The 72,089-nt window shown below is 44.9% G+C and overlaps 1 protein-coding gene and 1 pseudogene across 2 annotated transcripts in view; one reads left to right on the top strand and one right to left on the bottom strand.

Annotated features, from left to right (window-relative positions):
* Positions 1-6,034, bottom strand: part of LOC111723011 (synapsin-3-like) — a 113,190-nt gene extending 107,156 nt beyond the window's left edge. For both annotated transcript variants that reach the window (XM_023509295.1, XM_023509296.1), the window contains exon 1: positions 5,676-6,034. In XM_023509295.1, coding sequence (XP_023365063.1) covers positions 5,676-5,986 — 311 coding nt within the window. In that variant the 5' untranslated portion in view covers positions 5,987-6,034. The remainder of the gene's footprint in view (positions 1-5,675) is intronic.
* Positions 6,035-18,288: 12,254 nt separating this feature from the next.
* On the top strand, positions 18,289-66,008 carry LOC100958008 (annotated as a pseudogene).
* The last annotated feature ends 6,081 nt before the right edge of the window (positions 66,009-72,089 follow it).

Below are 72,089 nucleotides of genomic sequence, written 5' to 3'. Positions count from 1 at the left end.
AATTGCCAAGTCATGGGAGAAGCCCAAGTGCCCATCAACCCATGAATGTATTAATAAATTGTGGTATATGTATACCAAGGAATACTATGCAGCATTAAAAAAGATGGAAACTTTATCCCCTTTATGTTTACATGGATGGAGCTGGAAAATATTCTTCTTAGTAAAGTATCTCAGGAATAGAAAAAAAAATTCCAATGTACTCAGTACTACTATGAAACCAATTTATAATCACTCACACTTTCATATGAAAGATGAATCACAACTATAGCCCAGGATAAAGGAGAGAAGAGGAGAAGGATGGGAAGGGAGGGGTGGTTCAAGGGAGGGAAGGTGAATGGTGGGACCACACCTATGGAGCATACTGCAAGGGTACAAGTCAAATCTATCAAGTATAGAACACAAATGTCTTAACACTGTGATTAAGTAAATGAGGTGAAAGCTATGTTAATTAGTAGGATATGAGCTCCAATTATACTGTACTCCAATTTGTACAAATAATCAACACATTGAATCCCACAAAGGCATAAATGTATTCATGATCTATGTATATGTGACTTCATAGAAGGAAAAAGAAGAAAAAGAATGCTGCCAAGGTCTCCTCGGTTTCAGTTCACAATCCCGGCCTTGTCATTACCAGTAACAAGCCACCTCCCAAACCCTCATTCCGTCAACAGACACGCACCCTGTTCTAGGCATTGCCTAGGACTGGGCCAACAGGTGGCAGTGAAGGGGACAGACGATTATCACCCAGCGTCGTAACTCTTGGAGAGTCCAGAAATGCACAAGGAGCTTGTTCATGGATATCGCTACCATCGTTCAGCCGGGAGGTGTAATCTGATGTCCTCTGGGCAAAAAGGCTGGTAGCTGAGCAGAGTTTTAGACCAAGGATACCCTTTTTCTTTCCCAACAATAGAAGAGAAAAGAAACCATCAGGAAGGGTGGGGAATAAAAGGGAAAGTAACAACAGATCATTGTTGGGAAGGAATAGCAGACCTTCTGGCAGCAAGGCTACCCTGGACTGAGACACAGGAGGGCCAGGGCTCCAGGGCCCGCAGGAGCTGGGACAAAGGCCTGGCTGCTCTGCCCACCCCTCCCCCCATGCCCTTCCTCCCCAGGACCAGAGACCTTACAGGGGAAAAACTGAGAGCAAGGAGGTATGGCAACCACATCAGGTCATGATAAATGCTTTGATTTTGAAAATCAGACCTGGGGTTTGGGTACACTCATGGGCAAGGTCATTCTTTTTTAAAAAAAATTATTTCATGTGTCAGCCTTACAGTAACTAGCATCCTGATGAATAAAGAGCCAAGCTGTGCGTTCTAAACTGCTGACCCTATTAGGCCTATGAGGTTACCCTGATTGTACCGGGGCGGGGGCATGTCATATGCTAACTGGACATTGACTCGCCATGTGGGGTGTGCCGGGGATACAGGAGACAGCTACGATACTGCGCGGTGTGTGCCCCCTATGGCACCATGGAGGATGTTTTGGGTTATACAGGGAGGCTGTTATTAGCACTGTTGGCAGGGTGAGGTGTGTCAAGGAACACTTCATAGAAAAGGGGACAGCCGAGCAGGCTTTTAAGGATGAACAGAAATTGGCCAGGCGAGCAAGACACAGGAGGATCTTCCAGATAGCAGGGAACAGAATGTGTTAAGGCAAAAGGGAGTTTTGAGAACTGTAAGATGTTTGCTATTCCTGCAGAATAAACAGCAAGGTGGGAAGCTGGAGGGAGGACAGACATGCTGAGACCTCAGCTTTGAGAGCACTGTGACACCACAGGATTCTAAAAGGACATGCATGGGGTGGAGGCAGGCAGGAGCAAAGTGAGATGGGTCAGATTTGTGTGTCAGAAGGATGACGCTTTGGTGGAGACATCAGGACAGGAGGCCTGGGAACAGTGAAGCTGCTGGAAAATTCTAGGCAAGAGAACCAGTGGAGAGGCATGAGGGCCAAAGAAAACTGAGCCACAGATCCATTACTTTTGTTTCTCCTTTCCTTGGTGGTTATCAGAACCAACAGACCTCCGCATTCTAGAGAACAGTATCCAATTTACCTTGCACCTACCACAAGGCCAGGCCTTCTGTGGGCTGGTCTGATGCTCCCAACACCCTCTCCCTGGCCAGGCTCACCAACATGGCAAGCCCAACAGCTGGTGAGAGAGACTAGCCACAGGCGCTCCCAGAAGATGGCTTTGGGACCCTCTGTTTCTCCACAGGGGGTGAAAGGTCCTTCCCCCTAGGTTACCGGCAGGTGTCAGACTGTCCTTAGGAGACCCAGGCTGCTCCAGAGACTGCAAGCTGGACCCACCAGGAGGGGAGAGTGGGATCCTGCAATCCCCTTGCCTGCTGCGAGGAAACCTGATTTTGCAGGAAGGACCTGGACCAGGAACGGGAAGACAGAGGAGGGTAGAAAAGGGAGCAGCATTGAGCCTGACGGGGTGGGTCAGGGTGAGAGTCTATCCCCAGTCCAGGCTGGGCGTCCTCTCCTCCCTCATTACCATCTCAAAGGGGAAGAAAAGGACTGTGAGCCCTGGCCTGTCCCCTTCACCGCTTCTTCTCTGGAGATAGTTGGCACAGTGTGGGAGGGGCTGGGGCTCCGGCTGGGGCTGACCCGAGGCAGAGATGCCCAGGGACCCGTGGGGCTGGCCTGCCACCTGCTGGCTGCTCTGGGTGCCGGGACACAGGCACCATTCAGGAATTCTTCAGGGTAGGATTGAGATACTACATCACATTAGGGAAATTCAGGGACATACTGCGATGCAGACAGAAGTTGGTGAAGCATCTGGGTTAGAGTTCAGTATGAGAAGCCCACATCACAAACATTCAACAAATGCAGGGCCACCTCCCAGGGAAGCTAATGAGTCTCAGTTTCTTACTCCCCCCCCCCCTTTTTTAAACCCACAGAGAGGTAAGAACACCATAAACCCGATTGCTGTTCTCACAGCCTTAATCAAAATGTGAGCATAAGGTGAGTGATTGAAATAGATTGGGAAAAACCTCTCGGGCCGAAGTCACGTCTCCCACTGGCGCACAGCCCAAAACTCACACAGTGGTCCTCCCTTCCCAAGACTGAATCCCAAAGTGATGCTGCTTCACTGAGGACCCTCACTGCATGTCAGCCTCATGCACTGCGTCCCTCCGCTCCTGCACACCATGTGGGCACTGGGGACAGAGATTAACAAAACCCAGCCTTATCACCCAGGGAGAATGACCAGTAGACCAATGGGAACTAACTGCACAGGGTATAAACCCTAATGCAGACTGCTCAGTATTTAGCATGAAGATATTCAACAGTCCAGATAATTAACACTGCCCAGGGTGGCCCACAATTATCTGCAGTAGGAATATTTTAACACACGTTTCCACTGCACTTTCTGTGTCCCAGGCACATCTGGGTACTTGCAAACTAGCTGAGACACCAACTCCACTTACTCGACCTACTAACTCTACGAGGTGGGCACTGTTATCATTCTCATTCAGGTGCAATAACTCGTAATGGTCACATAGCCTTTTCAGGGTGGAGATGGGACTAGAAGCCAGACAGCCTTCACCATCCTGCCATTTATTAAGTTCAGCCTCCAAATAAGAAGCAACTTTCCTGAAAAAGAGCTGAGCCAGGGATAACACCTCCAATGGGGAACACTCAGAATCAAGGTCAAATGTTGGATGGAACAGAGGTGGAAGACTTCAAGGGCCACGTAGCCATTCTGACGACCGGGGAGACAGACAGGGGCAATGCAGGAGGAAGGGGGCCCACAAGCAACACCTCGGCAGATAATAACCCCATGCTTAGAAACTAAATGTGTAGCTCTACGTAAACCCATACGCAGAGATAAACAAGACTTCGTGTAAGCACCTTCAAGCAAGCAGTAACACGGAAGATGGTTGCGAGTGGATCAGAACAGAGACGATTCACATGACCACCCTCGTTAAGAAGAGACAGTTAGTCAACAGGAAAGCGAAGGCTGACATCTAGCTCTGCTAAGCATCTACTCAGTCAATGTACAGTCTATTGGTGACTGTCCATTGAGCCCGCAGGACCAGCTGACTATGAATAACTCCCACTCCAAAGGGTGATGCCTTAATGATGCCCAACCCGAGGAAACTTCTCAAGGGAAGGGTGCGGCTGCTCATGTGCATGTGAGAACAACAGAGGATCTGAACGCTTAGTGACCTGAACGTATCCACCTCTTCACTGAACACACAGCACACGGTGCAGCCGCCGTGTGGTCACTGTCAGCTGCTCTGGTTTGCATCCATGTACTCCCCTGCCCTGGATGCACTGAGTCCCTGCTCCCACATTTGTGCCAACCCCCTGATCTGCAAATTCTACATCCCCAACTGCACGGACAATATTTATCATCTCTCAGTACCAAAAAGCTGGGGTAGAGGCCTCTACTCCACCTGCAGCCCCACGGACGTACAAAGGGAACTGTCCACTTCCACACCTGTTCAGTTTAGGCTGTGCCTGGCACTGAATCAGGTTTAGTAGCTACCTGGTGAATGATGGCTGCAGTGATCTTGAGAGCTCACCATCTAGGGGGCACCACCCGAGAAGGGGCTGGAGATTGGGTCACCTTTGCTGTTCACAGGACAGGCTGTGGAGCCAGACTGCCAGGATGTGGAAGAGCTGGAGGCACACTCAGGCTCTCTGGTCCCAAGGGTTTGGGATAACGTCTTAGTTTCTTTTACCCTCATAACAACCTCATTTTATGGAGGGAGGGTGACTGAGGCTGACAATGGCTAATCTGGCAGGTACTTTGGATTTAAGACTCCTTTTATTTTTGAAAAAGTGATATGGTGCATATACCATGTAACATCCCTAGTGGTCTCCGAGTCACACTCCATAGGAAATACATCATGATGGTTTCAATAAATCATACGAACAAGCACACTGAGAGGTGTGATTCAGACTCTCAGACCCTAACATTGCTGCTAACGGAGCTCAGGAAATGTCTTCCTCACAATATAACTCCTTGGTGTAGAGTATTGTGAATTAAAGATCAATAGGCCCTTGGAAGGGGGTCTCCTTGTATCTGGATAACCAGATGGACCCATCAGAGGAACACTTCTGGCCCTCCCCTTCCTTTCCCTTTTCCTCCCTTCCCTTCCCATTATCTCAATATATTGCAGAAGAAAAGATCAAGAATGCAACCAGACCTGGCCAAATCATTTTAAGTATAATAGCCATCTCTCAGGTCAATTTACAAGCCAGCGTTTCTCCCACTCAATCATCCTCCCGAGCAAACATTTATTGCTCCTAGGCAGAACCGTCTGTATTCCTCATCCTCATCTCCCCTCTAAAAGAAGGGTGTACAAAATTTCTGGACCCCATTGGGATACTGGGTAATCACTCTCATTCCCCTTACTCCCACATTGCCCAAAGAGTGTAAAACATTTTCTAATTTCCAGAATGTTCTGGATTTTTGATTTGCAGGTGAGGAGCTGAGGACCTATAAACGTGAAGCCCTTAGAAGAGAATGTGGCTCTGCACAGGTGCTGAGGAGCCTGGTGGTGACAGTCATTCGGTCCCTGTTGGTGTCCTTCTCTCTGGCCAGTCTTTGACACCACCTGGGCCTCTTGTCACTCTCTCCCTCCCCACCCAAAGAGATGAAATAAGCCCCATCTCCTCTCTTGCCCCGGAGCTGGCGCTATGGGCGGATTCCTGCTTACCAGTCTGTGTGTGCGTCATCAATCACCAACAGGATCCTGGGTTTTTGAACAACAGGTGTGGAGGGACCCAGAGGCTCCATGAGCCCTGAGGGGGTCTGTGGGGTCTGCTTCATGGCACTGGAGAGGGAGCTAAACAGGCTGGATCCCGGAGAGGAGAAGGAGGCGGCCAGGGGCTGCGGGTGCCTCCTCTCCATGGCCGGGGAGGCAGGGGAGCTGGTGGAGCTGTCTGGGCGCTGCAAGTCCGGCATGTAGCCATTGGGCAGGTTGGTCACGAAGCTGCTGTCGGAGAGACGCCGCCGGAGGAAATTCATGGCTGCTGATGGGATGGCTTGTTCCTACTCACAGCCCAGGACACAGGCTGCTAGGTAGAGGAAGTGGCAGGACTTTGGGCCAGAAGAGCGAGGGGAATTCTGCACAACCAGAAGTCAGCTTCCACTGCCCTTGCTGTCCTCCTGGAAAGAAGTCAACCAAAAGATGAATGGACACCACCTCCTCCCCTTAAAACAAATTAACCCCTAGGCATTTTCCCCCCCCTGCCCTGCCACAGGTGGCAAGGTACATTGGGACAACCTTTTGGAAAGGAATTTGGCAACATGTATTAAGAGCATACCCTTTTAACCTAAAATTCCCATTTTCTAGAATTCTACGCCAAGGAAAGAATCTACAGAGAAAGCCTTATGTACAAATATGTGTATCACAGCATAATTTATACTAGCAAAACAGTGGGCAGTATGTTAACATCTAACCACAGGATAACAGATAAACAACAGCACAGTTACTCAGTGAACCTCTGTGGCTATTAAAAAAGCATACCGAGGAAGAGATTTTAGTACCAGGAAGAAGTTCCTGTTGTTATAGTCAATGAGAAAGACTATGTTACAAAATTACTGGCACAGAATGACCACAGCTAGGCAGAAACTGAAACAACAAAACTTTTGGCTATAAAATAAATCAAAACGGTAACAATGACTCTATTTTGGTAAACGCGAGTCCCATGTCATTTTTTTCTTTTTCTGTCCCCTTATTTATATTTTTGAAATTTTCTAGAATGTATATTACTGTGCACTGAAATGCATCCCCCTACCAAATCCATGTGTTGAAGAACAAAGCCCCAAAGCCATTTGGAGATGAGGACTTTGGGAGGTAATTAGGGTTAGATGAGGTCTTGAGGGTGGGGCCCTCAGGATGGAAGTCAAGCTCTTATAAGAAGACATACCAGAGAGATCTCTCCCCCCTGCCCTGCCCTCTGCCTGGTGAGGACTCAGCAGGAAAGTGGCCATCTGCAAGCCAGGGAGAGGATTCTCGCCAGAACCCAACCACACCAGCACCTTGATCTTGGAAGTCCAGCCTTCAGAACCGAGACAACAAATTTCTGTCGTTCAACCCATGTGGTCTACAGTATTTTCTTACGGCAGCCGGAGCAGACAACCCACGTATTTATTACTTTTCTAAACAAAAATAAAATAAATTAAAAATAAAACCCACCCTGTTCATTTGAGATCAAAGTATCTCATTGAAAACGGTGGCTATTTAAACCGTGGGCTTAGACTACATATATTTTGTTAAGATTATTTTATATTTTTGTTGGAGTAGAATTTACTTAAGAGTCAAATGCAGAGTTCTTAAGTATATAATTCTTTGAATTTTGGTAAATTTAGATGCTGGTATAAGGTTTATTATATTTCTATTGCCTTATAAAGTTCTGTTTTTGCACTTTCTGGTCACCCCCCCCCCATAGGCAAACCTTCTTCTGATGTGTGTCACCATTATTAATTTTTGATGAGTGTCACCATTTATTAATTTTTAATGTGTATCATCATTTATTAATTTTACCTGTTCTTGAACTTCATATAAATAGAATCATGTCTATTGCTCCTCTGTTAATGATTTCTTTCCCTCAGTATAATTGTTTTGAGACTCACTTATGTCATCTGTAGTCATAAGTGATAGTCATTCTATTTTTTTTAATCACTGAGCAATATTCCACTGGATGGATAAGCCACAAAATATGACTCCGTTCTCCTGTTGGTGGATATTTCAAATGTTTCTAGTTTGGGGGTACTAGGAATAGAATAGCTATCCAGATTTTTAAAAGTATTTTTGTGGAGGCAGGAAGATAGATGATAAATGGATGGATAGAAAGATGGATTTATAAATAGATCTTTTTTGGAGGGGGAAATACCTAGCGGGTAATTTGCTGGTTCACAGGGTAAGCGTATGTTTAACTTAATAAGTCCCCCATACTGGTTGCTCAATTTTGCCCACTCCATTTGAGAGTTCTAGTTGCTCCACATCCTCACCCACATTTGATTACTCTCATTCATTTTTCACCTTAACCATTCTAGTGGGTATGAAATAGTATCTCATTGTCTTTTAAATTTATTTGCTCTGATACTTAGTGAGGTTAGGCGAGTTTCCTGGGTTTATTGGCCATTAATACATCTTCTTTCATAAAGTGTTTGTTCAAGTCTTTGGCCTATTTCTAAAAAATGGGTTGTTTATCTTTTACTTTTGGTTGGTAGGAGTTCTTCACACATTCTAGATACAAGTTCTTTGGCAGATAGGTATGTGGGTGAACATTTTTCAGTCTGTGACGTGCACTTCACATCTTTCATGGGCAAAGGTTTGGCAGAATGACTCTTAAAAGAATAAATTTGAGATAAAAAGGTAAGTTTTGAGATAAAAGCATTCCAATGAGAAAAAAAAAATTATACCCTAGGGTAAGACCACACTTTCTTTATATTTGGGAATTAGGAATATTTTTACATATTCTTATAATGCATATTCCTATATATGCAAGTATATAATTGTTTACACATGTAGGGTGTCCATAAAGTTCATATGCAATTTAAGGTAGTTTAACATAGTAAATTGCACACAAACTTTGTGGGGCGCCCTGTGTATAAATTAGTTAACCCTAGGTGTTCTGATGATCAGAAACTTTTAATTTTTATAAAGTCCACTTGATCAAACTTTTCATTTATGGTTAGCATTTCTGGGTCTGCTCTTAAAAATCTTTGCCAGCCCCAAGGTCACAATCACACTGTCTTACAGTTTCTTAGAGAAACTTTACAGGTCCAGCCTTTTCTGTTTAGTTCTATAACCCATCCAAATTCGACTTTTAAACAGTGTGAAGTAGGATATAAAGTCCATTTCCCCCAGGAATTTATCCAGTCCCCCCCACCATTTATGAAGATGGTCACGAACTGCAGATGAAAGGAATTCTGGGATTTTTTTCCAGAAGGGCAAGGATAGTCCTCTCCAGCGGGATGGGACTCAGGGTGCCTCCATGCTGTTCCATTACTGGCCACTAGAGGACAGGAGTGACCACACCAGACAGGAAAAATCAAACAGCACCTTACAGAACCATGCCACTGGGGGCTTACTGGAGGCCAACTTCACTGGGAGAGGTTTACAAACAGGGTGAAAGATTTCTCCAACTTGTGAGTGAGGCCAGAAGGTAGAAGGAAAGTGAAAGTCACAGGGCCATGGGTTTTGCATCAAAGTACAAAGAGTGAGTGAGAATTGCCCCCTGCCAGCACCAGCTACTTTGGGAAAGGATGAACCATGACCAGCCTGGACAGTAGAGCGGACACCTGGGCTCTCAGAGACACCACAGATTCATCTCATGGCTCACTTTCAGATAAGTTTCTACAGCTGGGCCCTCCACTTCTGGGAACCCACTTCTATCTACACTAAAGCCATGAACTTTTTATTTTTATTTTTAGACAATCTCACCCTTTCACCCTGGGTAAATATACCTTTACCCTGTGAACCTGGGGTTGAGTGCTATGGTGTCATCATAGCTCACAGCAACCTCAAACTCTTGAGCTCAAGCAATCTTCTTGCCTCAGCATCCTGAGTAGTGGGGACTACAGGCGTCCATCACAACAACTGGCTAGTTTTTCTATTTTTTAGTTGAGATGGGGTCTCGCTCTTGCTCAGGCTGATCTCAAACTCCTCACCCCAGGCGATCCACCGGCCTTGGCCTCCCAGAGTGCTAGGATTACAGGCCTGAAGCCATTAACTTGAGTCTCATACTTCACTCCTCCATAACCTCATGGGTTTCAGCCACTTGGTCACCGGGTCCTGTCAATTCTGTCTCCTATAATATCTTCAGCCTCATGACCTCCCTTCCGCCCTGCCCAGCCCTTTACTCCCCTCGTGTAGTCTTGATCCACATGGTACCAAACGTCTGCCCCTTTGCCTGCCACAATAGCCTCAACTATCCAATCAACTTTCCATGAAGCAGCTAGAGTGCTCTGAGCGGCAGCCTGAGCACGTGGAAGGCCCCACGTGGCTTCCTCCATACCCCCGGGAGAAAGGACACACCCTAGCCCAGAACGACCGTCAGGGCTGGTCACTGCCACCTTCTTCAGTGTCTTCCTTACTGCTTTGGCCAGGCACGGTGGAACTCTCCCCGTGAGTCATGCACTTCCAAACATGCTTTTCCTTCTGCCTGGAACACTACACGTTATTCTCTTCTTCCTTCAGTGCTTGGAGAATACCCAGGTAGGGAAGGAGTAGCTGAGAGCACAGGCTTCAAAGGTAGACAGACCGTGGCTCCCGTCCCTGCCTGGGAGGCGGGGAGATCTGGGGCCCCGCGTTCAGCCTCTGTGCCCCAGTTTTCTCATCTGCACAACAGGGATGAAAAGTGATGGCTGCTTTACAAACGGACGTGAGCCCTGAATGAGATGACGGATGAGACACAGTGCAACGCCCGGCATGGCATTCACTGTGATACTAACCACTATTACTATCTGTTACAATTGTTTATTCTTATCTATTCACATGACGCTATCAGGAGAATCAAATGCAAGACTACACAAAAGTGCTTTTGAAACAATGAACAATTATACAAAAAATAATAACACGATGTCGTTAGTAGTGGAATGGAATCTTTACAGTATCACCAAGATGCAGAATTATCAGTCCCGGCTTCTACCACACATCAGTCATCGATGTCAGAGACTCGGTGAACACACAAGAGGTCCCTCCATTTGGGTCGCACAGAACTCAATTAAACACCGTTAGATTTAATCCCCTTTTCTAAAGATGTATTCCATGAAGTATGTTAGGATGGTTTCAGCAGAACAGCTCACCATGGAAACATGCCTGTCCCCAATCCTAGGAAAATCAAGAAAGTTGTAAGGTTTGTCCCCGGAGCCCTCACTTCTGGCCCCTCTCAACACCTTACCCTCAGAACCTTCTCACTGGAGGTTCCAACTCAGAGAAGCCCTAGGACGCAGTAATTGGAGAATTTAAACAGAAGCGAGGTGTCTGAGCAGGAGGCCAGGCTGCAAGCCCAGAGTGCCTACAACCTCAACATGATCACGCCTGTTAAACCAACTCTTCCAGATGTACAAGCAGAAGGTCAAAAGCTTCAAAGCAACCCTCTCACTCATCTTCAAGAGTGACTGCAGTGACACCCATGGGAGAAGTCTGAGCACCATGACAGGGAAAGGGGAGAGAATTCTTTTGCAACATTTGGTCATATAAAAGATCTAACCCCCCATACACACCACTATACTGTATCTACTTTGAACTTGAGTCCTCCACAAAAGGGCCTTTTCAAGTGCGAGCCTCCATCCAAAACCCAGGCTGAGGACCACCATGGCCTTAGCATGTTAGTGTTGGAAAGAGCTAGACAGAGGTGGTACTCCTGAAGATTAAGTTCACAGACCCTTGGACCAGATAGCCTGGGTTCCACCTGCAAGGCCTCAGGAAAGCTATTTAATCTATCTGATGCCTCAGTTTCCTAATTTGTAACATGACTATAACAGAACCTGCCAAGTAGACTTCCTGCAATCGTGTCCGTTGTTATTAGTCCGACTTCTTTTTCCCATTGCCAGAAAATTTGACTTGCTTCAGTCTGGGAGGCAATGTGGCAGAGAGTACACTATTTTCCACGAATGAGCTTTAGAAGGGATCTGACTTTGAGGTCAGCTCTGCCTCTTACAGGTGAGTGACATGTAAGCGTCAGGTTCATCATCTACAAAGTGGGGATGCTAACACCCCACCCCACCTACCTCCCAGGTCTAGGAGCAGACCCAAATAAAATGCACTGAGGCGCTTTTCCACATGTTTATGTTTTAGATTAACATAGGGTAATGTGGTTTTTTTTGGGGGGGGGATAGTTCTGTGAATTTTTAACACACTCATGTAACTACCACCACCAAGATACACAACAGTTCCATCACCCTCCCCATGAAAATTGCACTGGAATCTTTCAAGTGTTCTGCAAAGGTCAACGGCACAGTGTTTTACAGGCTGACACCTGGCTCTCCTACAATGATGGTACGATAGATAAGGAATATTCAAGGTCTGGCACTTGTCTTAGAAAATAAAGGAAGAAGATACATTTTAGTGCCTAAACTTTTGGTGCCTCAGTTGCCTTTGCATGGCAGTTCCCTCACCTGGAGCTCCTTCCAAGGCACCTGCATGGCTCACCCCACCCTCCCCCACCTCCTTCAGGTCTTGCTCAAATGTCACCTTCTCCGTGACATCTCCCTCCAGCTGCCACCAGTCGGTACTTTGTGTACCTCTGGCCCTACTCCATCTATATTTCCATGGCATCCACCACCTTCTAAAACCAAGTACTGTAACTTATTGGGGTTTTTGCATACTGTTCACTTTCTGCATAGAACATAGGCCCCACCAGGATCATCATCTAAATCTTTTCGCTGATGTATCCCGAGCACCTAGGACAGTGCCTAGCCCATAGTAGGGGCTCGATAACTATCTCTCGAGTGAACCCTCTTCAAATAACAGGAATGAAATTAAATGATCCTCAGTTGTGATGTGGGAAGATGGGACACGTGATTACACAAAGGGCAGCTGCCATCCCAGTGCCTGACACAGAAAGCTAAATTGAACCAAAATGAGAATAATGCAAAGGAATAGCTGATTTTGTATTTTGGTATCCCTCCACCCAAACTCACAAATTCCCTCACTCCCTCTTCTGCTCAATGAATGCTACAATAATTTTTTTTTCCTCCATCAGGAACTGGTGTTTGGGTAACTAACAGTTGCTAAAATCCCTGCTGCACTAGCAGAAAGTTTAAAAATTCATAGAAACAACATACTATCTGTGTATAGATGAGCACAGAGACTGAGGTCTAGAAATGCCAAACAGAGCCCCCAAAAAGAAAAGGTTCACATAAATGAATATTCATTTACATTTAGTGAGGTAAAGCATTTCACCTCCTGTGATTATGAGGCTACTGTAACTGAGTTATTCACAAAATAATCATTTGTAGTTGATAGAACCCTGCAGGCAGCACCAGCCAGGACTAGAGCCCAGGCTCTGAGTTACCTAATCATGATGCCAGCTTGCAGCTTGCCTCTGCAGCTCCATCTGAAGGTCACATCCAAAATCTAAGTGGAGGCCTTGATAAGCTGAGGTCTAGAGCTTAATAGTCATCTTAGGCCCCTTGGTGCCTTGCTCACGACAGGCAATTCATAATAAATTACAGCGATTTGAGGCAATGTTCACTCATTGTAAAATAAATCATGTTTATCCTGGTATATCTCACAATATTATTTCTGGACATTTTCATCCTAAACTGGGGTTAGAGAGGTGCCTACCTTGGTGGTCATCTAGAATGCCAGTCCCTCTGGTAATATCCTCTCCTGAGGATCGTATGAATACTTCTCACATGACCCCAGGGCATGGAAGGCCCTCTCTCAGAGACAGCTCTTCACACAAGCAGAGGACTCCGCGTGGCACAGCCTTCTTGGTGGCATGGTAAAGCCTTGCTCATTCTGAGAAGCCAGCACCTCATCACCCATTCAGGATGGACTTCCTGACCACTCCCTGCACCCTCTAGGCTGGGTATGGGAGCGAGGGGTCCAGTGTTCTTTGAGACCACTCTTGAGTTTCTTTCCATTACGGCCTATCACTTTGTTGATTTACAAATCTCAAACACTAATATTCACCCATACCTCCCTGGGGAACCTTCTAATGAATACAAATTCCCAGGTTTTGTATTTCATGGCCTCAGAGGCCCTGATTCCATGGGCTAGAAGAGTGGCCTGAAATCTGCATGTGAACTAGCTCTCCCATGATCCCTCACTGCAGTTGGCTATGAACTAGCTCTCCCATGGTCCCTCACTGCAGTTGGTGTACACACCACATTGTGGGAACATTTCTCCAGCCCAGAGTCTCCAAAGTGGGAAGCTTATTCCCTAGGGATTTCCAGGATGACACCTTGGAGTTCAGGGAAGAAATGGTTAGAACTTACAATTTTTGATCTCAACCCTACATTTCTTTTCTGCATGTGCATTTTATGGGCTTAGTATATATTAATAAAGCATTTTGAACTTTAAAAAATAAAACACGAGAGAACATCATCTCTAAATATGTTGGGTTTACTCATGAATGGAAATAAAGATTATAAGCCAGAATGCATTCAACAGCAAGTGTGTTTTGTGAGGAAAGGATAAAGGGGAGCTTTTATTCAAAAAAAGAGATTTACATAAGCTGCTTAGAAATAGAGTTCATTGGTTCTAGAGTTTCAAAGCCACAGTCATTGTCAGTTCATTGGTGGAGATGCCATTACGGGGCAAGCGTTCTTTAGAGATCATGTTATCTGGATTACTGCAGTCCTAAACAGGGTCTGGTGATAAGCCTTATCAAAAGCAGGAGACGTGTGAAGAACATGAAAGGGTTTTCAGAAAAGGCTTGGAAACAGTTCTGATCTCAGCCATGTAAGCATGCTTCTCCTCTCCTTCCTGGCCCTATTTTGTTTGGGTCTGATGAAAGCACAGGTATCCTGGTATCTGCCACTGTCACAGCAGTTGTGTTTATAAATAAATAAATACACCTGTGTTGGGGTTAGTAACTTACAGTCGGAAATATTTAGCCACAGTTCTTCACGTTTCCCAGGATCTACACAGGTGGCCAGGTGACTCTGCAGTTCTCCCACCAAGAGGTGAGCATTGACTTTGGGCCTGGTCATGTGACCAGTTTTGACCAATCAGGGCACCAGATTTAAGCCAAGAGCCAAAGAGACATCAAGTGTTTCTACTTGACCTCTTCCCGCCCTTCTACTGTGGTGAGAAGACCATGCCCCAGTTGGTCCAAGGATCCATGGAGGAGACCTGGATGCAGGCTGACCCTAGAGGCACCTAATGAAGCCAGCCAAGATCAGCTAAGTCCCAGTCAACCAGAGGAGACTCAAACAAAACCATTGGGAGTTTGTGTTCTTATCATGTCATACAGTAGGGGCTCCCAAGAGGGATCACTGGTTTAGATCTTAGGCTCACTGAGGGTGGGAACTGTATTTCAGCTCTGTACCAGTAGGACCTTACAGGCCATCAGTGAATAATAGAAGAAATTATTAAATGGAGACATTCTCTGTTTTCTGAGAAATTATAATTTATACTCTCAGCTCAAAAGGATTAATCAGCAACTCATTTTTCCTGGGGCTCCCCCAGATTACCTGTTTTGCCTGTTAGACTCAGAGCTTGATGTCCAAAGGGACCCTAGGCTGATCCTCAGGTCAAAATACTACTCTCTATTACTCCTCAAATAAAATCTCTGAGTGACCCAAGGGTTGACCTCAACCTGGCTCCTTCCCTAGCCTTTAGCCAGCTGGGCTCTCTATTATACCAACTCCTGGTAATCCCATTAGACCTCAGAGTCATTTCTTTTAAATCAGTAAAATGAAAACCTCAGAAGGGTTGTTATTATACGAGATCAAACAGCTGGTCAGTGGCAGATGAAGAATTCATGTCCACCCACTGCAGAGCCTAAAACACTGAAGTAGAATCTTCAGAGGATCTAGTTCAACGATCTCACTTTATGAATGAAGAGATAAGAGATTTGAATTTTATTCAACACTGCTTCGTGTAATCCTCATAAGAACCTCATGAGTGATTAACTATTCCCATTTAACAGATGGGATAACTGAGGCCCAGGGAGATGCAGTGCCTTCCCTGTTGGTTGTCTGTCTAATTAAGTGGTAGAGCTGGGATTCAAAGCCATCTAGACGGTCTGGGTCCAGGGTTCAGCTTTAAACTACACGGTGTTGCCGTCTCAAGACACAGTGAAGATCAGAAGGAACAAGGTCAGAGTGGAAGGGACCCCAGCACTTGGTGCCTGGTGTATACCCTTCCCTCCGCAGCATGTTGGCTCCAGTTCTATTGTCAGCAGAGACAATGAGAGGAAAAAAATTCCATATAAGGGGAGGCAGCAGAGAGTGGAACGGCCTCAGGATTTCCCTGGGCTCATCATAGCTCCTTCCTTCTCCCGCCCAGCCCAAAAGCCATCTGCAGAATGCTAATATGCACCAGCTTCGGGGAAGGCCATGCTGCTGGGCTTCCGTGTGACGCAGGGAAAGGCTGAGAACCAGCTGCCGGCGCAGCCAGCAAAGCCTCAGAATCACTGCAGACCAAGGCCCAGATTGACAGCAAGTACATTCCAGTCCCCAGGCTGGATGGTCCATGGTGCTCGCTGGGTGGGGAGGCAGCAGGTAGGAGCAGAACAGCCATTGGCAGCACAGTAAGAACCATGGTGATGATGATGCTGGCGGTGAGGGGGTGGGGTTGGCCATCATTCACTGAGCCTCTATTAAGAACCAGGTGCTTCCCAAACAGTCCATAGATGACCCCCAGCCCTCAGAACAACCCTGGCCAGGAAACACTGTCAGCCCCACTTTACGGATGAGTATACTGAGGTCCAAAGATGGTAAATAATTTACTTTCAGTCACTCAACTCACATTCAGTAATTACGGGTCTGTCAAGCACTGCTCTGACACTCAACCTTGAGTAATCCCTCCTCCAGCCCGTGTGCTAGGTGTAACACTGAAACCCAGTTACACCACTAGTGAACAACAGAGCTGCGATTCAGACCCAGGTGACCCAGCTCTGGGGGCCATTGTCCTAACCCACGCCAGCAGCTCTGCACTGCCAGCTCCCTAGCAGCCTGGATAGCCATCTCCTTTTAACGTGTCTCATCAGGGCAAAGGCAGCTCTCCTCTGCCTAGGGGCAGCCTCCCACCCCACCGCTCAGTGGTCCCCCTGGACCTGGGTAGAATTTAAGCATCTTTCATGGGCTGGGGGAGTTCCCCTCCCTCACCATTTCCCGCATCCAAACTGGCCTCTTTCTTTGCTCAGACAAGCCAGCAATTTCTCCGGCTCCCCCATGGCCATGCTCAGGTCCTTGCCCAGAAGGTTCTCCCCTGACTCTTATTCTGCAGCATTTTCTTTTGGGCAGGAAGTGATTTATTTCCCACCAGACTCTCCCATGGGATGGCCAGGACCTGGCCTACTCAGCATTCACCCAGCTCTAGCACTCAGAACCACACACAGTGGGTGCCCCGTAAGCGTCGAGGAGGACGCTGGGTCTGTGAAGCTGTGGGCTCTGCCCTGGGGGAAACACAGTTACTGGGACGCTAGGCCTGTAGTCTAACACAGACCCAGACATGGTGATGCTCCTGTCCCCAGGGTGGTGGCTGCAGGCTGGGCAGGCTGGGCAGACCGGGGGACTGATGAATAGAAGGTCACTGGGCTGAGCAGAGGCCAGACCTGGGGCTCCAGAGTCTCCAGCCAGTGTTTTCCTTCCTGCCTCCTAAGGTATCGCAATGGAAAGACAAGACGATCAGGGTATCTTCAGGGACTTGTTGGTCACTCGTTTCATTCCCTCTCCAGACAGGGAGACGTTTTCTCCTGAATAACCAAATAATAGTAACCACCACACGAGTGACTACACAAGCCCTGAGCTAGTTACAAGCATGATTAATTCTCACAGAAGCCTGTAGAGCAAATCCTATTTTAATTCCATTTTACAGATGAGGAAACTGAGGCTCAGGGGACTTCAGCCACTTGCAAGAACATCATGTGCCAGAAAGAAGTGTTGGGACATGAGAAAAAAAGAAAAACACTCCAGAAAGAAGGCCTCAGAAGCGAAAGTGTTTCTGACCTTCTGTCCTCCTATGTCGTGGTCGCGTTTTCTCCCAAGGCTGGATTCTAGAAAAGAGACTCCTTCCCCAAGGCAGATTCGTAAAAGCAAGAACCTTTCTGCCCCCACGGCCCCAAAGCCTAAAACCTGACCTAAAGAAATTATCTGACCTTCCGGGTTTAAGTCTTAAGACCCCCTTGGAGAGGCCCAGGAGGAGAAGCCGAGAAGAATCTAGACAGACCAGCCTTGTGGGGTTTCCCCACTCACCCTACTAGCATTAGATCACACCCTTTTTGTCCAATCATATTTCTACAAGGCTTTCCATACTTTGTTGATCTGAAACATAAAAACAGACAATTTCTCCTCTAAGTCTTCCCTCTGAAGTTTCTTGGATGCTCGCACTAAATAAATGTGTGTGTGTGTTCTCTTAATAATCTGCCTTGATTTTCCAGCAAACTTTTACAGGGCCAAGGGTTTGGGTCCCTTCCGAGGCAAACCTCGCTGGATCAGTCCAGTCTTGGGATGCAGCCCTCCAGCTGCATGGTGTCCAGGTCTGCTGCCCAACCCTTCTCTCCTGGTGCCAAGCATCATCAGGGTAACCTTGATAATAACCTGGTGCCCTCTGTGGCAGCCTCTGCAGTGCCCTTCACCTTGGAGAGCCCGAGTCCGGGCAGTGGCTCAGAAAACGCCAGGAACAGCCTGCTGCCGCTATGCTGAGCTGCAGCTGTGAGGACGCGTCCCCTCCGCATGGTAAGGTGTGGGCGGCTTACTGCTGATGCCAAGGAGCAGTGCGGGTATGCTGTCACTAAGGGAAACTGCGTGGCCACCCCTGGCTCGCTGTGTGACCCTAATCATGCTGCTGATAAGAAAAGTAATGATAACAACATTAATAATAGCAGCTAACATTTACAGAATGCTTCCTAAGTGCTGCGTACTGTTTTAAACTTTGTTCATATATTAAACCAATTAGTTGTCACAGTTGTAGAGACCAGAATCTGCTATCCCAAAATATACTATTTTGGCATAAGGATATTTTTTGAGCCGAAGGCAGTTGAAAAGTAGATATAAGAAGAGCTCTCTGCCTTCCCTCTATTTACCTATAACCAGGACACAAAGTTGTCCTGCAAAAATGTCCCCCAACCCCACAGCAGGAAAGACAGATGTTAATCACTGGAGACCCTTTAAACCCGCACCATCCCGAGGCACCAGAGAAATCTATGTAACAAATTTAATCAACTTCCACTCCTGTCTCCATATATTTGCCTTCCCACAATTTGCTGCCCTAGGAATTCAAAATCCCTTTCCTTTGTGTGCAACGCCTCTGAAAAGTTATCCTTCTCTCGTTAAGATGCTGTAAGGCACAAGCTCTAACCATCTGAGGTCCTGAACTCCAAGTGCTTCCGAGCTAAGTGTGGCTGCTGCTGTTGTTAAACTTCTGTCTGTATTTTTCTTGTTAACTTGGCTTTTCTTAGTCTGCTTTAGAGGGCGCAGTGCCCCTAAGATGGATAAAGGGAAAAGAAAGTTTTTCCTCCCCTGCCCAGCGATCCTTTGTTATTATCCTACTTAATACATGGAGGAAAGGGGGGCCTAGCGATGGAGAGTTCCGTGCCCATCAACACAGCCCCTGGGACGTGGCTCACTCCAACTCCAAGGTCGGGCTCCTCATGTGAAGGTGAAGGGCTCGGGCCTGAGGAGCTCAGACGCATACCTTCTGCTCTCACCTTCTGGAGCAAGAACGAAGCACAGAAAAGTGGTTTATTTCTCTGTCTTCCTTTATCCTGATTTTTCATAATACTTGACAGACTCTGTTAATCATAATTTATCGAATTATTGCTACATGCCAGGCATAGGCCTAAGCAATTCACCTGCACGCTCTCCTGTACTCCTAGCAATCCCGTGAAGAAGGTTGTTATTCTGATTTTATCCCGAAACATCAAAGGCTCAGAAAGGTTCCGCGACTTGCCCAAGGTAACACAGCGAGGAAGCCAGGGAAGAATACAGACCGGCCCTTAACACCCCAAGTTTCTCCTGTTTGCCTGTTTCTGTCCCCACCCCTCATTCCCACATCTCTCTCTAGAAGGCAGAGAAGGTGTCACCTGTGTCCCCAGCTCTATCAGGGCCCTGAGAAAATGCTTGATGGACTCATAAACTAACTTAGCAAATGATGAATAGATGGAAGGCAGGAAAGAAGAGGGGAAGAGAAGAGCAAGGGACAGAAAGAAAAGAAGAAACTTAGGAGGGAAGGAGGGAAAGAAGAAAAAGTACAATGAATGAATCAAAAAATAAAAGAATAAAGAAAAGGGAAAAAAGAATGAAAACAAAGAGCCCAGAAAAATGAAAGAGGAAAAAAAGGACAGATCCAAAGACGACCCAGGCAATCCCAGGCCTGCTGGCTCTCGCCCGACCCCCAGACACCCCGCCAAGAGCTGCTTCCTGAGCCCCTGGAGGCAGCTGGGCCCTAGCCAAGCAGCAGTCATGCCCCCTGGAGCTGGACACCACGATACCTCAGGCTGAGGGCATGTGACAGGCAGAGGGAAGCAGAGCTCTCAGAACCTGGCATCAAGGTTCCAAGGAAAGGTCGGCAGGCAAAGGCACTGGCAGGCAGGGAAGCGCTTCACAGCCGGCATGGGGATTGCTGCTGGGGCGTCTGCCACTCCAGCCCCACAGAGAACAGCTATTCCTGCCATGCGCTGAGCCATCTGCTAAAGAGAAGCCCACCACCTTCCAGCCCACCCTGCTCTCTCATACCCACCTTCCAGCCCACCCTGCTCTCTCGCGCCCACCTTCCAGCCCACCCTGCTCTCTCGCACCCACCTTCCAGCCCACCCTGCTCTCTCGCACCCACCTTCCAGCCCACCCTGCTCTCTCGCACCTGCACTGGGAGCTCTGCTCAAATCTTTCCCCCAGGATCTGGGTCTGCTCAGGGACAGAATTCTTCTCAGAATACAAGGACACTACATTCTTAAGACCTTTGAAACCTCCTGGGGTCCCAGAATTCAGCATAACAGTGGGTCCAGGACTCCCCTGTCCCCAGGGTGCTGCTATACCCTTCTACTTTTTTTTTTCCTCTGAGACAGAGTCTCACTCGGTCCTCTGGATAGAGGGCCCTGACATCCTAGCTCACAGCAACCTCCACCTCTTGGGTTCAAGCTATCCTCTTGCCTCAGCCTTCTGAGTAGCTAGGGCTACAGGTGACCACCACCATGCCCAGCTAGTTTTTCTATTTTCAGTAGAGACAGGGTCTCGTTCTTGCTCAGGCTAGTCTCGAACTCTTGATCTCAAGCAATCCACCCACCTCAGCCTCCTGAGTGCTATGATTACAGGCGTGAGCCACCGTGCGTGCCCGGCCTGCTGTATCCTTCTGTACCCTTCTGTATTAAAGAGGCTGCCAGGAACGGAGGGAGGAAGCTGGGATCCCAGAGCCCTGGCCTCTCAACCCAGGGCAGCCAGTCATCCCATCTTCAGAAGAGTCAAGTCAGGAACCTTGACTGGAGCCAGGTGAGAACTCAGCAGCCCTCCCGTCCCTAAACAGAGCCATGATCGGCTCCTGTAATTCTCCCTGAAGCCCTGGTGAAAGGGCCCCTGACCTGCAGGTGGAAGCCATGGGGCCATCCTGGGGGGACTCCTCCTGTCTCCCTGCCCCTGCCCCAAGTCCCTAGGCCTCTGTTCTGTGGAATCTGTAGCAGCAGAACAGGGAGCTCTGGGCAGGAAATCCTGCTTCAAAGCCTCCAGGGTTCACCGTCCAGGGCTCCTTCTCCATAAAGCCCTTGAGTTGCCTCCACAATGTGGAATCATCCCCACCTTCTGAATATGTTTAAGTAGCTGTGTGTGCCAGGCCCTGCGCTAAGCAGGGGGGGTGGTCTCCCAGCCTCATGGCAGGCTTGGGCCCTGGGCATTATCACCTCCATCTCACAGGTAAAGATGTGGATGCTCCTGGAGGTGAGAGACCTGTCTGAGGGCTCTAGGCCTTATGGCATAGAGCTGGGATTCAAATCTGAGTCTGCCTAACCCCAACGCCTATGCTCAAAGCAACCACACAACAATCCCTTCACAGGCAGGTGCTTCAGCCTCTATCTTTACACACTGATGACACCATTCCTCCCCCTCCATTGGCTCTTTATTCAAATGTCACCTTTACGAACTGCAGGCATCCCCCCAACTCCCCTTCTCTCCTTCCCTGAGTTGATTTTCTTTGCAATATCCATTATCATCGCATGTCTAATAGGCTTTATTCTTGTTGTACGTTCTTGCTATGCTCCGTCCTCCACCTTGAATATGACCCCCTTGAATACAGAGATTTTTTTGCTTATTTTTTTCACTATCCTGTCTCCACCAGAAATGGCTGGCTCACAATAGGCTTTCAAAAGATATTAGTGAAATGCAAACACTGTAACCTAATAATCTGTACCCTCATATTAACCTAAAAGTTTTTCTAAAAGATATTTGTGTCAAAATACAAAGGGAATCCACCTCTTGTGTTGGCTCTGGTTTCTTAGAAGTCCCTAGATTACAAACTTTTTGAGGATAAGGATCATATCAAATTCACCTCCGTGCAGCTCATGACAGAGAAAGGGATTTGTTCTGGGCGTGTGGAATAACGGAAGGGACGCTCTGACATCCTCTCATCTCTTTCTCAACCCCGACCTCAAACATACATCATCTCTTTCATGGACCACTGCATAGCCCACCTTCCTGGTCTCCGTGCGTCCAATTAGTTCTTCAAATCGTTTCAACAGCACAGACTGTCAGAGACATTTATTATAGAGCACAAATCCAGCCATGTCATCCCCTGTGGAAACACGCCAGTTGCTCCTTGATGTGTGTCTGAGCTCCCCCACATGGCCTTGGAGACTATCTGACCCGTGCCAGCGTCGTCTCCCACCGCGGTGTGTGCCCCTGCTCATTAGTTCCCTGACACTGATCCCCTTCCCTGCCACGTGCCATGCCTTCGTGCATGCTGTTCCTGATTCCTGGAATGCCATCCTTTTTTATTCGTTTCTAAGTCCTTCCTCACCCACTGGATTAGTGAACACCAGGCGTCTTTCAAACTCAGCTGAAGCCTCCCCCAAATCCCCTCTTTCCCTCCACCAAAGGAAAATTTAAAACTCTGTCTCCCAGATCATGCTGTACCGCTTTTGCTCTATCAGGAGGTCTTGGGAGCAGCGAACTCAACCACCCAACTGCTATGGACTGAATTTTCGTATCCCCCAAATTCGTATGATATTTGGAGATGGGACCTTTGGGCGGAGATGAGGTGGTGAGGGTAGAGTTCACGATGGGGCAACTGCCCACACAAAGCTTGCTCTCTGTCCCTGCACTCAGCCTTTTGGGGACAGAGCAAGAAGACAGCCATCTGTAAACCTGGAAAGAGTCCTTACCAGGACCTGCCCATGCAGGTACCCTGACTTTCCCAGATGGTCCAGCCTCCAGAACCCTGACAAACAGATGTCCATTGCTTAAGCCACTCAGTCTATGACAATTTGTTATAGAAGCTCCACTGACCGAGACACCAACACAGTTGAAAACTTGGAAATAAGGGTGGTGGGGTGGGAAAGGGCTCCAGGTCCACCCTCCCCAGCACCTCTCGCTAAACCTTACAAAAGGAGCAAAGATCTTAGTCAGTTGCATCTGCCTTAGGAAACAATGCACATTATTTCATCATTTGCCTCCCCTGACTTCCGGCAAATGGACAGATAAATCGGAGCAAATTTTGTTGAAGACCACTGGCTGCTTGAAGCAAGAGAAGGTGGGGATGTGAGAGGGGGTAGGGAAGATAGATCCTGAAGAACTCTAAAAACAGTAATCTGGGACCATTTAGCATACGGGTAAATAGTCCCATGTGGAACAGCCACCCTTAGGGGCATCATGGTCTCATAACACTCCATGTTGCTCTTTCAAATCTCATAAAAATTATACCATTTTGTTATTAACTGGGCAAGAAATAATTTAAAATAGAAAGTTTCCATGCAAAAGCTAAATTCAAAAAAGGAAACTCTTTAGAACACAAAAGTTTATAATTGAAATGATCCCTATGAAGACTAACTTCTAGAATAACACATAACAGAGGGATTGGCCTATAGTAAGTACTGCATGTTACTATAGTGCGTGAATACCACATGTTACTATAGTGTGTGAGTGCTACATGTTACTATAGCATGTGAGTGCTACATGTTACTACAGCATATGAGTACTACATGTTACTATAGCATGTGAGTACCACATGCTACTATAGTGTGTGAGTGCTACATGTTACTATAGCATGTGAATGCTACATATTACTATAGTGTGTGAATACTACATGTTACTATAGCATGTGAGTACTCGTGTTACTACAGCATGTGAGTACCACATGCTACTATAGTGGGTGAGTGCTACATGTCACTATAGCGAGTGAGTACTACATGTTACTATAGCATGTGAGTACCACATGCTACTATAGTGGGTGCTACATGTCACTACAGCGAGTGAGTACTACATGTTACTATAGCATGTGAGTACCACATGCTACAATAGTGGGTGAGTGCTACATGTTACTATAGCATGTGAGTACCACATGCTACTATAGTGGGTGAGTGCTACATGCCACTATAGCAAGTGAGTACTACATGTTACTATGGCATGTGAGTACCACATGCTACTATAGTGGGTGAGTGCTACATGTCACTATAGCGAGTGAGTAGTACATGTTACTATAGCATGTGAGTACCACATGCTACTATAGTGGGTGCTACATGTCACTATAGCGTGTGAGTACTACATGTTACTATAGCATGTGAGTACCACATGTTACTATAGCATGTGAGTGCTACATTTTACTATACTGTGTGAGTGCTACATGTTAGTATAGCATATGAGTGCTACATGTTACTATAGCATGTAATACATGTTAGTATAGTGAGTAAGTGCTACATGTTAGTTTAGTATGTAAACTACACTATAGTTTACTATAGTGTGTAAGTCCTATATGCTAGTATAGTGTGTAAATGCTACATGTTAGTGTAGCAAATCAGTACTACATGTTACTATTGTGTTAGTATAGTGTGTGAGTACCATGTGCTAGTATAGTTCATAAGTACATGCTAGTATAATGTGTGAGTACCACATTCTAGTATAGTGTGTGAGTACCACATGCTAGTATGGTGTGTGTGTACCACATGCTAGTAGAGTGTGTGAGTACCATGTGCAAGTAGAGTGTGTGAGTACCACGTGCTAGTAGAGTGTATGTGTACCACGTGCAAGTAGAGTGTGTGAGTACCACATGCTAGTAGTGTGTGTACCACATGCTAGTAGAGTGTGTGAGTACCACATGCTAGTAGAGTGTGTGAGTACCACGTGCAAGTAGAGTGTGTGAGTACCACATGCTAGTATAGCGTGTGAGTACCACATGCTAGTATAGTGTGTGAGTACTTTATGTTACTACAGTGTGTTATTGCTGCTGCTGCTGTTACTTCACCTTCTCATACTCTGGAGATGCCCCAACAAGGTTAGTGCAGCATATTGGTGCAAAGCATGTGCTCCTGAAGTCATAACTACCTGGGTTAATACCCCAGCTCTTCTATTTCTAGCTCTGTGACCTTGAGCCAGTCATGAATCTCTCTGTGCCTCAGTCTACTCATCATAATACAGGGATAATAATTCTAGCTCACCCACAGGCTGTGATGAGAACTAATCCATGTGAAGTGCTTTGCACTAGGTGTGGCGCACAGTGAGTGTGTCACAGGAAGAGGTGGCTCTGGCATCTTGGGCAGGTGGGCAGGATGATGAGCAAAAAGGAGGTGCAGGGTCTGTGAGCGTCAGGGAAGGCCCAGAAAGGTGCCAGGTACAGCATCCTCCTGCCCAGCTCTGCTCACACGGCCCCAGCCAACTCAGTCACACTGGTAGCTTTCCTCAAATGTGCTTCATCATAGGAGACTTGGACAGCACAAGGGACACTCTGCATACACCTTGTTCTTGGACTGCTGGGTAGATCTCATCACAGTGGGCCCCTTGTTAGTAACTGGGGAACTGACTACCTGCTGCAATTCCTTCAGACTTATTGACCACAGAAAGACAAAGTGACTTAAATACCATCCCTAAACGGACGCCTGCCCTCGGGTCAGTCCCCATCATCACCGCCTCACATATTCCAGCCTCCTGCCATTCTCTGTCCTTATTCTAAGATTTTGCTTCTGTTTTTACTTCTACCTGGATGCTAATTCCCCAGCCTTCTCCAAGGGAAGATTCCTGCTAAACACAGAAATCACATCTCAAACATAATCTCCTCTGTGGAGCCCTCTCAGCGTCCCCAAAGTTATCTCATGGTGTGGTTGGCTGTCACCTCCCTAGAAAGCTTTGCGGGGCTTGCTAACTACAGACCTCCTACTTTGGAGATCAGGGCCTGACCACCTGCGCTTGTAACAACTTTCCCAGACGATTCTTGCACACATTAACGTTACGTAGATGCAAGCCAGCCTTGCCAACCTTAGGCTTAGTAATTTTTCCCTCCCCTGTGCTCCCCTGAAACCTCCCACATGAGCTCTGTTGGCTAAAAAATCACCTCTCTCCAGACCACAAGCTACTTGAGGGTAGAGGAATCTATCTGAGTTGTATTTAAATTCTTAGCTCCCCAGCTGTACTCTTTCTCCTTTCCCTTCCATTCCCCATCTCGCTCATCACCAAGTCTAAGAGACTTGGCTTTGGAAAGGTTTTTTGATTTTTGACCACCTCTTGCCCTTTTCACCCCACTGACCTTAGTCCCAGCTACCATCCTCTCTTCCTCACAGGCTGCTGCGATGACCCACTTGCTTCTGCACCTCCGGCCTTTACCCCTATAGCTTCCTTAACACGTGGCACTCAGAATGATTCTTTAACAACAGGTGAAACATTTGCAAATCACATATTCAAGAAAGCACTGGTATCCAGAAGATACCAAAATGCCAGAAACTCAACAATAAGAAAAATAAGATAAAAATAAGGCAATTGAAAAATAATGAGTAACAAAACCTGAACAGATGGCAAATAGAACATAAGGATGGCAAACACACATACGAAAAGACATTCGACATCATTAGCAAATTAGGGTGATGCAAATGAAGACCGTTACGCTATTAGAATGGCTAAAATCGAGACGGAGTCGCTAGAACTTTCAGCCATTGCTGATGGAAGTGCTAAGACAGTACAGCCACTCTGAAAATTAGCTCAACCGTTTTGTGTGAAGTTGGGTGGAGCCTTAGCATATGTTAGAGCAATCCAACTCCTGAGTGTTTACTCTAGAGAAGCAGAAATGTATGTTCACATAAAAACCTGAACACCAATGTGTAGAGCAGCTTTAATCATAATCCCTGAGAGCTGGACACAACCCAAGTGTCCATAATCCCTCAGGCTGGAAACAGCCCAGGGAATGAATGGATGGACGACCCGTGGTGCATCTCTGCAAAGGAGCCTAGCCAGCTTTGTTAGACAAAGGAACAGACTGTTGCTACACACAGCAGTGTGAATGGACCTGAAGACGTTAGGCCCAGGGAAAAAGCCAGCCTCAGAAGGTGATCTGCTGTGTGATTCCATTCATAGGACATTCTCGAAAGACAAAGCTAGAGTGAGGGAGCGCAGAGTTGTAGTTGCCAAATGTTAGCAGTGGGGAGTTGGTGACCACGACGGGGCAGCAGAGAGTGTTTTGGAGGATGGAACTGCTTGGTCTATGTCCTCATTGTGGTGGTGGTGGCGGTGGCAAGAATCTATACATGTGTCAAAAGTCTGGAACTGTACAGCCAAACAAAGGCAATTTTCCCATATGACAATTTAAAAAAATAAAATCCATTAATATAAGGACAAGTCAACCCGTATTAATCGCCTTGCTCAAAACCTCCAACTTAGAATAGAATCTGAACTGCTCTCCCTGGACCCTAAGTTCCCACCAGAGCTGGCTTTGGGTACCTCTCCAATGACATCTTTCTGACTCCGCGTCTATGCTTCTTTCCTGCTCTGAGGAGCACTTGCTCTTCCCTCTGTCTGGAACTCTTTTCCACAGATATTTCCAAAACTCACTCCCAAACTTCACGGCTCTGCTGAATCTCCAACTGACTTTTCTATACTAGCATTTTACACTGTTTCATTTTCTTTATTGCATTCATTCATGACTAAAGGACATCGTATAATGTCTTTGTTTTATGATTATTTCCTCCCTTCTGCACCAGAATATAAGATCCACAAGTTAAGGACTCCGTACTGTTCACCAACACACCCCCAGCACTTAGATGCCGCCTACCACAGGATTAGAAATCTACCGATATGTGCTGAATGAATGAATGAGGAAACCCAAGAGATGAACAGTCAGTAATGAAATTCACAGTGCTTTGAAGCTGGGAGCCATACTGTGGCTCAAAAATTTCTTTGTATCAACCCTCAAATCCCCTACCCACTCGGGCCCACTCCCAAATACATAACTCAGCTATTGGTGCTTTAAAAATATATTAAGTTCAACACCTCGCTGTGCAGCTCAGGTGCATGGTTAGGAAACTGGAATGAGGATGAACTATTTTAGGAGGGCCAAGGCCTCTAAGCCCAGCATTCTTAGAATAGGGCTATGTGAAGCGTCCGAAGGGCTTGAAGAAAGCCATCTAGAAGTGCTACTAACGTAAGCAAAGAAATGTGAGGTGACATCGAAGAAAGTGAAAAAACAACACCTCTCTGCAACACCTTTCCAAGGGGAGTGGATAAATTAGCATCTACAGAATACCTACTCTATAGAGTCTAAGCTTGCTAAAGATTCTCATTTAATCCCCTCCTCCACCCTGCAAGGCCAGGCCTATCTATGTCATTTTCACACATAAACAAACAACCCAGAGAGGTTCAGAAACACACTCGATGTAACACAATGGTAAGTAACATCTGGCACTTTGAACTCAGCTCTGTGTCACTTCTGATCTCATTTCTTTTTCTGCTTTGAATTTTTGAAGCCCTTTTCAGGGACATGGGGAGTGAACTCTGTCCAGAGAAGCAGAACATGCCAACTTCAAATAGGAAAAACCTACTGGAGGCAGGTGGCCAGATTCTTCTCTAAAACTTTTCAGAGACCAGCATGGACATGTCTGCTGAAGTGAGACGCTGAGTACCTTCCAGCAAACATTTACTGGGCGCCCGCTCAGTAACAGCACCTGGCATGGGTGTTTCTGCAAACACCATCTCATTTAATTTTCATCATCATTGACAAGGTTGTTAGTATGTGTAAAAGCATACTACAGAGGCTGTTCACCCGAACAGAATGGCATAACTCCTGCAAGCAAGCAAGATCGCCTGAAAAGTCCCTCTCCTTCACCCACGCCAGCTGCAGGTGTGACAGTTATCTAAAAGACAAAACAGTATGAAGACGCAGAGGACCACATACAGACCTTCTTTTGCTACTTCTTTTAGTGTAGGCCAGCGCTCTGCACACTGGCTAGGGTAGGAATTATTGTTCAGGGTTGCAGACACACCCCAAAAGTGCATACTGCAAGTTTTTGGTGATTAAAAGACTCGGGGGAGGTAGTTTTGGCAATACATGACTTTCACGCTCATATACCCATGACTTTGGAAGCTAAAGAATGAGTAAGATGCAGTCTGCACATTCCTCTCATTTACTCCTGCTTGACGGATCATCAAGGGATCTCCGATCCAGAAAGAAAATCAGAGACCATCCAGCTCCACTCCTCGGCAGGGGCGGCAGAAGGTGGAGGCTCCCCGCTGGCCAGCTCCACCATCACCAAGCTCTTTCTCTGCTGGTCTCTCCTCTCAACTTCCACCCAGGGCAGGTAGCTCTGCCCTCCAGCCCTGCAGAACAATTATACCCCCACTTTCCTATGATCCTTTGAATATTTAAAGTCTGTTATTAGGACAATACTTCTTAATGTTATGGTGATCATGGAAAGGGCCAAGTATCTATGTGGTGCTTTTTAATAACTACTTGATGGTTTTTTTTATTTCTAGGTGTGCATCTCTGCTCGTCCAAGCCATTGACACCCGCCTCCCCATTAGGCAGCTCCACCAGTTTAATTAAGTTCAGCATTTTGGGAGCTGTGCCCTAGAAACATGCAGCTTGGCTGGGAAGACAAAGAGCAGAAACCACACGTGGTAGCAAGAGTTCTTCAGAGGCAGAGATTGGGGGCCAGCCACAGGCAGAGGGACAGGGTTAGAGTCCGGCCAGCCCATCCACTGGGAGGATTGCGGACCTGTGAGCTAGACGCCAATGACACATAGCCTGGACCCGAGACTGCCCCAAGAAGGTGACCAGGTCTCCTGCCCTCCTTGCTCACACCCTGCATGTCTCAGACCCCTGACGTTAAAGCCAAGCAGAGGAGGTGCTCCGTGAGTCTACTCTAATCTTTTGGCATTGAAAAGGGGCCTGAAGGTAAGAGTGACTAAATTCAACTCACCCCAAAGGTCTCAAATAAAGGTTAAAAAAAAAAAACACCCTCATTAATAATTATACAACAAATAAAAACCAAAAATCTCATTCAAATAGTACCTAAGACAGGGGGTCTTGGTCTCCCACTTCCTGCCATCAGTCAACTCCCCAGGGCACATGAAACAGATCATCTAACTTCTCTAGACCTCCGTTTTCTCAGCTATAAATTGAGGGGCCTGGTCCAGAGGACTGTAAGCAGTAAGTGGATAATCTGTAATAACCAGGGGCTGAACTAGCCTGTCTCAAAATCAGCGCGTAATTCCCAGTAAAAGAGGCATATAGGAGGACACAGAGGCAGAGAAAGTCTCTAGGCCCAGCCCCCGATCTTCCCCAGCACATTCACCGGCACTGTTCAAATTTCAGCCTTAACATTTGCCATGTACGTGATCTTGGGTGAGTCATTCAACCTGCATTAGCCTCGATTTTCACATCTGTACAATATGGTTAATTCTATTCTGGGTGCAGTTGGGAGGGTGAAATGGGTTAAAGCCTATGTACCCAGCTCCAGAAGACATACACTGTGTGCACCTTTATTCCAATATTCTTAACCCACTGAACTCCACCAACAGACACAGATTCCAAAGGTGTATCTCAACCCAAAGCACAGATGGCCAGAGCTAGAAGGGCTCTAAAAACCATCAAGTCCACCTCCCTCCTACCTTTGTGATTTACAGTTGAGGGAACGGAGGCTCAGAAAGGTCTGGTGACCGGCTCAAGGACCCAAATCAGCAAAGCCTTCAGCAGCAGAGCCCAGCCTAGAACACAGGGCACAGGCACCAAAGATTTCACAAGACACAACAGGAACCCTGCCCAGGCTCCCCTCTCTGAAACTGGGAACACCACCACCCCCACTGACAGCCAAATTCTGAAAAACAAAAAGAGGAACATTTATTTATGTATATTTTGGAGGGTTGCAAGGCAGGGGAAGCATCATAGTATCACTATGAAAGGGGGATTTCTTGAATTATCTATGGAATGAAGGTCAGAGTTTCCTGCTAGCAACCTTTCCCAGGTACCCTACACTCCCCCTCCTATCCCCACATCTGCTCTTGAACTTCAATCTTGAGGCATACCTGCTTGTATGTGGACCCCTTCTGTACAAGGTGAGAAGTTTTAGCCTGGGGAAAATAATCCATGCCTCATTAAACACACATGCACACAAAAATCCCCGTCACAGTCATACTGTCCATAACACAAAAAGAATTCCTCTCTCCGCCCTTAAGAGTCCCAGCCTGGGGCATCTAGGAAAAGTGTCCAAATTCATTAAGGCACACTGATAACTCAAGGGTCAGAAACCCCAAATGACATTATTAAAATCCCTGAGACCAATTAGGAGCTTCCGGAGAAACCTTGGCCCAGAGTCTACCAAGGACCACTCGGTTGAGCTGCAGCAGTGAAGAGAGAGCTCAGACAACATAAGGAGGGTCTAAGTGAGAGCTGGCTACAGAGATGCAGCGCTCACCTGACCGGCTCCCCTCTGGCCCAAATTCCCAAAAGTCAGCATCTATCTGACATCTGACAAACGCTTTAGAGCTCCTGGTGAGACTGCTCCCCAGCCAGTGTCGGCGGAACTTGGATTAAGAGGGCCCTAATCCAAACCTCACATTGTGCATTTCACCAAACAGATCCAGAGAGGGAGACCTTCCTGCCCAAGCTCACAGGGCAGCCAGCTGGCAACCACTGGGCTGAGCTGACTCCTGACCTCTAGTCTGGGGTGGTTTCCTCCCCCCCCCCCAAGGTTCTTCCCCATCAGGCCAACTCCCTCTTTCAAAATCTTGGGCTCACCTCCTGATTCTGAGGATTCTGCCAGGTTGAACAATGCTCAGAAGCAGGTGGCAGTTTAGCGAGTCATTCAGAGGGACCTGGGGCTGTGCCCGTCCCCGATGGCCAGGAGAGACTGCAGCGAGAGACTGCAGCATGGAACTTTGAAAGGGCTCTCTCCTCTCTAAAGAATCCTCCTCTTCCTCCTCTTTCCTCCTCCTCTTCCACCTTCTCTTCCTCCTCCTCCGTAGTACTACAGAGACATGTGCTCTGCTTGGGAGGAGGTAAGGAGGGGAGAGTGGCTGTTTATTGGAAGAAGGGCAACAATCTGCTGGGCTCTGCTATATACTCACACTAGCATAAGGAGAACCGAAAAAAAATTTTTGAGAGAGAGCTCTATCTGCTGCCACAAAATTATTAACTCTTGTGCTCCAGCTCTGCTCTCCTACAGCTGAAGCAAGAGAAACAATACACTTAACCAATGGAGTGCCAGCCAAAGACATTACATCATCGGTCAGCACCGTCATTGGCTAATAATTCCTAGAAGGCAAAATTCTGCTTCTAGGGGCTTAACCCTTTCATGCTCATCCGAGCAAAGAATATTTCGGTCTAATCCAATGGTTCCAGGACTTGCTTTTATCAGAATTATCTGGGCTGCTTTCTACACGTACAGATTGCCATGCCCCACCTCAAACCATCTAAATCAGAATCTTCGGGGGAAGCACAGATGCCTGCATTTTAAACAGTGTACAGAGTGTGGGGACCACAGGTTTACTCAAAAATTCTTCCTCCCCAAACAAGACAGCATTTTTCGGATTATTTATAATGTGCCCGACACGGGGCTACATCATCTCACTGATTTCCTACACTGAGCAGTGGACATTTTTAGCCCCATTTCATGAGTATAAAAAGTAAAGTTCAGGGAGGACAAGTCAACTTGCTCAAGGGATAGATAGAGCCTTGCTTTGCAAACCAGGGTCTTTGAACCCTACCTTGCTGCCCCTGGGAAGCTCCCATTTGAAGTCAAACCAAGCCATTTGTTTACTCATGGCTCCCAGGGCTACAGAAATTATAGATTCTTTGGATGAGCTAGAAAATGCCAGCAACCTGTGAGGAACTGGGGAATGAAGACAATGAAGGATCATTTTCTTTCTCAGGCTCCTTCCCTCTGCTTCTGCTGCCAATCTTGGCTGACCCCCCCCCCCTACTTTCTGTAGGAAGCCTCCCTCCATTTCTGTACCTTGGATTGATGCCCCTACTCTGTGGTCTGAAAGTCCTCGGTTTCTGTGGGCTCTGGTTGCTTATTTACTGGGAAACCTCCATGAGATTAGAGCCACACCTACCTTCTCCACCAACATATGCCCAGACAGCAAATACCTCCCGTGAATACTCAATCAGGACTATAGCAGGGAGGGAAGGAAGGCGTTCACAGAAGTTGTAAGTGGCATCATGCTGAGATGGGGAGGCAAGAGATTACAAGTCTGCAGGCCCATATGAAAATAATGGCTGATCTTAGGCAAGTTCATGTGGGGGGAACTCCTGGTTTTCTCATCTGAATATGAGGACAATAGCACCCTCCTATGAGCAGCCATGAAAATCAAACTAAAGAATGAGGTGGGTGGGGATTTTATCTTACGTATGCTCTCCCCCTACCATGCGCCCACTTTATGGACCGACCACCCTCATGCTGACAGCTCCATGTTTATTCCTCCAGCCCAGACCCTCCTCCTGGACTCCAGACAAACAGCCAATGCCTGTCTCTCTGTGGTTGTCTACAGGCATCTCCAAGACAGCATTTAAATTTTGTCACCTGAGCACAACTTGCCCCTTGCCTAGTCTCCTGCACTATTTGAATGGTGCCTCCATCACCCATCCTATTTTTTAAAATTTAAGGGAAATTTATATAACACAAAGGTAGTCATTTTAAAGACATAGTGCAGTGGCCTTGAGTATACTCAGAACGTTACACAAATCACAGCCTCGATCCAGGTTCGAACCATTTTCATTCCCAGAAGGAAACCACTTAGCCATTAAGTAGTCGGGCCCCACTGCCTCTCAGCCCAGGGAAAACACCAATTTTCTTCTGTCTCTGTACATTCACCTGTTCTGGATATTTTATATGAAGAGAATCATATAATAGAGGACCTTCTGTGTGTGGCTGTTCACATCCTTTCACGCCATGTTCTTAAGGTCCATCCACAATGCAGCGTGCATTAATACCTCATTCCTATTTATGGCTGATTAATATCCCAGTCTATGTATATACATTTTGTTTATCCATTTACTCAGCGATAGACATTTGATATCTAACCAATCGTAAACCGCAAGCCTGGCTATTGTCTTTGATCCCACCTTTCCTGTATTCCCCACATTTAATACATCAGCAAGTCTGGCCCATGTTGTGTGCTAAATATAGCCCAAATTTTACTTTCCTCTGACACTACTGCTATCCTCTAGCCCAGACAGCAGTATCTCTTTCACCCAACTTTCAACTGGTGACAAGAGCCTATTCTTTCTTCTCTGTAGTCTATGTCCACCCGGTAGCTGGTAGGATCTCTTAAATGATAAACCACCTCATCCATTCATTTGAGCACTATTTACTGAGCACCTTTCTTTAGGGAGGTTGCCTCCTAGAGGCATGATAAAGATCAGACAAATAAATATGTACTATTATAGCAGGTCATTACTGGGCCTAAAATCCTTCAATGATTCATTGCACTTTGAATGAAGTCCAAGGTCACATGGCCTCCAAGGCCTCAAGTATTTCAAATTCGTCTCAAGCTACTCTGCAACCTGCCCATTCTGCTCCCATCACAGTGGGCTCCATTCCCCCACCTCCTAGTCCCAGAGCAAGCTATTCTCTCTTCCTCTTGATATTGACATTGCTGAATCTTTTTCATTCCTCAGATCTCAATGTCAATATTATCCCCCATCGGGACCTTTCCTGGCTCTCCTGTTAAGCACATCCACCCTTCATTCATTTCACTCATTCAAGAAATATGTGCCAGGCTCGGCGCATGTAGCACAGTGGTTACACAGGGCCAGTCACATATACCGAGGGTGGTGGGTTTGAACCCAGCCCAGGCCAGCTAAACAATGACAACTGCAACAAAAAATAGCTGGGCATTGTGGCAGGTGCCTGTAGTCCCAGCTACTTGAGAGGCTGGGGCAAGAGAATCGCTTAAGCCTACGAATGTGAGGTTGCTTTGAGCTGTGACACCACAGCACTCTACGAAGGGTGACATAGTGTGTCTCTGTCTCCAGAAAGGAAGGAGGGAAGGAAGGAAGGAAGGAAGGAAAGAAGGAAGGAAGAGCCAAACCCTGCCCTGGGATCTTGGGATAGAATAATGTCTGATTCCCTGGAGTCTGAAGTCTAGCAGAGAGGATGAACAAGAGGGAAGTAAATAAAACAGATAAATAAGTACTGTGCAGGAACAGTACACAGAATGGTCCAGAAAGCCTTTCCAAGGAAGTTATAATGAAACAGAAGGATAAGAAGTCACCTGGGCAAAGGGCCTGTCATTCGCTGCCACGTCCTGGCTCTGCAGTGCAATGCTCCATCCTTCACTGTTTACTTTTGACCAATCTAAATATCGAAGGATTGTCTCTGTTGATCCTAAAAGACTGAGCTATGTCCCCAGAACCCAGGACAGCGCCTACTCTTCAGAAGGCGCTCAATATACATTGACTGAATTCTTAAGTGGATGAATGAATAAATGATTAATCAATCCATCCATCAATGAAATCCCTTAGAAAGTGTAACAAATCATAGAGTTTGCAAGTGACTATTATTACTGCTTAATGGCAAAAAGATATCAACTCGGTTGGGTTTGGAAAAAGACTGGGTTGACTGTAAAATAAGAGAACAAGTACCTAAGTTAGAGTATTATTAGACAACTCAGAGGGGATGTATGCACATAATACTCAGTAACGGGAAGCAGCAGTCATGGTGGCCGTTATTATTAAAGGCTCCTCATAAAAGCTGACTCAGCTGAAACGCCACAATTTTATTTCCAGGTGCAGTCAAGAAATTTAAAGGTGAGAGAAAGGAATGGTTATTGGGTGTTTTTCTAGGCACCAGGCACAGTAGAAAGTACCATCTCATTTGTTTCCAAATCCATCCTATGAGACTGAGTAGTAGATGCTTGTGGGACAACTCTCAACTCTCCTCAAGACCAGGATGCTTGCGACCTCCCCATGCCCACATTTGAGTCCCTATTTGGCTGGTCCCACTGGCCGGTCAACACAGGCTTCAAAGGGCAATCTCCTGGCCTCAGGAGATTGATGGAGGTCTCTGGAACTGCACCACAGATCAGTATCTACCTCTGTTCAATCCTGCTTCCCTCACTGCACACCCCCTTAGGAAGTGAGACCCCTCCCCAGGAACCTCCCATACACAAATCTCAGAATCTCCAGGGTCTTTTTCCAAGGAACTTAATACACGACAGTTGAGTATGACAATTCCCTTTTAAATCAGAAAACAGACGTTCAGAAAGATTGATAATACCTTCAACTAACCTGAAACAATAAAAAAAGAAAGAAAGAAAGAAAGATTGATAATGTCCCCAAGGCCCATAGCTAAAGTGACTTTCTGGTCTAACTTCCCAGCTGGCCCTTGCTCCTTCTATTACAGCAATTTACACACAGCCCTTCCTCCAATAGCTGAGGATGAACCTCTGTGAGACAGAAAAGGGAGCCCAGGGAGAGGGGAAGCCCATACAGAGGGCTAGAAGATGAAAAAAGGGGAGCAAAGCCCCCTTTCACAATCCTCCAGGGGCCATCCCTGATGATAAGATCATGGTCATAGGCTACAGAAAATATATATATAAATGACGTGTAGGTTGCAGAAGCAAGCATTACATGGGCAGTATCTCCCCGCCTGAATCCATGCCCAGGAGCCAGGGAGCAGGGCTTCTAAGCAGAGGGGGCCTTCCTTAAGGAGCCAGTGTGTTTGTGCACTCAAGTCCCAAAAAGTAACTACAATTTATCAGTTTTCCGATGCCCAGGCTTGTTACACTGTCCACACAGCTGCCAGAGTGACTAGATCACAAATCAGAATTCCTCCACTGCCCTCCTTCATCTCAGGACAAAATTGTAAAGATTCTAAGTTTGCATTTTAAGACCCGTGCGTATTTTAGCTCCCTGCTGCGTCACCTCGACAGGTCATGTCCTGCCCACCACCAGACTTGTTCTACTCCAACATCTGATGTAAAACTATCTGATGGTCTTGGTCAGCACACTGAACTTTTCAGTTCACAGGAAATTCCTGCTCTTCCCATCAACACCCTCCTACCCCACCCCCACCGTCCAACACGCAGAGTTTTCAGCCTGGACAACTGTCCTGTTCCTCCAAGTTCCCACTCAGTGGTCACCTCCTCCACGAAGCCTTCTTGGCTCCCTCACCGTCCTGCTCTCCACCTCGTGTCCACGGCATTACCCTGCACTATAATTGTTCCTCTGGAGTAGGAGCCAAGTAAGTGCCGAATAAATACGCGAGGCGCTGTATTCAGTGCTAGTCTCTGCTCCTAGCTTGGCCAGGGAATCGCTCTAAGATTTCTTCCTGTATCCCAAGATGAATGGAAATAAATGCCATAACAAACCTGACCCCTAACCCCAAGGCAACAGGTCATGAGGGTATCTGAAAACCGAAGGCAGGCGCTGGACACCAGCCTACAGCGGAGGTCCAGCCGCTGCGGCTCCCAGCACCCCGCAAGCTCTTCCCCGGGCCCGGCGCTGGGTGGAGACAGTTGTAAGAGTCACAATCTCCCGCGCCCCTGGCTCCCGGGCTCCGCAGGAAGCCCCGCACTCTGACCTGCCTGTCCACGGGTCTAGCCCAGGGCAGGGCAGCAGCAGTCGGAGAATGGAGCGTGGCACACAGCTCCTTGCCTCGCTCCCCGGCCCTCAGCGCGCTTGCACCCCGCAGGCACAGAGCTGGGAGCTCCGAGGGACGCAGCCCAGGGCAAGGACACAACAGCAGACCCCTCTCAGGGTGGGAGCTCCCTGGCGACGAAATCCCACAAAGTCTACTTCGCTCTGGTGTGCGAATTACCTTGTGAGCCGCTGGGAATGCAGCGCCGGGTAGCGCCTGGCAGCCGCTCCTGCCGGTCGATCGGCTCAGGGTCCCCGGAGCTCAGTCAGCTTCTGCCCCTCTCAGAGCGCGAGCGCCTCCGCCCGGCGGCCCGGCTTCCCCGCGCCGCGGCGCCCCATTGGCTCAGACAGGAAGGCCCCGCCCCCGATCTCCGCGCACCGCCCCTTTCCTCCGCCTCGCAGGCAGGGAATGTTGCTTCTGTACTTTAAGCTCTTGCCTGGCTCAGGAGACCGAGTGAGGTAACAATTCTTTGTCCCAGGAGGGTCTAGAAGCCCCTCGGGGAGTGCGAAGAGTGCAGCATCCTAGGAATCCAGCACTGAGAAAGTCACCTGACCTCTCTGGACCTCAGGAGGCTCCCAGAAGAGACCAGGCAGCCACTTGTCAGCAAATGTCCCAGGCTGTGTGCTAGGTGCCTGGGCCAGGGTGTAGCAGAGAAGGAGACAAAGACCCTCATCCTGGTGGAGTTTGCATGGGGTGTGGGTGGAGGTAGGTGGAAGGGTCTGACAATTAAGTTCATAAACTAGCCGGCTGTGGCTTACCTTGGCAGCACTGTACACACAGCTCGGAAAGGATTCATAACCTTGATGCATCGATGTCTCACAGCTGTGTTCATGTTGACGTGTAGCGGTGTCATTCTGAGTGGTGTTCCTTATTGGTTCCTTAGCGGTGTTCCTTACGTGTTTTATGTACTGTACCACAGCGCTTCTGATGGCCATTCCAGAACAAAAGTTCCAAAATTCCTTTGACGGTTAGACTAGGTGCTGGCTTCAGTGCTTCCAAGGTGACGGTGGCGATACTCAGCAATGAGGTATGTAGCACTTCTTCAAGGAGGTTAGCGAACTTAACCGTTAGACCTGGTATACAACAAACAAATCAAACAAGGTAATGCAAGGCTTTTATAAGCATTGTTGGGGGCTGGAGGATAGCAGTAGGTGATTAAAAATAAGTAAGGGGACTAGGACTTCTATACACAGGATGATCGCCAGACCACTTGTGATGTTTGATCTACAGCTCCAAGGATAAAAGTGATGCCAGGGTTGGAACACAAGGGTTGCTGACAGAGGGCTCAGCAAATGCATGGTGGTACCACTGCAACCGGAGGCCAAGTGAGCTCCTGCCAGGGAGGTAGACCAGAGCCAAGTTACCCAGAACCTGGTCGGTCACCACAAGAAGTTAGGGCTTCACCATATGAATTTGGGGTAGGGGGAACAATTCAGTCAATAACCTGGGCAAGAGATGATGGTGACTTAGACCAGGGTGCTGACAGCAAGATGGGCAAGTATGGACCAAGTGAGGTGTGTGTTGAGAGTAGCATGGAAAGGCTTGATGATGGACTGCATTGGATTGGATTCTGGGGGTGGTATGGTTGGATTATGTCCCCCAAAGTTCATGTGTTGGAAGCTTAGTCTCCAATACAAGGGCCTTGAGAGATGGAATCTTTAAGAGATGGGAAGGCCGAGAGGGCTCTGCCCTCTACCTGCATGGATTAATGCTGTTATCTCAGGAGCATATTTCTGATAAAAGTATGAATTTGGGCCCCCTCGCCCCCCAATGCTCTCTTGTCCTTTCACCTTCTATCATGGGATGATACAACCCCTCAGCCCAAAGTCTGTGGACTTTCCAACCCCTAGAACCATGAAATTAAAAAAAAAATTTAGGGATGAAGGAAGAATATCTCCTAGCTTGAGCCACCAGGGGATAATGATGCTATTACTCAAATGAAGAAGGTTCTTATCTGGCATCTTCCACCTACTGTGTGACCCCTGGTAAATAATCTCAGTATCTAAGATGGAGTGACTCTGACCTCAGTAACTAAGAGGGCATAAGACCAGTGAAGGGATCATAAACACGAATACTGATGGGGTCAAGCAATAGCATCCCAAGTGAAGTTCACAGGATGTAACAGAAAGGAGGTGCAGTGGCTCAGCCCTGTAATCCCAGAACTTTGGGAGGCCAAGGCCAGAGGATGGCTGGAGCCAAAGACAGACCATGTCTCTACAACAAACAAAAAAATTAGTCAAGCATGGTGGCGCACACCTGTAGTCTCTAGGTAGGGGGAGGAGAAGTAAGGATTGCTTGAGCCCAGAAGTTCGAGATTGCAGTGAGCTATGATTGCATCAGTGTAACCTAGCCTGGGTGACAAAGTGAGACCTTATCTATAAAATAAAATAAAAAGAAGGGGTAGGGCTTATGGCAAACTGAGGTGAGCACACCTGCCTAAGGGATCTGTCCTTGCTTAGCTCCAACTGATTTTTGCCTTATATGTATATGGACCTAGAGTTGCCAGTTGTTTTGACTTTTATTAAAAGGCCAGAAATTCAGATTATGCTAAGTCTCTAGGTGTTTTAACGTTGGCAATTAATTAAACATTCCTTTTAAATACTGTGTGGGCCCAGACACAGACAACCCGGGTATGATCTGGATCTCCCACCTGTGCATTACACAACACCTCAGGCCCTTGCAGAAGCGTCCTTAAGGTATCTACCCAGACTGGATGAGCACAGTAGTGGGGAATAAGAGGATAAGGAAATCTCAACTCAGAAACCCAGCACAGTCTTTGATGGCACTTGGCCAGCCTCTGCCCCCACCTGCCTGACACAGTTTTTCTAAGCCTCAGTTTCCCCCAAGACCCCTCTCAACTCTAACTTTTGGGGATAATCTCCTAAGAACAGGTTTAAACAAAACTACTGGTTCTCAAATATACAAAAAAGAGTTTCTTGGGGGAAAATGGAAGGTGCGTTCATGTCTGGGTCTGTAAATCTAAAAAGCACCATCACTGCAATCAGTACAAAGCAAAGAAGAAATAAAGGAAACCACGAGGGGGAAGCGGGATGGAGGTTGGACGGGAAACCAGGCAAACCATGGCCTGGGAAATGATTTTTTGTTGTGCTAGGAATAAGAAGAAAATGGCAATTAGATGCAGGAAAGCTTGGTGGATGTCTATTGAAAGTTCAATGTATTTAGCCAGTTTCTCAATATAGATCACCAAGGGTTTTGCAGTCATGCAATTCCCCCATCGTGCTTTGGAGGTGGGTGCATTCTAGCACCCTTTATTCTTCTGTGCCAAGCACGTATACTAATGAAGGATGAAAATAGATAATCCCGCTCCACAGTCCTAGAGGGACTTTCTCCTGCACCTTAAGGATTGTCTAAAGCTGGAGTAACAGCTTGTGGTTTTGCAAATTACTAGGTTTAGGGTGAGCATGAGCTAGGAGCCAGAAGCTCTGACATGAAGTTGTTGAATCATTTCTCTGCACTTTCCTCATCAGTAAAATGAGAGCTGAGAACAGGTGGCTTCCTAGAGGATTTGTGTATCGCTACTTATCCCTGCACATTTCTTTTAGGGGATTTATTATTATTATTATTATTGTGTGGCAATCTGATAATTCCCAGGGTCAGATCCTTCCACAATTGGCCACTCCCCAGACACCCCCAAAAGTCCTTATTGACATCCCAGGATGTTTCCTCTCTAGAAAGTGGCAAAGATGAAGAGACAGATGGGATGTGAGACTGCTTACAGTGCTGGGGGGGTGGTGGCAGCAGCCTAGACGACTTGTCAGGAATCTGGCTGCTCAGCCTCCAGAATTCTCTCAGTTTCTGCCAACTTCTCAAGTCTAGCTCTTCCTGCCATCCTTGACCCCCCAACCCCATTTTATTTTGTGAATCCTCCATCTCTGCTAAACTTTCTTCATGTGTTAGCCACTCAAATTATTTCTTTCACTTTTAACCAAAAATCCTGATGGATCCAGGAGGGAAATAGACATATTGTTTCATAGGACCCTTTGCCCAGGGTCCCTTTTCCCATTCAGGGCAGGAATTTGCATCCATATGGACGCACAGGGTGATAGGTATTCATGTTCTCTCACTACTCAGTAAGAAATCCAACCCCATGGAGGGGTGGTGGAAGTGTTTAAAAAGGATGCTTATTTTTGAGAAGAACCCAGATCTGCCATTCTTAACAGATCTGAAAAAAAAAAAGAAGTGAGCAAGTCTTATAATAACAAAACCATCCTAGAAATAAATCTTCTCGTATGCAACATTTGTAGTTTGCAAAGTACTTTCCTATAAATTCCCTCATTTCATATGCATTCTTGTGAAGTAGGCAGAATAGATAGTATTCACAGTTTATGGATTATTATACTCATAGTTATCATTTATTGACTATATTTAATGGACCAGGACTGCTAAATGCTTTATGTAGCCATATGCCAATTTTGTTAAAGAGATATCGTTACCCCGTTTTATAGGTGAAGAAACTGAGGCTTACCCAAGGTCATATAGATAGGATATAGTTGAGGTGAGAACACGAACTCAGTTCTGTCTGACAACAAAGCAAAAAAAATGCTTTTAGGATACACAGCTTCATGTCATATAACTTAGTTAGTGAATGACAGAGCGATACCTGGGACTCAGCTTCTAACTCGGGACAATGTGGGCTTCATTTGGCTCAGGCTTATTTAACAAGGGCAGAGTCTTTTTGGTTGTTCTTCCACAGTAAGATTTTTAAGGTAGGAAAGCCTTTCTAATATTTCTTTCTACCCACTTCTCAGGCTGCCTAAAATCCATAGAATTAAAGATGAATATCTAAGTTGAAAAATTAATGGGAGGGGGTGTAGAAATGCAAACCGGCCTCTGAGGGATAAAATGCCAAGTTTGATCAGCTGGAGGATTACGAGTGCTCTGGCGTCTGTCCAAAGAGGGCGTCAGTGAAAAGGGAGAAAGTAGGAGACCTGTTCAATTTCACCCACTTCCTCTTTGGATTTTTAAAAAAATCCTTTGGGAAGATGGAAGGATGAAGGATAGAATAAGAGAAAATTTGAAAATATTAATTTACTTTTCTACATGAGGCAGCTGAGTTTATCTCTGAGCCCTGGTAAAATGAGGAGAGTGTTTAGAATTTCCTAACGTCTAAGGATCTATTCCAGGGCGCCCAAGGAAAGGCTCAGACGTGACATGGCCCAGTTGAGAGCTGAGGTGGATTCTGAGCTAAAGATTTGGGGAGATTTTGTGCCTGCTCGGTTGCAGCACAGAACAGTTTTGCTGACACGGCAAAGGATTGTCATGGCAACCAGAAAAATAAGTTTCCAAGTCCTTGGCGTCCCCCTTGAAGGGAGGCAGATGTCAGTGGGTGTTCCTTTGCAATTAAGGGTGCTTGAAGGTTTTAGCTGATTATGTCACTTTCAAGGTGATATTCTAACACATCTGGCTCCATGGCTCACCAGGGAGCAGCTGCAGCAAGGCAGAAAGAGGACTCCAAGTCCGGTGGGACCGGCCATGAAAACAACTGCAGCCTGCTCGCTAGAATCACCTCCAGAGCTTAAACTGCACTGATGCTCTGGCTCCTGACACCCCAGCCAAATTAGTTGACAGCAGGTGCGGCAGGGTGTCAGCAGGCATATATTTTGCCAGCCTCCCAGATGACACTATTGTTCTTTCAAGGTTGAGCTCTCCTGAGCTGGATGGAGTTAGAGCCTCAAGTCCAAGCTTTCTGTCTGTGTGGCCGAGGGCCGGCCTTACTTCTCCAAGCTTTGGGTTCTTCACCTGTAAGGTAACAAAACTAGCTTTTTCAGAATTGCTGTGAAGCTTAAATAGGAAAGTGCCCAGCAGACGCCATGTCCTCAATATTGGTTGCATTTGAGTGATGACCAGCATAGATTTGGAAATCCAAGGGCACTCACTTTCTTCTGGGACTATAATCCTTTTTGCTCACTACTTCCACTATGAGTTTCCCTGGACTTCCAACAAAGAGACCCGGCAAAGAAGCTACAGCCTTCCTGTGCCTTTTTCCTTCCATCCTAGATCACACATATTCATGACCCTGTATGGGACCACAGGGAGGGAAATCTCAGGTATGACTGCAGGCAGACAGGGGTTGTGCTTGGGATTGGGGCTCGGCCTCTTCCAAATCCTTCCATTTATTCATTGACTCAGCCCTTCTGTGCATGATCTGTTTTCCAGAACTGTCTGTTCCTCAGTATGTAGCATTATTTAATAAGGAAAACATTTTATCTCATTTCCTCTTTGGTATGGAAGGAATGATTCAGCAGGAGTAACTCTCGAGAGACCAATATACATCAAGAGAAAGGATTTGAGGCCATATCAAAACTTAAAATGCTGTGTGTCCTGTGATCCAGTGATTTTCCCTAATGACAGGTTCACTCATGTGCTGAGGAGGTGTGCACAGTATGAAGATATCCCTTGCAACGTTACCTGAAACCATCGACTACTCATCAGGAGGAGAATGGCTAAGTACCCAACGGCATATCCATGTATATGGAATTCATTAAAGCACCAGAAAGGATGTGTTAGATCCATTATGCTAACAATGGCCAAATCGTATTGCTGAACGAGTAAGGCAAATTACAGAAAAACATGCACTGTGTGTGTATGTACACACACACACACACACACACACACACGCCTACAGGGAAAGCACAAAAAGTGCTACTGATGGTGTCCTTTAAGGGCAGCAAAGAGCGAACCTCATTGTATGTGTGTTTGTGCGAGAAGTTTTCAAAGGGGTGTTTGACCTTTTCCATTAACTTTTTACTAGACTGAATCCTATTATTATTGATAGACAGTAATTAAAACGTAAGTAAAACCCCAAACTCTTGCATTTTCTTTTTTCTATTTGAATAATGCAGTCAGCTATTTTAAAATGAGACTGTTTAGGACGGAAACTGGGAAAAGGCCCTGTATTTAGTGCTATGCAGAAGTAAGAGCACTAGACTGGGCATCGGGGCGTTCGGCTGTGTGACCTTGGGCAAATCGCTTCCCCTCTCTGGGTCTCTGTGCTTCTTCTGTGGAATGAGTTTGGGCTTGGTCAATATTTTTCTAACTGTACCGGGATTTCCTAGAGATTGTTTAAGGGCGATTGCAAAGCATGTGTGTGGTGGGGAAGGGGATAGTGAGTCTTGGAGGGATAAAGATGGAGAAATAGAGACAGGGAGGGAGGGATAGAAGAGATTGAAAGGAGGAGGGAAAGAGGGAGGAAAGGGGAGGAAGTGAGAGAGAAAGAGGATTTTTTAAAAACCACTTTATTGAGGCAAGATTGACATATGAAAGAGAGAGGATTTCTAGCATTCCATTTAGCTCAGCTATTCTAAGCAGAGGCAAGTAACAACAGCAGAAGCTAGATGATCGGATTTAAATTGTAGAGCGCGTGTGTATGTGTGTAAGTGTGTGTGTGTGTGTGTGTGTGTGTTGAGGGAGGCAGTGGAGGAGCATTTGGCTGAGATATCTCTAACTCGTCGTTGACAAGAATAGATTGAGCCCAAACTCCAGCCATCAGGCCACATGCTGGCACGTCCATGCTGTACTCAAGAAACAGACTGATGTGTCCAGTCCTCTGCGTCAGGCAGAGCAAATATGAGAGGAGGACCAGCCGACTGACCCTTCTTCAGACTCTGTGAGCCTGGACACTGAGCCCAGTAGCTGTCCTAGTCACCTTCCCCACAGGCTGGGCTTCCTCTCCTGGATTTCAAGCTCTTGGGAGAAGAGCAGAGCTTAACTCCCAGAGGAAGACACCTGCTTTCTCCAAAATCCTCTTCATCTAACTATCAGAAGAAGGGGCACATGGTCCCGTGAAAGCGCTCCTTGGTCTGTAAGATGCTATATAAAATGTATAATTTCCAGCCTGGTACTATGGCTCATGCCTGTAATCCCAGCATTCTAAGAGGCCAACGTAGGAGGATCCCTCACACTCAGGAGTTCGAGGCCAGCCTAAGCAAGAGCAAGACCTCATTTCTACTAAAAGCAGAAAAATTAGCTGGGCATCGTGGCAGGCGCTTGAGTCCCAGCTACTTGGGAGCTGAGACAGGAGGATTGCTTGCACCCAGGTGTTTGCTGTAAGCTAGGCTGATGCCACAGCACTCTAGCCTTGCCAGCAGAGTAAGACTCTGTCCCCACTAACCATAAAAAAATTTCAGGAAAAAAGGTATAATTTCCATAGTTCCATCATCATCACACAATGGTTTATAAATAGGTACTAAAAGAACATATTCGTGTAGCTTTTCCTTTCAAAGGAGGAATAAAGTAATGGCAAAAACTTGTCTTGCCATTGCTGGAGACTTGGATTCAAATCCCACCCCTGCCACTCCAGTAATCTGCACAATTCTAAGAAATAATAAGAATAATGTGCTTATGCACTAGCCTCCGTGCTAAGTGTTAAACTTTGTAAACAAAAAACAAACCCCTAAGCCTTCCCAACAGACAAAAAAACTCCTTCTTGGCCAAGGGGACTCTGGAGAAGCCTTAAAAACTGACTTCCCAGGTCAGACACACCTCATTATACCCTCTCCCTTTTGGAATTTAGGCACAAAACCTAGCTAGCATTCATGTTAAAACAGAGATCCGAAGACTGACAGAACAGACTCAAGATTCCAAACTACAAACAAAGTCCAAGGCTATGCCAGGTAAGGGTTAAGTCCCATCAGAAGACCATCACATCAGTTTTGCTTAACAGGCCACTTTGACACAGTGTGATATGGCTTGCTGTCATGACCTGACTCAGACATGGCATAACATGATAATTAGCAGACTTCCATACTTTAACTTAAACACTCCTTTTGGCTAACCCCAAGGTTTTAGACAAAGCTTTGTTCCCTTAACCAATTCCAAATCAAAGATCTCTGAACCCACCTATGACCTATAAGCCCCCACTTCAGGATATTCCACTTTTGGCCGGCAAATCTATGTACAACCTCCATGTATTAATTTATGACTTTGCCTATAGCTTCTGCTTTCCTGAAATATATAAAACAAAGTCATGTCCTGACTGCCTTTAGACCACTTACTCAAGGCTTCTTGGGTTTGTGTTTTTCCCAGGCCACAGTCACTCATATTGGCTCAGCATAAACTTCTTTAAAATAGTGTACAGAGTTTTATTTTTTCTGTTAATGACCCACATTATCTTATTTAATATTTTCAAGGACACTTTGAGATAGGTAGCAATATCTCCATTTTACAGATGGAGACACTGAGGCTCTTAACCATTCTAAAAGGTCTCCTTTGTACGGAACCTCAATTCTGCCTATTTTGGGGGATGATCATGGGGATTGACTGGGCCAATTTATGTGACCTCTTTTTACAATTCAGAGTCTGGGATAGATGATTAAAGGCAGATGGAACAGAGGAAACTAAGGCTTTTCACAGGGAGGGCGATCTCTCATTATCAGTACTAAAACATATCTATGCTTTTGTGGGTTTTGTGATTGGGTCACTTCATTATGGGCAGGTGGGATGGTGCATAAAAATATTTGCTACCTTCAGAACAGAAATCCTTCATGTTTCCCCCAAAGATCCCCCATTAGACTTCTCTGTCAGCAGGATGGGAAAAGCGTATTTGGGACAGGTGGAGTTAGGAATTCCACAATGCTCCGCTTTGTCTGTGGCTACTGCCTGCCCCCAGCATGACTGTATCTGCTCATTTATTTGTTGGTCCTCTGGGAATTGGCAGTCTCCGTCATCATGTTGCCAGGCAACTAAAATAACACCTGCACCAGAAGGTGAACAAACAAATCAAGATAGTTGAGGGAGAAGCTTTACCTGGTTGGCCTCCAAGATGGGAGAGGGCTCTCTGGGTCAACTTGGGACTCTGGCTGCTGGAGTCAGCATCAGAGCTGGAAGGCATTAGAAACCTACCACTTTGTATGGATTAGTGGAGGCCTAATTGGGTTGGATGGGTATGAAGTGTTCAAGGTCATGAAGCAACTCCATGGCAGAGCCTGGAGGACAGGTTGGCTCTCCTGATCCCAACTTAGTGTCACATCCCTGCCATCATGTTAAGTCGTGTGTCTGGCATCATCTATATGTCAGGCTCTCTGCTGGGTGGTATAGGAGACGCAGGAAGTATTTAGACACTAATCCTCATTCAATCATCTACCAATTCTCAATTCCACTTCCACAATAAAGGCAATGCATAGTGACATGCTGGTTAAGAATGCAGGCCCTCCTAGTCAGACTGGGCACAGATTCAGCTCAGCCAGTTGCTGCTTGTCGAAGAATGCTGATTACTTAACTTTTCTGAGCTTCACGTTTTCTCAAATAAAAGATGTTAAGGATGAGAATAAAAGAAATAGCTTACAACATCGCTGTTAATCCTAGTACAAAGGAAGGCTCAACAGATGCTAGCCGTCCTTGGTAATAGCACATGGGCCTCTTGGGCTTGGACTCTGTAACCCGACTGCCTTGGTCCCAGTCTTGGCTCTGCCTAAAACTTGCCCTGCGATGATTGTCAAGTCACTTTTAATGTCCACACATTAGTTTGCTTGTCTGTAAGATGAGTGGCACTAGGATCATTATGGAGCTAAAATGATTTAATATGCATAAAGTACTTCCAACAGCTCTGGCACACAGTAAGCACTCTCTGCATTTTAGCCAATGTGACTCATCAACAAATATTTATTGAGTACTTTGTATGGACCTAGGAGCTCTGGATAGGAGCTAGGCACTGTCCTAGGAGCTCAGGATATAAAAATGAATAAAACAGGCAAGTCTCTCTCTGCGATCATGAAACTGTGACTACCATTACGTTCTTAATAAGGTCTGTTTACTTCCCTATTCCTGCAGTAGGTTATTAGCGCCTTAAAGGCATAGTGGGGGTTTTGCTCTTGTTTGTATTTCCTGTGCCTGGCACGGGTTTGGAGGAAGAGGACAGGTTAGGAGTATTTATTTAATGTATCTAGGCACTACGCTATAGATAGGACATTGGTATTCAACTAGAGATGATTTCGTTGCCCTTGGGAATATCAGGCAGTATCTGGAGTCTCCTTGGTTCTCACAGCTCAGGGGGCTGGGGAGGGAAGGTGATGGTGCTACTGGCATCTGGGGGTAGAGACAAGGGGTCCTGCTGACATTCTACGGTGCAAAGGGCAGCTCCTATAACAGAATTATCCAGGCCCAATGTCAACAACGCCTAGCTGAGAGAGGCTGGCATACAGGAGATCAGAGATAAACAAAGTCCCATAATGACTCCTTCCCTCCAAAGCTCTTGGTCTAGCGGGGTCCTGAGAGCACACTCTGCTGTGCAGGGGTCAGGACTGTGAGGATGTGGGGATGAGCCACCTGGACACCTAAGGCTTCTGGCAGGTGTGATGTCTCAGCTGCATCTTCAAGGACAGGTGTGAGTTTTCCAGAAAGATTCTCCATGTGCTGGGAGCAGTTGCAGGGCTCAAGGAAATGCAAAGGGAGGGGCAACAGCCTGAGCCATAGCTTGGAAGATGAGGTTTGGTTTCGTTAAAGAGCAAGAACCGAATGAGAGCGGGAAACAGAGGTTTGGGCAGGAGGTCATGGGGTTGTGAGAGGTGCCATAGGGACTGTGGGTGTGATGGGGTCAGCCAAGGTTTCCCGAAGCCTCGGTTCTAAACGCTATTTCCTTAAGATGTTCCCTCCTTGACAAAAAGTCCACACCCAAATACGAATGAGAAAGTGCTGAGCCCCACCCCCTCCCTTTTGGAGATTTGCAGAGCACATTGGTATCATATAGTCTCTGCCTAATTCTGCACTGAAAAGACTTGATTTATTTTATTTAATTTATCCCAGAGCCTTCCAAAGTTATTTGCCCACGAGTACTGCTTTCCCAGACATCTATCTACATGAATTCTCTGATCCCACTCTGCGAAGAGCCACAGACTATGGAGAAGTAGTTATTGACTGTCTGTAAGAAACCCAGCGGCCAGAGGTGTGTTTTATGATAATCTCTCGGGCTCCTGAGTGGAGGTGGATTCAGTGGATGAGAAATATTTATACCCGGTGTTAACAGCATTTGTCATGTTGCTGTGATTTATCGAGTCCTTGGCTGTCTCCCCCACCAGTCCCTGAACTCCTTGTTGTAGAAGCATCTTTATTAATCATTGTATCCCAGTGCCTGGCTCAGCCTGGCAGATCATAGGCACTCATTATGTTTGGGGAGTGTTTTATTTTCTTTGAGTGAATGAATGGATGTTGTTTTCAGATGTTGTTCTAGACACCGAGGCTGAACAAGACAGATGCAGTCTGTTCTCACACAGATAACAGACTAGCCTACATGGAGTGGGCACTTTATACATATGGATGGACCAATTGAATGAGCAGCACAGATAAGACGAGGGTGGCAAGGATCAGAAATAGGGCAAGACTATGAATCTGCATTTTAAACTAGTTCCTTGATTACTTCTGATGCCCAGGGGCACACAACTGGGACCTGTTTATGCTACCAATAGGAGATGATGTCCTTTTAGTTGGCCAACCAAGGTCAAGGCCCCAACCCTCTTATACTGGGTGTTCTTGACTCTTGCTACTTGGGGCCTTCAAGCCCCTGGATTCACTGTTTTGGAGCTGCCACCTGCCTTTTCTGATCTTGTTTTGATCCTCTAAACCGATCCTTTATAGCCCAGACTCTGTAGGGAACCGTCTCTCCACTTGACACTGTGTGGGAGGCTTGCTTCTGGCTTCTGCCTCCCTGAACTTTGGGGAGCGTTTTACCCTCCCATGCGACATTTACACTCCCTCTAACACCACATTCCTGGGTCCACAAGAGTGCCTCTAGATCCGCTGGAAGACACCCATGAGGCAAAACTCATCTCTGTTTTAATGTGGGCTGCACACACAGTAAAGCTGTTTTGCTTCTGATGTGCAAATTAAAAAGAACAAAAGGAGGAGGGGGAGGACGGTGGGAGGAAGACTGCGTGGTATTTTAAGAGAGACTGGGAGACTTTGCATCTTTCTGTCCTGGACAGAATTTTCCGTAGAAATAAACACTAAGGAGCAAACAAAAAAGGGGGTCCCTGATGGACTGGTTCACGGCAAGCGACATCATTTTCTTAGTTGGCCAGCCAGGGAATCAATACATAGTTGTGACAATTTAACTGGTGGTTTTCAGAGTCAGGATGGTTCATAAATTTTGCCACAATCGTCTGAGAAGTTAATTTTAAAAAGTCACACTCAGGCCTCCCCTGAGGTCTTTGGAATTAGGATGTCCAAAGGTAAGGGAAAGAAAGGAGTATTTCTAAAAATATTCCCTGGAGATACTAATGCACAGTCTGGAGTGGTGGGTTCTGGGCTAGGTGGGTGGGTGGGTGATGGATCATTTCTTAGCGTTGCAAAGGCGCATTCTCTCATGAAGCCAGTTCTGACTCTCTCTACCAAATCTAAATCCAAACTCAGCATTGCCCAGTCCAGGCTGCTGCAGGTCATATTCCCAAGACCCTTTCTCATCAATTCTCCGGCTCAGCTCGTGAATAATACTCGGTATAGACATTTCCAGGCAAGGAGCAAAACCAATTTTTCCTGCAGCTGTCTCAGAGGATGTGCACTTCCTATCATTACAGTTCATAATTTTCCTGATGATGGGAATGTTATGTCAGCTCTCAACCAATTTAAAGAGGTCATCTGTGGACTGACTTTTTTTCCCCATAGGGAATAAGGGTAGTGGTGAGATGTCTCCTATTTCTGTTCAGGAAAAGATAGGATTTTGTGTTTATTCCCTTTAAACGTCAAGCCCAAAGTTTAAATAAACATGGCTGGCATTTCACCAATAACTGTTGTGGAGAGTAAAGGGGCTTGCACGGCTCAGTCCAGGCCTTTACTGAATGAGGCCATAGGCCTCTAAGTCAGTGTGTACGTATATCATCCTGATTATTAGATCCCGGACAAATCTCTGAATAGTCAAAATCACGTTTTCAAAAGTCTGATCTGGGCGGCACCTGTGGCTCAAGGAGTAGGGCACTCGCCCCACATACCAGAGGTGGTGGGTTCAAACCTGGCCCCAGCCAAAAACTGAAAAAAAAAGTCTTATCTAGCAATCAAAAGGAATTTTAAACTATACTTGGTTCTCTTAATGACCAACAAAAGAAATTTACTTTATAGCCTAGAACAATTACCTAAAATCACCTTTAATCCCTCATTGTTCTCTCTCATCTCATGGATAAGCTAGAGCCCACCTGTCACAAAGTCCCCCCAACGCTCACTAACACCCCGACCCTTGCAATGTTTATTTTTATTTCCTCTTGACCTTGCTTTTGTATCTCTAGGCTTATCTCACCACTCTTGTTCTTCATACTCTTTTGAATTTGTGTCATGAAACCCTGGAAACTGAAAACAAAACTCCACCACTCACTAAATAAGAAAATGCTTTAATGGTGGTGTGGTGGAGACTATGGGGGTTGAGAACACATAGATAATAAATCTTGTCTCCTTTGCATGTGTGTTTGGGGGGATCATCTGTACTCCAGATCACAGCCCTGTGACTGTAATATTGACAGTATTCCTGAAACACTGCACGGCTGCATGAGGGCATCCAGACCTCCTTCCTCTAAGCTTCTTCCTGGCTGTCTCTCCCTTCTCCTCTAAAGCTCTTCCAGCCCCACCATTTCCCTGTTCTGGTGATTCATACTGTCCTTCTATATTCTGGACCCATGTCAACAGGAAAGCAGCGTGACTGGCCAAATAAGCCCAGTCCTGGCTTAGTATTTGTAAATGGCAGGAGGAGGCAAAGGGCTTTGTTCTGGGTCTCCTCCCTCCCTCTCTCCCTCCTCTCTGCAGAAGGGATCTCTTCTCCTTCACCAGGATTCATTCCCACCTCCTTTCCTCCTCCACAGAATTCCACTCATTCATATTTTGTTATAACTTAAAGTGTCTTTGATAGGATTAAGGCCTGGTTCCATAATCAGCTGATCTCCAGGGCAGAGAGCATCCTCTCTCTTTAGTCTGGGAAATAAGTAAAGGGTCCTGGGGCCAGGGGCCTGGACCAGCACCTCCTTTACATATTTAATGTTTATTGAGCTCTTATCATGTGCTGGATACTGTTCTATGTGCTTTCTACCCACCTATTAACATTTTTAATCATCATGACATATTCATGACGTGTTAGCTAGTTATTCATATTATCTCTGCTTTACTGATGAGAAAGTCCAAGCTCAGAGAGTTTATGTAACCTGGCCAAAGTCCTTCAGATCATGAATAGTGGAACCAGGACTTAAACCCAGACCACTGCTGCAACCTGCCCCATTGATAACAACACGATATTCCCTTCTCTGTCTTCTAATTCAAGCAGCTAATTGCGTTATTTACCGAGAGAGAGTGATAACCATTATTTTGGTGAAAAAGCCATATTTCTGTAGGCTTAAGACGTAAAGCCCTGGTAGGGAGGGACATTTGGTGGCTAATATGATAGAGATGGAATTTAAGCTGGATCTTCTTATTCCAAACACCATAATCTTCTAACACTAGGATAGCCGAGGAATTTCTTTGGTGGTGATAAGGAAAATCCTTGTGTCTATCTGTAGGGGGATTGCCTTAATGCTTTTTATCAGAAAAAAATATTACAGTTCTCTTAGGCAAGTCAGTCCACTGTGCCTCATTTGCACTCCTTTTGTTTTTCATTATCATGCCAGCAAATTTTGTCATGATTTCTCACAATGGTACCGTGAAGAATCCTAAGTAAAACCGTCCTCATTATACAGACTGGAGAACTGAGGCTTAAAGGATATTAGTAACTTCCATGAGTACATAGCCAGTCAGTGGTAGAACCTGAATAATTATTTACAAGATATTGGGGGAGAAAGATTTATGATGATTTTATTTATATCTATAGAGACTTCTTTGAAAAGCTTTGCACCATTATAATAAATACGGTCCTGATGATTAAATCTACAATTCTATTTTCCTTCACAGTATCACATTCTTTCACCTTCCACGAGGCCTTTCGTAGCTGTTTTCATTGAATAGGATTAGAGAAGCCCAGCAAGTGGAAAGTTTTCTTGCATGAGCTCTGGGACTATTCACTTAAAATGTGTCTTCCAGACAAGATGATGTCATACAGATCAGCCCTATCCTCGGAGAATGATAACACGTTTACTGTGAGTGAGTCACCTTCCTTTGGGATGTCAGAATTAAGCAGTATCAAATCCAATAAACACTGATAGGCCGGAAAGAATTCTAATGTACTCAAGGAGGTCATGGAAATTCGGTGTCTGAGGTAGGGGCAGTAATCACTTGGATCTGTTTCTCCTCTAACCTTGAAACTTGTTTTTCACTCATGCTGTCAAATATATTAGGAAGGGGGAGATGATAAATAATAATATTAGAAAATAAATCTTCCTCATTGACTGGTCGAGGGATTTCTTTGGCCCTTGCATCAGAATACCTGACTTTTTCCGTAATTCCTATTTAAAGAATTGCACGGTGCACCAGGCCTCTGCCACTGAATGCACAGTTCTTCTGCTCGGTAGTGAAAATTCTCTTGGGATGGGATTTATTATAAACAGATTAGTTCCAGGGACTTTGTTCGTGGCTTCAGGAGCATGGACATGTGTGTGCAATTTTCCCTCTCTGTTCCAGGGCCTTATGTTTGGTAATTTCTAGAATTCTTTCTAAGATATACATAAACACCTAATTTGATGTACGTATGTCCATTCTGAAACCCTAGAGCTTTTCCGAAAGGAAAATTTCAGATTGTTCAGAGTTTCAATGGGATTTTTCTGCTGTCCATGGTGCTGAAACATACACGTTCTCAGGATTCCAGATGTGGATACTTCCAGTTGGAAGACAGGAAAGGTACAAGAGGGAAAACCAAATATTTATACTTCATGCAGACCCATAAAATAGTGTCTATCCATGTGCCAATGAACAAAATCAACACAGACAAGATTAAAGCAAACAGCGTACTTTAAAACAGAATTCTTTCCAGCCTATCAATATAATTAAGAAATTATATATTTTGGGAGGGAGAGACACTGTTTCTCTTCTTTAGCTTAATATCTCAACAGCTGGAATGTTATTCATCCCCGAGCAGATTCTCAATCAATATTCTTCTACGTGAAGGGTGAATACATTTAGTCACAGTATTCAAAAAGGTGAATGTATACTTAATGCTCAAGAATGAAGTTTCTGGAATCAAACTGCCAGGGTTCCTACCTTGGTTTTGCTACTCAGTAGCTGGGTGACCCCAGACAACTCATTTTACTTTTACCTAAAAGGACTATCTCAAAGAGTTACTATGAGGATTAAAAGAGTTAATAAACCAAAAATGCTTAAAATTGAACCTGCAACGTCATAAATGCTATGTGTATTATTGTTAGATTTATGAATAAAATACACAAATTACATAATAATGACTGAAATGTATTGAGTACTAATTATGTACCAGATATATTAATTGACTAATTTCTTACACCAGCACAGGATTTAGGTACTACTATTATTTTCATTATAAAATAAGGAACTTCCTAGGCAGAGTGCATAAGTAACTTCCCCAGAGTCACTTAGTCATTTTAGAACTCAGATTTAAACCTAGGCTGTCTAGAAATATGGGCCCTTACTTAGACTTCATAAAGCCTAAATAAGACTAATAAGTCTAAATGAGACAGCACTTTACTGCTTCTCGGGGTCTGGGTTCCCCAATGTTGGTAATGTAGGGCCATTTTCTGTGAGTGACAAAGTGGTGGCTCAAAGAGAGTTTTTATGTCAAAAATCTTCCTTCAATATTGAGCTATAACAGCCTCACATGAACCAAGATGAATATCTAACACTTTAGTCTTTTTTCTCTGAGGGATATTTATTTGTCCATCCCTTTTCCAAATAGCACAATGAGCATTTAGACCCTAAACATATGCTAGGCATATCTTACCTGTTAATCTTCACACAGAGATTAGAACCTTTTATGGCTTTTTTCTGTTTACTATCTTTAGCACTAATCTGGTTATTCAAATAATTTTGATAGCGCCTTTTAAGTTCATTGGGTCAATAACCTAAATCTGAATACTGAGCATTCTTCATCTGAAATTCCACTTATACACGGAGTATAATAATCCGCAGTTCATGTCCGACTAGGATGAATGTGTTTACCCACCATTGTTTCGTATCCATTTCTTTTCTTACTTTTAGAGAAAGCTGTATTGTATATACTATTTGCAATCTGCAGTAGTAAGACTGGCATAAAAAAGAAATAATGAAACCTACATTAGTATTGTTCTAGAAAATAACTGGTAATGGTGCGATCAATTTTCTCAGGGTTATTTCTTTTTCTCCAGCTTTGATGGCTCTACGTCCATCATATGAATGGGGAAAAATGCTAAGCACTTGCTGATTGCTGTTGGGCATGGACTAAATTACCTAGAGTACTACAGCTTTACAGATAAATTGGTTTATACCTCTCATGCTGCCAACACATCATCATTTAGCCATATTCGCATGAGGCTTCTTTCTCACTAGTCAGAGACAGACATAGCTATATCTCCAGTGAGAAATGTACCAGGAGCCTCAAGTAGTAGGAGCCAACATTTATTGAGCACTTACAATTGGCCAGGATCTAGGCTAGATTCTTTGCTACATCGTTAATTTTAATTCGAGCATTAAAATTACAATTGACCCATTATAGTATGTGCTGTTATTGTCCTCATTATATAGATAAAAAGAAAAGCGCAGAAAGATAAATTAATACATCCACGGTCATGCTATGAAAATTTCATGTTATGTAAATTTCTGTCTGGGATTTGGAGCCAGGCAGACTGCCTCCAGAACCAGCGCTATCTGTCCACTGCCTTCTACACACTTTTATCTTTCAAATCCTTCCAAATCAGTTCAATAACATTGAATTAGACTTTATTTTGTGCCTGGGACTATGCAAGACACAGAGGATGCTGAGATTAATAAGATCTAGTCTCTGCCTCTAGGGTACTCATGACTTAGTGTGGGGTTTGTTGTAATAAAGGTAAAGAGAGCCGCAGAAAAGTAGGTGACTATCTCAAAAGGGAGAGTTGGAGAGGTCAGGTCAAGCTCCATGGAAGAGGCAGCTCTTGATCTAAGTTTTAAAGTGTCAGAAGAAACATCATGTACAAAGGCATGGATGTGTGAAACCACAGAACACTTAAAACAAGCAAGAGACCCTATAGTATGGTATTTATGGTATAGCATGATAGTATGGTAATTATGGTATAGCATGAATGCTGGGGCCAAGTGGCCTGGGTTTGAATCCTGGCTTCCCCTGGTGATTGGTGTCAAGCTCCTTGGCTTCTTTGCACCTCAGTTTCTCATCCGTGCAGTGAGGATGGTAACATCAGTCACTCCCTAACAGTGCAGTGTGAGCACTAAACAGTAAACTACATCCAGCCCTTAGATGCCCTTAGGTGCACCAGTACCTGGCATAGAAGTGCTCCACCAGTTTCTGCATCTGGTGGTTGTTCTTATTACCCATAACCTTCATTATTGCTGATATCTGCTAACTCCTCATTGTTACGTTAGTAAGAATACAGACTAGCCTGGACCACGCACCACACTTTTCTTTCCAGTCTTTCCAAGCTTTCCAGAGGTATCAACACAGTTACTAAACTTCAGTTTTCTCACCCAGCAGGTTGGCATGAAATGGCTCTTCCATTCTGCTGAGAAGAGCCCATCCCATTAGTGAAGCTGGGAACTTTCCTCTCAAGGCAAAGTTTTACTTTCAGCCCCTCAAAAAGGAGGAGGAGAAGACAAGATGGACAGAGCTGTTTTATTGAGGGTGAAGTGAAGCTTGTGAGAAGGGATCACTGCCATTCTCTCCAGCAATGGCATCACTGGCCTGGCGAGAGACCAGGGCTGCCAGGGTGACCCTGCTCTGGTGTGTGCTCAGGAACTTGTCTTGAGGAGCATTCATTCCCTCCCTGTGCTGGGTTTATCAAAGCCAGAGGTGTCAGGCACGTGAGGATTGAGCCTTCTGCAGATCTTCCCCCCTTCCCCTTACGTGTTTCTGTGTAGATTTTGTAATAACGAAATTCAGGGAAAATTGCATCATGATTACAGCCCCAGGGGACATGAGTCTTAGCTTTGACATTACTGCAGGCACCCGTATAGTGCCTACTATGCACCAGACACTTCTAAACATGTTGCTTTCATCAACTCAGTTCCCATAAGAGCTGAGTTGATACATACATATTCATACACACATATATGTGCGTTGGTCGAGCTCAGCTAGGTTATGCTGTGATAACAACCACCACCATATCTGAATGGTCTGTTTCTTACTCATTCTCTGTGCTCATTGTAGGTCTACGGGAACTCTCTTCTACTCTGTTCTTACCTCAGGATTCAGAGTAAGAGAACACCTTCCACCTGGAATGTTTCAAATCTCATGTCAGAGAAAAGGAAAAGGTAAATCACTCTTTGGCTCTTAAAAGCTTCCACATGAAAACGATGCAGTCATTTCAGGTCACACTTCCTAACCTTACCAGACTTCAAACAGGCTTGGAAGACATGTTGTATTATGGAAGAACCAGAATATTGTTGGTGAGGAGGCCTATGGACTATCACAATGTACAATTATTATCAGCACTTTATGGATGAAGAAACTGAAGAACAGTGAGATGCTACATGTTTGTAAGTGGCAAAACTGAGATTTGAACTCAGGGAGTCCCCTCCCGAGATTACTTGTAACCACTGTGCATAAAGCTTTCCCCAGGTATTGAACCTGTCCAAATTTTTCTCCATATGTAGAATGGGAAAAGAAACTTTTCTTCTGTATCTCACAGGGATGCCCTTAGAAGTCATCCATCCATCCATCCATCCATCTGTCCATCCATCCATCCATCCACTCTTGCAGTAACTGGACACATGCTATGTTACAATTATTGTTCTAATTGTTGTGGAATCAGTAGCAAATAAGACTAAGTTCCTGTGCTCATGGAGGATACATTCCTCCATGCCTCATGAAGTACTGGGTAAAGAATAAAATAAATAAGAGAATGAATCAATGCACAAAGTAAGGATAAATGTTCTAAAGACAATATGACCTAGTAATACCGCTATACACAGAATCATCTCCCTTTAGAATTCATATGTGAAAATCCTAACCTCCAATGTGATATATTAGAGGTGCAGCCTTTGGTAGGTAATAAAAGTTAGATGAGATTATGAGGGTGAGGCCCTCATGATGGGATTGGTGGCTTTATAAGAAAAGAAGATGATAGAGTGCTGTGGCTCATACCTTGTAATCCCAGTTCTTTTGGGGGCTGAAGCAGGAGGATTGCCTGAGGCCAGAGATTGAGACTACTTTGGGCAATATAGAAAAACCTCATCTCTACAAAAAAAAAAAAAAAAATAGCCATCTGTGTTGGTTTATGCCTGCAGTTCTAGCTACCTAGGAGGTTACAGTGAGCTATGACTATGCCACTCTAGCCTGGGCAAGAGAGCAACATCCTGTCTTTAAAAAAAAAAAAAAATAGAGGAAGAGAGAGAAATGTTGTTCCTTTTTGCCGTGGGAGGACACAGTGAGAAGGTGGTTGTTGCTGTTTACAAACTAGGAAGAGAACCCTCACCAGGAACTGAATCAGCTGCATCTTGACCTTGGACTACCCAGCCTCCAGGATCATGAGAAATAAATGTCTGTTGTTTATCTATGTAGCAGTCTATGCCAGCCCAAACAGGCTACTCCCAATGGGACAGAAAATGACTGGCGAGGGTTCTTTAGATTGAGAGACCCAAGAAGGACCATATCCAGAAGTGACATTTGAGCTGGGTTTTTCATATGCAGATCTAGGAAACAGAGAGAATGGCAAGTAAAAGGCTGAGACAGGAATGAGCCTGGCATGTGTGAGGGCAAGACTGAACAGAGCACAGCAATGAGGAAGGAGAGGCCAGATAGTGACAGTGTAGGGACAGCCAGGGGCCAGATCATGAAAGAAGGATGGTACATACCAGGCATTTTTCAACATTTTTGTGGAGTTAAAACTCCCTTTGAGAAACTGTTGAAAACTGCAGACAAGTTCACCATCACAGACCACATTCATACATCATTTTGCAAGTAATATCAGGAGTTTTGCAGCCCCCAGCCCTCATATCCATCCAGACCCTAGACTGGGAACTTCTGACAAATACAAAGACACCTTGAATAGCACACGGGGAAAGGGGAGGAAGAAAGAAATTTTCATTGTTTGTAGAGGTTTCTCCATGCTAGAAACCTTGCCAGTTATACATTAAATGTTTCACATATTTCACAATCCCATTTTGTAAATGATGAAACCCAGATTCAGGGAGGCTAAGGAAAAGCTTTAGGCTAAACAAGTAATAAATGACCAAGAATTTGAATGAGGTTGGTTTCACTCCATAGCTGATATTATTGTTATTAGGTGGAGGGTCTAGTTTCACTTCGCCAGGGGCATTTGTATTGTTAAGTAAATGGTCTCTACTGTCAACCAAGCGAGGCAGTATCTATTTCCTTCTCACTGGCTGTAGTTGAATAACAGAGCAGCTCAGATTCTGAGTTTCCACTTCTCTCCTGCCACACTGATTATAACGTCAGCCTTTATTACTCCCAGCAGAGTGGTGAAATACAATCCCTATACCACTACCAATTAAGGTACTTTCTATTCACATGTTCTTCCTCTTTGTGGATGCCAGCAGATCAGCTCCAAGACTCTTCCAGCGGTTTAGAATTCTTCTCAAAGGAGTCATTTGCTCATCATCGTCTTTCTTAATTAGGGATCTAATGTATTGCAGCCAATCCTTGACCGAGAGGAAGATGGAGACCTGGAAAGGAGGCACGACCATTCCTTTCAAGGTAATCAGTTTTGAAGCTGCTTGACAACTGATATTGATTTCCTCATGCTTGGAAAACCACCTGGGAAAGGATTCTGAACTCACAGGTCTGGGCAATCTACACCTTTACTTATGCACTCACTGTGCAAAGCCAGGAAATGGCCTGTAATGAGATGAGCAAAGTACCACCTTCCCTGAAAACCCACATGCATGGGAATAATTGGGAGGATTCTTCTAGACACAAATAAAAGAAATAGTTCACAACTGACACGTTCGTAAATCACGCATTCTCCATTTTCCTTTCCTTATACCCTTATGCAAAAGCTAATACTTAAGGACAACCACCCACCCTAAAGATATTATTTCTAATGTCAACATGCTGTTAATTTATTGCCCCTTTTATGAATGAGGAAATTAAGGCTTACAGATGTGAGTTACTTCATACAGTTTTATGCAGCAAGTAAATACCTGAACTGGGGATTTAAAACCCATGTGGGTCTGAAGTCTCTGTTCTTCCAGTATCCTAGGCTGCCTCCTTTTTCCACATGTGCATTCGGCTTCCTTGACTTTCCACTTGCTGTAATTTTTGAGTCTGTTAACTTAGCATCGTTCAGAGATAATGACTCCCTGCTGGTGATTTTGGCTTCCTTAGGTGTCATATCCAGGTGATGATAGAGCGCTATCAAGTTAGATTGCAATACTACTCATTGCCAGTAGGCATCACCATCTTATTTAATGTGATTATTCAAACGTATTTCCTGAGCACTTGCTTTATCAATGAGACCAGGTCTCTGCTTCTTGAAACTTACATTTCGGTCCTTTGAAAGACAAACCAATTTAGAACATTCCATCAGATAGCAATCAGTGGAATAAAAAAATGCTGAAATTTAAGGCTTCAAGCTCTGTCAAATTAATCTGGTATTTGAGTTTCGAAGTGTGTTATATGAGGAAGGCCTCTGTCTAATGACATGAAGCCAGCTGCCATACAGTGTAAGAGATCATCTCTCAAGAAACCTCCATGCCACTGACTCTGCTCAACCAGCCAGTGCAAACTGCTCCCACTTTCCCAGTGAAACAGACTGGGAAAGGAAAACCTCCTGGAACTAAAACTTTTGGAGTTTACTGCCTGAGTGTCCTTAAAACCTTTCACCATCACCACAGAGCAAGCCCCAGTTCTCTCATCTGCATTCATGATCTAACTTTCCTCCACAGCCTGAGGTCTGGCCACATTCTCCTCTTATGTAGTACTTTATACCCTAATAAACCAGAACTGCTCTTCAGTCTCCACGTATGTAATTGTATGTAATTTTATAATTTTAATTTTCTTAGTAGCCACATTAAAAAGTAAAAATAGATGAAATTAAATTTCATAATGTATTTCATTTAACCCAATATATTCAAATATCACCATTTTAACATGTCATCGATAAGAAAATTTTCAATAAGATAATTATTTTACAGTATTTTTCTTATATAAAGTTCTTCAAATCTGGAGGATATTTTGCACTTACAGCGCATCTTAATACAGAAGCTAAATTTCCATCAGAAATATTTCACCTATGTTTAGATTTTATAAACTATGTTCTCAGAAAAAGTAGAATCACATACCCAAGCTGTTCTAAACATACTTAAAAATTTCCTTGGGTGGTGCCTGCAGCTCAACGGAGTAGGGTGCCGGCCCCATATACTGGAGGTGGTGGGTTCAAACCCAGCCCCGGCCAAAAACTGAAAAAAAAAAAAATGTTTTTCCTAAAAACTGAATTAAATATAAAAACATAATTTTCCTTTAATATTTAAATCTATGTTGACAAAACTAGCTCATCCATTTTAGAACAATTAACTTGACCTTGAAGCTAAAACGTATTCATTCCATTTCATAATTTTATCTGTCCATGATCAACCCACTAACTTTTGTGTCAATTCAGTATTAATACTGGTTCAAAAGGGCTTTGCCTAAGTTGATTTACTAATATCCATAAAATACTCTTCACTTGTATTTATTTATTTATTTATTTTTGCTGTTTTTGCAGCCAACACATAAAACGTTACTGGTTACAATTTCTGGATACTGGCTTGAATTAGAAAAAAAATTATTATTGATTTGTATAATTAAATTCTTAATTTCAGCAAGTTATCCCACGGATCTCGCTGGGTCACAAATAAACTTTTCCCTTCCGTGAAACTTTAAATTTAGCTTGTTCATCTGCAGTGTAATATTGGCTAGGAAAGGTGAATCACACTGTCATTTTTTGTCTTTGATTTAGTGAATTTTGGTTCAAGGAAATCTTGGAGTTAATAATATAGTAAGTCTTTTTAAAATTGTTCCACGACTCAACTGAGGGACGTTGGCAAAAACCCCACAGGATTATTAATTTATCTTCTATTTTGTTCAATAGATTGATAGACTGGCAAGGATTCACAACATTTCCACGTATATAGTAAAGAACTTTAACAACTGTTCATATGACATCTTTCATAGAATATGCTTCAGAAAAGTAAACACGAATATTTTCATGGTACTTAGTGAAATGAAGCAATAAAGATAGTATCAGTCTGCTGTTTAAAATGCCAATTAAAAACCTAAAAAAGCACTATCTGCCCCAACACATTTTTTTCACATCTAAGTAAAATTCTTCTTAAACAGATATAGAAGATTTTTTAAATATCTATGCCATAGATTCCATATTTGGGGATTAATAAATTTTTGGTAAATTTGTAAGCATTTTTGAGACAACATGCATCCAAAGTATTAATTGGGCAGTGCCTCATTTATTTTCCAACCCATTCAAAGCTGAAATAAAGTACTTTCAATTTTACAAATTTGACTGAACTGACCTTTGATACTGTCAGAAAGGTCTTCTATTCTCTGGAAAGTTGGTCGGTGTCAGAACTGAAGGTTTTCCACTTTTTGTAAAATAGCATTTGTTAGTCTTTTCCTTGCCATTTTCTAACAGAATTTCCATAAGTAAAATAATAATTCATTTTTCTCACTATCATAAAATGGCCCTGCGTGTTTGTGTATATGTGCAAGAATCTAGGTTGTTGACACTAAGTTGGGCAAAGTTTCAAGCTCAAATTATATTAAAAGTCATTTAAATTTTTGGATTGATGCCTAATTCTGATAGGAGGTAACTAAATTAGTCAATTATTTTTTGATGGTTGCGAAGGAAGTTACCAAATGCACTATTTTCTATAAATGTAAATATTATCTATTATCTTTTTTTTTAACAAAACAGAAAGCTGCTTTTTTTGTGTGCTGCAGTAAATTGCAATTACCTTCATTGTGAAATTTACAATACACTTTGTTCAAGTCTCCTATTTTCTTTTCCATTCTGATTTTAGTATTAGTTTCTGCATCTCCATGCAATTCTCTGTCAATAGTCTGCCCTCATTTTAAGTGAAAAATTTTGTCCAGACTTATTTTTTACATTAAAACTTAATTGTGTCATAATTAAAATAATAGCAAGTACTTCAATTTGTAATAATTGCCAGTTAAGATATACATGGTTACCATAGTAATTGAAGTCGTCAGCATGAAATATTCAAAGATACACATTCCAACACTGCAGTGCCGTGTAGGAAAAAAGTCACTTAAACTGAATCAACTCATTGACGCTGACTAGCTCTGGGGTGTGTGTATGCATCATCAGAAAAACAACAGGTGCATCGAAGTCGTACATCTCTATACGACAGGGCTATCTTATGTGTCACCAAGACTAAAGTGAAAAAGAGTTTGAGACAAAAAAGTTTTAATTAAAAAGAATGTACATTTTTTCCATTTTAGAATTAAGTTAATAAAATTTATCTAGGTTAAAAATTCATTTCCTCCGTGACATGCTTGTCATAGATCAACTGCTCAAAAGCCATACGGAGGCAGTGGCTACTGTATTGAACCATGTACACCTAACACACTGTCTGCAATCAACAAACATCTTTTGAATAAATAGACTAGATGTGTATGTCTCTTTCCCTAACTTTGTGTTTGAACCTTGGAAACTAAGACCCAAACATAGTCACATCATACTCAACTCCTCTCTAATCTAACTCTAATGACACAGAGGTAATATCCATTTTTAACGGGCTTGCGGGGATACCAGTGGCATAGACAGCCTTCTGGAGTGGAAGGCAGGATGGTGTGATGGCAAAGAGAATGGCAGAATGATGGGGAGTGGAGTCTTCAGAGCTCGTTGGCTGCGTACGTTAGATTTCGCCTCTTCAAAAGAGACTGCTTATAATACTCCACATATTTGCTGGGAGGATCGAATAAAAATATTTCTATTCATAAGTTTTAAAACAGAGTCCAAATGTTAGTGTTTTGATCTTGTCTGTGCCAGGAGGAAATCTGCCTCGGGCTGAATGCAGCGGCATTCAGGAAGTGTCCGTGTCATAGAAAGCTGGACGGCTGTGCTGTGTTATTAGGGAAGCCCATGGTACCAGCAGAGCACGGGTGGGCACGGTCAATGCCAGCGAGACGCAGTTATATACAAAATCCAGAGACCAGTACTTAACCAGTTATTAGGTTTCCTTTTCTTCAGGCATAGGAACTTAATAATGAAGAGTGCAAACCAGGAGCCAGACTTGGTTGGGACTCAGGATTTCGTTAATTATGTGACTTTGGACACGTAAACTTGCCATGCCCTTGATTTTCTCTTCTGTAAAATGGGGATTATAATGTGTCCTATCTCATAGGGTTGACTGAACAGTGAGATAATTCTTAGAAGATGTTTTAAAAAGTGCCTGGCACATACTAAGTTACCAGTCAGGAGTTAATGATTGTCATCATCTGTGATGGGTTCACCCTGTGTGGGCTGCTGGGCTGTCCTTATTTTAACAATTCCTATTTAATATTTAATGATTCCTACTTCCTCACTATTCCCTCTGTCCTCCAGCAGGGTCCTGGTTCTCACGTGGGAAATCACACACACCTCCTTGAGACTCAGTTCATCAAGGGGGGTGGGGGGCAATGAGTCTTTCATTTTCTTCAGAATGGAGTATCTGTGAACAGAATGGAGTATCTGTGAACACTGCTTACTCTTCTGGCTGACTTCACCCGTCAGATTCATCTCACGGCTGAATTTAGATGTGTAATCAAGCAGGTTGTTTCTATCTCTTTCTGAGGCCTCACTGAAGAACCTCCACCTGAGAAAAGGAGGGAGAGGCATCAAGATACAGGACTATGCCCAGGAACCTTGCCCCTGGGGAATAGTGGATGACTGTGGTGGGGCCTTCGCGATGGGTGCCATTGGTGTTGGCATCTTTCAATCAAAGGTTTTTGAAATTCTCCAGTGGGAGTAAACCACAGACCACGAGGCAGTTCAACAGCTATTAAAACCAGAGCTCCACAACTGGGGGGTAGCTTTGCTGCTAGGGGAAGTCTGTTTTCCATGATTGACTGTAGTATAGTTCAAGTCAGAGGAAAAGAAGATCCCTGGAACTCCATCACACGTGGTGCCTTAACAAGGGCCAGACTGGCAGCAAGAAATGGACCAGTGGCCATGGTTGGGTCAGCTGTCATGGGTGGCATGCTCCTAGCGTTAATTGAAGGAGCTGGTATCTTGTTGACATGTTTGGCTGCTGTGCAGTTTCCCAGTGATCCTCGGTTTGCTGAAGACCCTTCCCAGTTGCCTTCCACCCAGTTACCACCCTCGCCTTTTGGAGACTATCCACAGTATCAATAGGACATCTTTCCCAGGATTTCTTTAACAAAATGAGCTGTAGTTTGAGAAGGATTTTCGAAGATCAAATTACAATCAGTTTTTTAAAGCATAGGTTTTAAAAGTATGGCCATATAGGCTATGAAGAGACATTTAGCCCTTTTTTCTATTGAAAGGAACATGTGGTGGGAATGTTAATAATACATTTATTTATTTACACCTGCATTGCATTTGTGATCAAAATGTCTCCTATCATTAAAAGAAAACAGGGCAGGTGCTTAGAAGATGAAGGGCCACCAGGCAAATAACAGAGCAGTGTGACCATCAGTTCCTGAGGACTTCTCTGCCTGATTTTATGTGTTCTGTTATTCAAACAACAAAAAGCTCCTGGAACTTAGTCTTTTTCTTAAAAGATAAGTGGTAGAGTTCTACTTTTCATGCTTGCATACTTCAGGTAATGCACGTTTTATAGTTAGTGCCTCATCTAACTTGAAGTGAATTACCTGTGAGAAGAATTACATGGTGTCAACATGGATCATTTTATAGTGGAATGCTTTATGGATTGAAGGACATGGTAATACATGTAGTCTACGTTGAAAGTAAGATATGCTGTCTTGATGGAGAAGATGTTGGATACAAAACTCTCCTCCCTTTAGAGCTGTTGTGTCTTGGTTGCTGATAATCTGAAACAACTTGCTTCCAATATACCTAATTCTATATGAAGAATTCATAGAGGCTATGGTGGTGCTGGAAAAGTCTGATGTTTAATATGTCCTTGAAAATAAAATATGTGCTGGTTTAAAAAAAAAGAAACAAAAAGGAGAGAGAAAGAAAGGAAATCTCATTCCTGTATTCATTTATTCATTTTACAAATGTTTACTGAGGACTTATATTTTGTCTGATGCTGTGTAGGAGCTTGGGAGTCAACTGTGATCAAAATGGTAAAAAATATTCCTGCCCTCAGGGAGCTTGCATTGTAGTTTCAGAGGGTGCTGGATAATAAATAATAATGTAATAAGCACATTACTCGGTATGGTAGAAAATTATAAACACTGTGAAAAAAATTGAACAGACTAAGGGGGATTGGAGATGTGAGAGGTAGAGTTGGATAATACTGTCAACAGAATTCTCAGGGAGGGTCTTGTTAAGAATAGGGCATTTGGGGAAATACTAGAGGGAGGTCAGGGAGATAATTAGAAGAGTGAAGAGTGTGAACGGCAGAGGGAATAGCCACTGGGAATGTCCTAAGGTAGGACAGTGTCTGGCCTTACTTAAAGCACAGCCAGGAGACGTATCTGGAGTGAGTGACAGGCTATAGCATGTAGGGCCTTTTGGGACATTACAAATACTTTGACTCTTCCAGGAAAATCATCTGGGGGCACAGAATGTAACTGTGGGGCTAGAGATCCTAGTCGCATTGTTATTTCAAGTCAGATTTGGGCAGTGATGGTATAAATAGATCACGAAATTAGATTATCTGAGCCATCGGAGGAATTTAAGGAAACTGAATTCTCTTGCCCATCAGCCCTTGAATTCCACATGCAGAATTGCTACCATCTTGGACACCATGTGATAGGGAGCTCTGGTCTTCCCAAGGCAGCACATGTTTCTAGTTCTGCCTGGTGGAAGAGTCTCCCTTTCATTGAGCTGACATCCATCTATGGGCCTGTCATTGCCATCCATCACCTTTATTTCTGCCCCTTGGAGGCCTTTCAGGATAAGCATAATCTCTCGTCCTCATGACAGCCCTTCAAATATTTGAAGACAACTGCCATATCCCTAGGGTTTTCTCTTCCGCAGGCTGATCAACTCCAGTTCCTGCTATCATTTCTCATGTGACAAATATTTCCAGCATCTCTTCTCTCTCTTTCCTTCTGAGGGGTAGTAAATAACTTTAGGAAAATGAATGGAGCTGGAAGACAGAAATTGGCTTGCAAAGGACTGGAATTTGAATAAATCTGAGAGAAAGATGGTCTCTGTAACAAAGTCCTACCTCAGTCTTTTCTGCAAAAGATAATGAAATTTCAGGAAGGGGATGGGAGGCAATTATGTTCTCTTTGGTAGGTCTGGTCTTGAGGCAGATAAGGGAATAGATCAGAGTAAAATTCCACTTAGGGCTGGGGGTAGAGGAGTTGGGAGGGAGACAGGAGAGGTCAGAAAATCTGCTATCCCGGCAGCTTCTAAGGCTTTCCTATTTTAGTTCAAAATCCTCAGCATGTCAAAGTGCGCTTGTTGTCTGAGCCCCAACGTGAGCGTTCTGATGTGGGGGATGGAGAACTCACGAAAAGTCTGTGGCTCATCTGGGACATTAAGAAAACTGGCCATGTTTTGGCACAATAATCAAGTAAATGAGGTGAAAGCTATGTTGATTGGTTAAATATAATCATGTTAGAGTGTATAAAAAAAATCAGTACATTGTATCCCACATAGGCATGAATGTATCCATGAACTATGTGTATTTGACATAATAAAATTTAAAAAGAGAGAGAGAGAGAAAACTGGCCACTTGGCCCAACTGAGCCCTCCTCCTCTCCACCCTGGTTTGGAGTTTCATTGTGTCCTTGCCAGGGTCCTTGTCACAGCTCTCTCCTATCAGCAGCCCCTCTGCCAGGCGGGTTCCCACACCCCTCAGCCGAGCTTTCCAGCCTCACATCCAGCCCAGGCTCAGCTAGAGCCTTTAATATCCTTTGCCATCCCCTGATAACTCCATTCAAGTGCAGGCCCCAATCCTTTGCATTTGCTATCAACTCCACCTGAAATGCCTTTCTCCACTTTTTTTGCTTACCAAACTCTCCTCATCCATGCTTCCAAATCCTACTCAAATATCACGCCATTCCCGAGGACTTCTCTGTTTCCTAAAGGCGGACGTCCCAGCCCTCTCCTCTGGGTTCTGACAATACTTGGCACCTACCTGTGTTGCATTATTCTCGGTTTGCTGCATTACCACGATGTGCTCAGGCACCTGTCTCCCCCACTGGGGTCTGCTGGTGGCAGTCCTTGGCAGGCCTTCCCTTGCAACTGTATCACTTTAATCGCTGCCTCTGCTGTCGCATGGCCTTCTGCCCCGTGTCTCTGGGTCCTTCCTCTTATAAAGACACCACCCACCTGATTCGGGCCCGCCCTTCTCCAGCACGACCTCATTTTAACTTGATTACATCTGCAGGGACCCCATTTCCAAACAGGTGGGGGCAGGGTTAGGCTTTCAAAATATGTTTTGTAGAGAAGCACAGTTCAGCCCACACAACCCTAGGCTTTGTGTGTTTGTGCATTGTTACTGTCTAGGTACCTAAAAAGGCTCGCTAAGTGACAGGAAATAAACGAAACGGGCAAGGTGGAGAAAGTTACCCCAATATACACACGTTTGCTGTGTGCCCCGTCTACGCCAGGTCCTGTGCTGGGCACCGAGGTCACGGAGAACGCTACATGGCCTCACTCATCATCATCTCTTCCCCACCATGTGCCTGAGCTTCCCAGCTGTGTATCCTCTGCCGTCCTCAGCTCACCCTTTAGCTTTAAATACACTCACCAGTGTGTCTGATACCAGAGTGCTCATGACTAATTCAGGGCCTTTGATAAAGTGAGTTTAGGAGCGTGGGAGTCCAGCTGGGACCCCTGCTCCCCAAGGATCCCTGGCTCCTGCTCCCACTTGACTCTTCGTATCTACAATTAATCTGCAGGCTTTTTTGAAACAAGACCCCACTTCTCTCACCCTGTTCTGCTTTGAGTTTTAGCTCCTCAGTTTATACAGAGGAGATGGTGCCCAGTTTCTCCAGGTGATTGAAAGAGTGATAATGGAAGTAATCAGGGAAGCTAATTCTTCATTATCTAGCACTCAGAGTTTATTTTGGTGCATATTCTCCCTACCTCTGGATTTTCATCCCTTTGCAAGGTGACCTGGAAGTTCTTCCCATCAAAAGGTGTGGTGGGGGTTTCTGTTCTTCTTAACTATAACTCTGGCCATGCGATTTGCACTGACCAGTGAGCCAGTAGAAAGTGGGACACAAGCACAGTCTGAAAAAGAACTTGGATGCTGGGACCTGCTCCTGTGCTCTTGGTGGTCTTTAAAAAAGATTCCTTAGGACTCTGCGGGATGCCAGACCCCACTTTCCTTCCAGATAGTCCCCAGGGTTCTGACTGCCCTCAGGGTCCAGATGTCCTGAGCCCCGTCATTAGTGCCATATCCACTTATTAATGAGTTTCCTTCTTCAGATTATGTGCATTACTGAACAGACAAAAATATGGCCATGGCTGCTGGGAACACTCAGCCTAAGACTGCAGGCGCTTTGCATGGAGAGTCTGAAAGGCAGCCTGAGACAGTGCTGAATATGCACATTAATTAAAAACATCCATAGACGTGTCATGGTATTAATGAATTCCAACTTAGAAAGTTTTTGATTGGCCCTCTCAACAGTCCTGTGAGCCACAATAGAGATTCTATCCCATTTTATTTATAAAGAATACAAGGCCTAGAGAGATGACATGACTTGCTCAAGGTCACATGGCGAGTATATACCAGTTAGTTTTTGCTATGTAACAACCATCCCAACAGTTAGTAGCATAAAACAATGGTTGTTTTTTAGCTCTTATTTCTGTGAGTTGGCCATTTAACTTGTGATCTTCTGGATAGTTCTTCTGCTGGCCTCACTTGGCTCTTCAGGCAGCTGGGGCCTGGTGGTCGTAACTGCACACATAACTCATTGAGCCAAAGAAAAAAACAGAAATTGATCAACTCAATATGATTTGAGCTCATTCTTAGCTCTCTGCCAGAGCAAGAGGGGACTGAACAATCTTCAGTGGCTATCCCATATTGACCACGAACTAGCTGCAGGAAATTGTAAAATAGATGCCAATCTTCCTCTACAAGAGTCCCCCCTTCATGGTTTCAGTTACTCACCATACAAAAATAGGTACTATAATATCTAAAAGTTACATAATGTGGTCTCTTCCTCTCCTCCCTCAATGAGTTATGTGTACAGTTATGACTTTGCCTTATGTACATGGCACTTGACACGTTTACAAGAAGTTTTATATCCTAATCCACCAGCAGGACTAAAAGTGAGGATGGGTTATGAACAGGGAAGTAAGAGATGGAGGCCAAGAGAGGGTGTCAAGGGCTCACCTGTCTCAATTTAAGTCAATCAGCTGTTATTGAACATCTCCTGTGTGTCCAATAACTGTTAAGTGCATGAAAACAAAGGGGAATATTCAAGGAACTCTCAAAATCTGATGAACTATATAAACATTGAAAAAATGTTATAATGCAGTGGGGAAAGTTCTGTAAAAGGTATTTCATAGAAAAGGTTTGGGAAACACACAAGGAACAATTAATTTTGTCTCATAGGGTGTGGTCAGGGATGGCTACAGAGAAAAGCTGCTAGTGACAGGGACAGTTTCACTTGTGCAAAAACAAAAAGACGCTGACCTATATGGAATATTCTGGAAAGAGCAAGACCTCAAGAGCATGTAGGGTGGGAGTGAAGAGCAGTGGCCAGATGGAGACTGGACAGGTTGTAAGTGGCTTTGAACGTCATGCCAAAGGATTCCAAATTCACCCTGATAGTTAGGGGGTGACATGGCAGACTTGCAGAGTGGCAGGCAGTGGTCAGAGAGACATAATTTGTATCTGTAGGGTAGAAGGATGGCAGGCTGTGTTTAGGAAGAAAAAAAACAGGGACAGGGAGACCAATCAGGAGGCTCTTGCCAAGTAAGAGGCAATGGGAGACTGAGTCTAGGAGCTGTAGGTAGAATTGGAGGGGAGAGGATGAATTTTGTTCATATTTCCAAAGTGAACTTAATGCATCATTACACATGGGAGATGAGAAGGAAGGATGGAGACTCCAAGATTCCTGGGTAGGCAAGTAGGTCAGGAAATGCTGGGACAATGAGAGCCAGCAAAAGACCAGGTCATGTGGCACGAGGAACAGAATGGACAGATTCACTCTGTGGCTTATTCCATTGAGGGATCTAGGAGGCTATCCTGAGAAATACCTGGATAAGTAGGTCATTGAGTATCTAGGTCTGAAGGATGTCAAACTGAAAGTCATCCACACACAGATGAAAATTGTATTAGAATTTGAGGGCAACTGATAGAAAGTCCAACTTGAA

The sequence above is a fragment of the Otolemur garnettii genome, unplaced genomic scaffold (assembly GCF_000181295.1).
Source record: "Otolemur garnettii isolate 467f Iridium unplaced genomic scaffold, OtoGar3 scaffold00007, whole genome shotgun sequence".
Taxonomy (NCBI): Eukaryota; Metazoa; Chordata; class Mammalia; order Primates; family Galagidae; genus Otolemur; species Otolemur garnettii.
This window is presented reverse-complemented; position numbering and strand designations above follow the sequence as displayed.